Source organism: Apium graveolens, chromosome 5 (genome assembly GCF_009905375.1).
Source record: "Apium graveolens cultivar Ventura chromosome 5, ASM990537v1, whole genome shotgun sequence".
NCBI classification, from domain to species: Eukaryota; Viridiplantae; Streptophyta; class Magnoliopsida; order Apiales; family Apiaceae; genus Apium; species Apium graveolens.
The window spans coordinates 200,532,833-200,604,921 of NC_133651.1; the positions used below are offsets into that span (position 1 = coordinate 200,532,833).

The 72,089-nt window shown below is 31.8% G+C and overlaps 2 protein-coding genes and 2 long non-coding RNA genes across 4 annotated transcripts; 2 read left to right on the plus strand and 2 right to left on the minus strand.

Moving 5' to 3' along the window:
- Positions 1–19,048: 19,048 nt before the first annotated feature.
- LOC141660572 (uncharacterized) lies at positions 19,049–21,085 on the minus strand. The gene is made up of 3 exons (XM_074467564.1): positions 20,631–21,085; positions 20,304–20,447; positions 19,049–20,210 (listed from the first exon to the last, which is right to left on the minus strand). The coding sequence occupies exons 1-3, from the start codon at positions 21,083–21,085 to the stop codon at positions 19,049–19,051; spliced, it is 1,761 nt and encodes a 586-aa protein (XP_074323665.1).
- Positions 21,086–34,341: 13,256 nt separating this feature from the next.
- LOC141724698 (uncharacterized) lies at positions 34,342–36,445 on the plus strand. Its single transcript, XR_012576857.1, has 4 exons — positions 34,342–35,534; positions 35,628–35,685; positions 35,771–35,939; positions 36,035–36,445. It is a non-coding gene; the product is annotated as an uncharacterized LOC141724698 (long non-coding RNA).
- Positions 36,446–46,177: 9,732 nt separating this feature from the next.
- On the minus strand, positions 46,178–48,889 carry LOC141660573 (uncharacterized). The gene is made up of 5 exons (XM_074467565.1): positions 48,785–48,889; positions 47,760–48,221; positions 47,433–47,576; positions 47,047–47,339; positions 46,178–46,800 (listed from the first exon to the last, which is right to left on the minus strand). The coding sequence occupies exons 2-5, from the start codon at positions 48,212–48,214 to the stop codon at positions 46,178–46,180; spliced, it is 1,515 nt and encodes a 504-aa protein (XP_074323666.1). The 5' UTR covers positions 48,215–48,221; positions 48,785–48,889.
- Positions 48,890–54,569: 5,680 nt separating this feature from the next.
- On the plus strand, positions 54,570–55,568 carry LOC141661647 (uncharacterized). Its single transcript, XR_012550070.1, has 2 exons — positions 54,570–55,092; positions 55,184–55,568. It is a non-coding gene; the product is annotated as an uncharacterized LOC141661647 (long non-coding RNA).
- The last annotated feature ends 16,521 nt before the right edge of the window (positions 55,569–72,089 follow it).

A 72,089-nucleotide genomic window follows, 5' to 3' on the forward strand; every position in this document is an offset into this window, starting at 1 on the left:
GTTCAAAATGAAGATGAACCGTATGTTTACAAGAAGGTTAGTGGGAGCTATGTGGCATTCATAGTACTATATGTTGATGATATACTACTAATGGGGAATGACATACCTTCTCTAAAGGTTGTTAAGACTTGGTTAGGGAGCAATTTCTCCATAAAAGACTTAGGAGACGCATCCTACATTATAGGAATGAGGATCTATAGAGAAAGATCTAGAAGGATGATCGGTCTAAGTCAGAGCACATACATTCTAGGAATGAGGATCTTCAAAAATTGGATCTATCATGTATGCAATGGTATGTACTCGCCCAGATGTCTCGTATGCTTTGAGCATGACAAGCATATACCAGTCTAATCCGGGTAAAGGTCACTGGACGGTAGTCAAGAATATTCTGAAGTACCTGAAAAGAACTTATGATTCATTCTTGGTGTATGGAAGAGAAGAGAAACTCGTTGTAAAAGGTTACACCGATGCAAGTTTCCAAATAGACATAGATGATACTGTATCACAGTCTGCTTTTGTGTTTTTGTCTAAATGGAGGTGCTGTAAGCTGGAACAGTTCAAAGCAAGAAATAGTAGCTGATTCTACAATGAAGGCTGAGTACATTGCAGCTTGTGAAGCAGCTAAGGAGGCCGTTTGGATTCGAAAATTTATTTCTGATTTGGGAGTGGTTCCATCGATCACAGATCCCATTGATCTATACTGCGATAATAATGGAGCCATTGCACGGGCAAAAGAACCTAGATTACACTCCCGGGCCAAATATATACTCAGCAGATTTCACCTTATTCGAGAGATTAATGAACGGGGTGATATACACATATATAAAATACACACAAATTATAACATTGCAGACCCACTGACCAAAGGCTTGTCGCAGCAGAAGCACGATGGTTACACTAGTTCCATGGGTATTAGATATATGGGTGATTGGCTCTAGTGCAAGTGAGAGATTGTTAGTGTAGGTGCCCTAGAGGCAATACATTATTATTTTAAATCTTTATGTCAGTTGATCATTCAATAAATGTATTTATTATGACCTTATTTACTGCGATATTTTGTTAGCATAATAAATGTCCTTAGAATCGTGATACACATTGTATAGTTTAAGTACATAACTTGAACTTGAGCTTATATAATATATCATATTCTTAAAGGTCTCTAGTCGAGTATTATTATATAGGACAATAATAATACATAGATAGACTAGTATGTTGTTTGACAAGATAACCACATCTCATTGGTTATAAGTATGCGAATACTAAAGTCAATACATAGGTACATGTGAGAGTACATGGTACTGGACAGACCTACAGTGAGATTCTTCATGTTTAATAAAGTCATAAGAAAGACTCATAGTGATAATGGTGTAACGATCCTTTGACTTGAAATCATTATATTTCTATACGAGGATTAATATACTTTGACTACATTAAAAGTTACTTTTGATCGGGTGATGATAAAAGTGGACATAGGGTATATGATGAGTCGTATGAAAAATATGAATGACAGATAAAGGATTTAACCCTCCTATAATTATGAGAGATATTATTGGCCTCTTGGATGAGTGAGATTATAAAAAGCATGGTCATGCTCAAATAGTGATTTGTCTTGATAGTCTACTCATGGATCAAGTAAACCCGGATTAAATGTTGAAGATGATGACTAAATACATGTCTCGAGTATAATCTATAATATGTATGGTTAAAGGGACTATATTACATGAAAAACATTAATCACGAAAGGTTTTATCTAATCACGATTTAATTATTATTTGATTGGGTAACAATGATGTATTACTAGATACCGCTTATTGTTTATAATTTTATTAGAGAATAAAATTATTGCCAATTACATAATACCCTACAGGGTCACTAAAATAGAGCACTTAATTGAATAGTTAATTTAAATTATGGATTTAAATTAATTAATGATTATTTGAATTTTATTATAATTAAGTAAGACTTAATTGATATAATATAAATTTGAATTAAAGGGAATGTTTTTGCCTATAATAATTAAGTATGACTTAGTTATTAATTAAATAATAAAAATTCATTTTTATTATTTAATCCTATACCTACTAGGGTTGGACTTTGCTGTTATGGGCCTTTTAACCAGTCATTATAAATAGATAATGATAGGTTAAAGAGGCTTGTACATCCATTTCGAGAAAACCCTAGCAACAAAGAGAGGGAGAGGCAATTCGGATCGTCAAGAAGGAGGCTAGTACATCCATTCCGTAGTCAAGTTCGTAAGACGTTCTTGGAGGTGCTCGTGTGGATACCATAGAGGTGTTTCTCCGAGAGATAGACACAAAGCGTGATAGCTAGGATCTCCGTTTAGTTCGTGAAAGTTAAGCTATTGAAAGGTATGAAAGTTAAGCTCTTGGAGGTGCTTTTACTCTATATTTAATTTGATATTTATTTTAATATATCTATAAAATATAATGATTTGAGATTTGATTAAATAACTCATTTCGATATACTAACTTTATACTTGTGCAAAATAACAAGAGTATATATATTTTAATTTTACAACTTTTTATTATAGTTAAATTTAGAGTTCGGAGACAACTTTAATAAAAAAAATCGTTTTAAACCCAAATTTCTTGTGTGACATAGCCAATTTTATCTATTCAATGAACCGAAGCATGATCTTCTAATCATAGTAATTTTAAAAATATACTTTTCTCCGTAACCATTGAACCATGTTAGCCTCTTTATACTAATTTTATAAAAGAATAATATAGGATATTCATAAGCATAAAATATACGGTATCGATAGACGAACATTCGATAAATAAATAAACTTATCAAATAAATGAATAATCTTGATAAATAAAAAAATTTATGTTCTCGAATGTATTCATTCATCGAGATTTTACTATACATGTTTGTGACTTTTCCATATCCTTTTCAAAACCTTCCACAAATTTTCAGCACATCTGTAATTCAAAAGTCATTTGATTACCCTCCTTTTTCATTAATTTGGTAATTTGGTTGATTAGTTTTTTACCATTAAAACTGAAGTATAATTTATATATGTCTTATAACACAAATAAATAGTTATATTTATTCCAACAAAAGAAAAATATCAAGGACGATACAAAAAAACTCGGTTAACTTTTAGTCATTTATGAAAGGAGGTTGTAAAGAAATAGATTTGAGACCAAAAAATTTAAAGAAGAAGATTATTCTTTTCATCAAAATATATGTATATCATTCACGATCTTATAATAAGAGTATAGGGTCATTCCCTATGAATCGATAATTAGCTTAAAATTATAAATATAAATCATATTTATTAATAAATAATTTAAAATCAATCTATATCCCCGTAAACATATAATATGTGACGTCGAGTATTCCCATGCATTGCATGAGGGAAATAGTTACTACCGCTAATATTTGAACATGGCAAAAAGATATAAAAAAACTCTTAAAACAACGCACATAACGACCATCGCCCATTTCACGTAAATTTTAAAATTTTCATTATTGATAAAAACTAAACACGTCTCGGTATGAAATGATGTTGAGCTACCATCATTAACCATAATCATGCTCCACTTTAATGATTTTGATCAATTCGTATTCCATAGTTAATTCAAATTATTTATTTTAAAGAGTAAAATGTTTAGTAAAGAAAATTAAAATAGTATTTTCTTTTATAATATAATCACTCTCAATATTACACGTTCTTCAGGATATTAGGAAATTTTAGGGGGTTTCAAGATATAATCACCCCAAAGTATTTTTCCTAAATTTTTGGAAATTTTTTGTACCTCCGGATATTTTTTTCTTAATATTTTAGGAATTGTTTTGTACCCACATCTATTTTTCATAATATTTTCTAATATTTTAGGAATATTTTCGTACCTACAGGTATTTTTTGGTATTGTTTTCTAATATTTTAAGAATTATATTATACCAACGAGTGTTTACCCAATTTTCTTGATATCGTAAGAATTGTTTTATATCTACGGGCATATTTCCAATTTTTCTAAATATTTTAGGAATAGTTTTATACCTCTGGGTTTTTTTCTTAATTTTTCCTAATATTTAAAAAAATTTCTATACCAACGGGTATTTTTCAAAAAAAATTATAATATGTTGACGTGGCATGTGGGACCCATGAGAGATTTTTGCTTTTAAATTGTGTGCTTTTATATCGTGTGCTTTTATAATAGTCAAACCACGATCAACACAGGTTCCCATTAACTAGTCTTATCCCGATTGGTGATTCTATTTTTTAAAATTCTTATTCGATTATCCAAATGTACGGATTATGTTACCTACTAGTTTTAGCGATGTGTAGTTTTTTTTATAAAATTATTAGAGTTTATATTGTGTGCTTTTTTAATAATCAAACCCCAGTCAACACAAGTTCCCATTAACTAGTCTTGTCCTGAGTGATGATTCTATATTTTAAAATTCTTATTCGATGAGCCAACCGTATGGATGATGTTACCTACTAATTTTAGAGATATGTAGTATTTTTAAAAAAATTCAAATTTTATATGGTGTAATTTTATAATAGTGAAATCAAGGTCAAAACGTGTTCCCAATGACTAGTGTTCTCCCGAATAGTGGTTCTAATTTTTTTTAATGTCTTGTTCGAAGATCTAACCATACGGATGTCAATACCTATTGATTTTATAGATGCATAATATTTGTTTTAAAAAAACAGATTTTATATTGTGTGGTTTTATAATAGTGAAATCGCGATCAAAACTGATTCACATTAACGAGTCTTGTCCCGAATGGTGGTTCTAACTTTTATAAACGTATTATTTTTAAATGTATTGATTTTATTACCGTATATTTCTATAAAAAATCAAATTTATACGTTGTGGTTTAATAATAGTCAAACCGCGGTCAGAACTAGTTCCCGTTAACTAGTTTTGTCCCAAATGGTAGTTCCATTTTATTTTAAAAAAATAAATGTTTCAAATGTACGGCTGTTAGTACCTATTGATTTTATTATCATATAATTTTTTATATAAAAAATTATATTTATACGGTGTGGTTTTATAATAGTCAAATCGCGGTCAAAACGGGTTCCCATTAACTAGTCTTGTTCTGAATGATATTAATTATCAATTTAAATATATATATCTTATTTTTAAATTTTAATATGCATTTCTAATTTTTGTTGTTTCATATTACAATATATTATATTATAAAATATAAAAAAATCAATCCTTATTATTTTATTTCACAAAATATTAAACTTATAAAATATATAGGTAGTTAAAATATGACCAATAATTTTGTCCTACTTTCAACTTTTCCTTTATAAGTTTATATAACTACTTCTCTTTTCAACTTTATCTGCCTTTGCCTCTCCCTCTCCCCTCTCTCCTTCAATCATATTCATATATCTTAATATTAGATTATTGATGTGTCTTTATTTTGAGATGGGGTGTCTGTTATAATTAGAGTGAATCTTATACTTTCAAGAATCATACAAAACACACTTCTTCAATTAGTTATATGTCTCAGGGAAAGGAGCTCACCGTTGTTATCAAAGCTAGGGTTCTTGTTGTTCTCCCTTTGTAGGTTATTTTTCTGACTTTTTAGTGTATATTTATATGCGCACCACCTGTTTGATAAAATTTCCATGACAGCTTTTTTGGGTTTATAAGTTTATAAGATATACTCATATGATAATTTTCTTCTTTGATGAGATTAATTAATTGGGGTATCTTATTAAATTATTGTATACTATGCACACATTACATGACATGTCTGTGTAGAAGGAGCTCACCGTTGTTATCAAAGCTACGACTCTTGTAGCTGGCCTCTTCAGGTTCTCTTTTCACTTATTACTATGTTTTTATATGCACACCACCTGTTTGATAAAATTTCCATAAGAGGTTTTTTGGGTTTACCAGTTTATGTGTTATACTCATATGATAAATATTTGGTTTTTTTGATATTTTTTATGGGATTAATGAATTGGGGTTTCGTTAAATAGTTATATTTTGTGTACAAGCTACTTGACATGTTGCTTTGTTAATGTGTAATGATTAAGGTATATGTGTGCTGGATTATGAATATATATTATAATGAGTTGGGTTCACTGGAAACCAATATTATTTGGAGACCTGGAGACCCGTATAATGCCCTTAGATTTTGTTAGATTGTGCAGTTAGAGATCAATGCAAAGTGAGAGACAGTTTAATACTAATAAACCTAAATATAATGTAACATGTATATAAATATTATATGAAAAATATATTAAAAAAATTAAGTGCTGAAGGTTATAAATATAGTGTAGTAGTTTAAATTATAAAGTGTAGTACATTTAAACCTAAATAAAAAAAATAATGTAACAAGATTACAATCTTAGGTGAAAATTTTATTTAAAAAAATAGAGTGCAGAACATATGTACAACCTTATAAATAGAGTGTAGTACTTCAAATTATAAAAATTGGTACTTTTAAATTTAAATAAAAAAATTAATGCAGAATAAAATATTATGTGAAAAAATATATTAAAAAATTGCACAACATATTGTAAAAATTTATGAATAGAATGTAGTACTTAAATTAAAAAATATAATACTTTTAAACCAAAATAAAAATATAATGTAACTCGCAAAGTAAAATATTATGTGTAAAAGTATATTCATAAAATGAAAGGCAAAACATATTATAGAATTTTATAAATAGAGTGTACTACTTAAAATTATAAAGTGTAGTACTTTTAAACCTAAATAAAAAATATAATGCAACTTGCAGAATAAAATATTATGTGAAAAATATATTAAAAAAATGAAAGGTAGAACATATAATAGAATTTTATAAAGAGAGTGTAGTATTTAAAATTATAAAGTGTAGTACTTTTAAACCTAAATAAAAAATATAATGCAACTTGCAGAATCAAATATTATATGAAAAATATATTAGGAAACATAGAGTGCATACATATTGTAGATTTTTTATAAACAAAATGTGGTACTTTATAATCTAAATAAAAAATATAATTTAACATGCAGAACACATGTTATCTAAAAAATATATTCAAAAATAAAGTTTTAGTGCATAAGTTAGCCTAATAAAAATTAGAGTGTAATATATTTGATGCGAGTAAATGACAAAAAAAGTATTTATGCATAAACAAATATTTAGTACTTTTAAACCTAAATAAAAAATATAATGAAACTTGCCTGCACTTGGAAAAGATTGTCCTCCATTTAAATATTATGCATCCTCGTATGCATCCTCCCAAGCATTGGGTTGTATAATATACTTGCATAACTCGAATAATTAAAGCAAAATATTAACTTGTACTAGCAACTACAAACTAGAGATTATAAGTTTTCATTTGTTTAATGTTGAATAGAATAGAGTGCATCACACCTGTACTAAATGATCATTGTAATTCTTTATTAATTTTTCAAAAACTAATAACATTTATTATACATATTTAAGCAGAGAATAAATTGAGTCACTAATATCTTAAAGATTTTTTTTATAAAAAAATTGTACTTTAATTCTTAATTTTATTTTACATCAAACTAAGTTAGTGAATGAAAGTTATATAAACGTACTACAATATAATTAAAAAAAATTGTGAGTAATTTCGATTTTAATTTTCTAGTTTTTCATTTAATTAATGATATAATAATGTAAACTAAGTAATAAAAATAACAGAATTTATATTAGAAACATCAATAAATTTATATTAGAAAATAGAACACAAGGTAAGAAAATTTCAATTATTTTTAAATTCAAATAAAATTTATTCATCCAAATTTCTATGTTATAGGAAATGTGACAAAATGATTAATGCATGTGAACTATATTAACAACTTTATATAAGTATATGAATGGCCTGACTTAAACAACTATTTTTATAATACTTATACTGACTAAACTACCCCTCAACCCATGTGACTAAACTACATTTTGAGCATGCTATATATTTCAGTATCGTGGAGTATTATATTTAAGTATCGTCGAGTATTGAGATTCCTCATTATTAAAAGTACTAGCTTACAGCCCGTACGATGCACGGGTCTTGGTTAATATTTTTTATATATAAAATTTTAATTAAAGTTTATATAAATAATTATATATTAAATAATAATTATATAATTATAAATTTCATTATGTATTATTTCAAGTTTAGTTCAAATAGTATATGATTGAAAATTTTTTTCATAAATAATAATGTAATTGTTTATTGTTGGTGAGATTCAAACCTAAAAACTTATATTTATCTTTATTAATAATAATATAAATATTTGTTGTTATCGGAATTCGAACCTGAACTTATATATATCTTTATAAATAATAATATAAATGTTTGTTGTTGACGTGATTCGAACCTGAGAATTTGTAGATTATATTTTTTTTAGTATTTGGATCTAACGACTCTAATTATTTGATGAAGAAGATCTGACGTTCGTGATTAAAAGGGATAACCAAAATCAGGGGTAACCAAACTACAAATTATACCACATTCTGGTTATTATAGTATAGTATAGATTTATTTAGTAATGGACAAATGTCACTTGTTTTTGGAAATGAAGTGCCGAGATAGTTGATAACACAAGGTTGTTTAGTAAATGACTGCAATAAAGTTTATTGAGTTTTTATATAATAGTCTTTATATAAAGTTGTTTATTTACAGATTTTTTTAATTTATTAAAAATTAACCTATGTAATTAAGAAAATGTGCAACATGTATACTATAATAATAAGTGGATCATCATGACACAAAACATCCTTGTCCTAGTGCTAAGCTACTAAATTTTACGAGCTAGTGTTATCTGCATTGTATCATAATTGCTCTGCATTTTGTTTGTAACTTCTTCATTCTTTTATTTCATTTTTCGGTCCAAAGGCTGGTTTTCTATTTAGTTAGTTGGCACCAGACATCATTACATAGTTCATAGTTACTTTTCCATAAGTGTAAAGGTATTGATGTTTTGGTACTTTCGAGCAAGATTTTCAAACCGGTTACATGTGATTTTGAAATGAAAATAGATGAGACCTTTACTATATGCAATCACGATGGACAACAAGTGAGTCAATCATAAGACTTTGAATGGTATCATAAATCATCTGATTTGGTGGCATCTGATCGCAGAGAATAAGGAACCTAAGAGTTGCTTTATTAGTATTTTTCATGAGGTAGTTTCTTCTCAGATATATTTTCACTTCTCTTTCTTTCTTGACTTTGTAGTTGATAAGTATGAAGACGACAATTCAAAATTTTTAATTTAGGTTTTTGGAGTGTAATTTAGTTTATGTAACTTTTAAAAATTGGTGGTTGATAAACTAAGTGCTAAGGTCGATTTCAGTTATTTTGTAGGTGGAGTTTTTACATCCTTTTATTTAACCACCTCACCTGGATCAGCCTACACATATGCTTCTGATATCCGAGTTAGAAATGGATTTTGGATCTAGTCTTGCATTTTATAATAATAGGAAGAATGAAGGCTCAGTAAAGCTATCAAGGGCGGTGCCACTATAGCGACTTTATTATATACCTTTCATTATTTAGTATTTTGAAGTTAAAAATTTTGTACTTTATAAGTTTGAATTGGCTGTACGTTCCCAATTTAATTTAGTTTGGTAGGTTTTAAAATTTTTTGAATGCCTTAATTGGCAGGTATCATGTAGAAACATTTATGTCCAAATTTTTATTTTTTAAGTGTTGCATTTGACCTTATATAGTGTTGAAGTATGCATACAAATGTAAAATATGAGAGGTTGCATTTTGTAAATTTGATGTTGCATAATGCTAAAAATGGTGTTGCATTTCCCAAAAAATAGTGTTGCGAATGATAATTTAGTGGTACATATGACTAAAATTGGTGTTGTATATAACTAAAATCAGTTTTGCATTTAAAAAGTTTAGTGTTGCATAAGATACTCTAAGGCCCCTGCTGAAGTGGCAATGTGGGACCCACTACTGACGTGAAAATGGTGGGAAAGGAGGCGACCATTGCTGACTTGGAAGTATAACATTTACTTGTCATGTACGACAGTGTGGTGATATGACTTTATGTCTTATGCAACACCAAGTGTTACAAAAAAATTGTTACAAAAAAAAGCATAATACAACGGTTTTTGGTGTTGCAGAGAGTGTTGCTTATTACCTTATGAACTTATGACTTGCTACTACATAGTAGGGTTACCTATGTGTACTTATTGGGTAGTTTTACATGAAACATAGGGAACAAAGATAAGTAATAAAATAGTGATCAGATTTAATTATTAACAAACAAAAAATAATTTTGATAAAAAAATAAATATTTCACCATCTAAGAATTTTTAAGCATAATTTTGTAAATTATCACCTATGAATTTTGTTTACAAATTAATTTTTAAAAACTTTAATTTCTGACTATTAGTTTTTTTCTGAAAAATAACAAAACACAAAACTTTTAACAAAATTAATTATACAATTATAACTTTAGATGTAATATTTCATTTTTATCATTATCTTATTTTTTAAAAGTTACTCAAACTAACCTAATTAATCCATTGAAAATGTTTACAGTTAATAATTAAGAGTTGCTTTTTATGAACTTAATAATATAATTTTGTAACATATTTTAAATATTTTTACGCGTTAAGTAATATTTTAAAGTCCATATGCACATATAAATTTAATATTCAAAAATTAATGTTTCAAATATATCCCAAACTACAACAAACTTAGTTAGGTACAAGGTAAAAATATTATTTGAATACAACTTTCTACACTTACTATAATATTTTTGTGTATCTACTTATTTAATGATATTAATTACATCTATTTAAAAACTTTTGAATACCATTTAATATTATTGAAATCTTTAAATTCTTACCAAAATCTTAACTGTAATAATATTTTTATAGTACCTTTGGTAATTTTTAAATTTAATGATATTTAATAATTTAGAAGCAGGAGTCTATAGTTTTTTTGTAAGTACAAATATAAATATTAGCACAGACATTGCCACAAGTTTATATGATTAGTTTTATAAAGTTTTTCTTATATCAAACGTATTTGCCATATATCTACCTGTTAGCATTTGAAAAATAATTTTCATGTTAAAATAAAATAAAAACAAAACTACACCATAAATAAGTACCCACTTAAGTAATTTACATTAAGGTTAGGTCATTTTGTTCTAAAATTAATTTTCACTTAATTTTAATTACAAGATCAATTTCTTTTAAAATTTATATCAAGGACCGGTAATTCACTAAAATTATTTTTTCAGGTTACTTACTTTTAATTAAAGATGGTGTAGCCATGTGAGTTTCTAATAGCATCTACAACTCTTAGCTAAAACATGGTTAACTAAAATTTTATTCAACTTTAAGCATACTTGAGTAGTATTAGCAATAATATATATTTTTTTCAATAACTTCAAATATATATTCAATAAAATTATAATATTTAATAAAATATATTTATGCTAATATTAGAATATTTTTATTTTTATATTTATAATTATATATAAATATATAATTATGAAGATTAATTGAAAATATAATAATATGCTCAAAAATAAATGGAAAAATGTTTAAAAAACCTTATTACATATCAATAAAATATATGATAACCAAAACATATCTTTTATATTAGAATTTTTATAAATTTAGTTAACAATAAAATAATATTTTTAGATTTAACATAACATTATTTTTTTTATGTTTTAAATAAAAATATGAATATGCATGAATACATATAATATGATAATGATGAACATATATAGACAATTTTTATATTATAATACTATATAATTTATACATGTACACACCTTTTTTTGCCATTATTGACATTGTATAAAAATTAAAATAGTAATACATTAAGACATCTAAGGATTAGTTGAATCAAAAACCAGTAACCAGTTATATATACATATCTATGGTTTGAAAAATTAAGAAAAATAAGGCTGAATAATATAGAGGGCCTTAAAAGGATGAACAAATATACATGACCAATTGCTCATAGTTATAATTTTAGCTACAGTGGTAGTGTTTTAAAATTAAGAACTAAGTTGACAAATATAACTAAATAATGTAGTTGGAGATGTAGTAAGTATAAGTTAGTGTTTAGGTTAAAATATTTTATTAAAAAACTCTTCTAAGATTACCTTTTGAATGATCTTAATTGAAGGTTTATTATTCTAATGACAAGGGACGACATAAATGTGTGTAGGTTTGTAAGTTTGTAAGTACTTTTTTTTAAGTTTGTAAGTACTTTTATAAGTATGTGCCTAGGTTAAAAAAATTTATTTAGAAAGTTCTATATGACCTTATAAATGATATTCAGGATTTATTATTCTAATGACCTTATAAGTATGTGCCTAAGTTATTGGCGGTTGCCTTACAGATGCTATTATGTTTTCTACAGGATTTCATGTAGGAAAATTTTGTGAAGATAAAGTTGTGGCTTTTGAGAAACCTTAAGTAAGGGCATGTATAAATCATCAATGTATGTTAAATTTTAATATGTCTCCATCTTCTATATAAATCTTGTGTCCTACGTGGGTGTAATCATGTTAAGATTTAACACATCATCAATCACTTCGAGTGAGTTTATGTTTGACCATGCAAAGTGGCCAAGGGCACAAATAGATCACGACATCCTCAAGTTGTCAACAAGGTTCAAAGCAGTTAGATCTTTTGTTAGGGTGCCTGACCTAGATCAAAAATTTAAGTTCTCACTCACCTTGGTCAGCGCAAACGCCTTTTCCATCTCCTTTAACCATATCCTGGCAGCAACAAGATCTATCTCTCCTTTAAACTCCGGGGGCTTCACTGCTTGAAAAGACTTAAAACTAACATCCTGATTTACCCCTCTTATCTCATGCTGCTGCTGGATTTGTAGTTGCTGCTGTTGGATTTGCTGTTGTTGTTGTATGAGCTGTTGTTGCTGTTGTTATTGTTGTTGCAATTGTTGATGTTGATGCTGGAATTGTTGTTGCTGTTGGGCTGTTGGGCCAGATGTACAGACTGCTGACGCAACAAGTTCATCATGTCACTCAAGGAAGGACCCCCAGCAGATCCGTTATTGGGCTGAGAATTTCTCTTTGATGGCATCTCCTGAAACATAACAGTCATATATAAGATAAATGAGTTGCTCCAACAGTTGATATTTATGCATGAGGAGAGTGTTGCCCCTAAGACAATATTCTCATCCCCATTTTAATTGGATCCATCCTGAGTTCATGATTATAATCTAAAAATACCAGCAACAGACACAACAATAATAATAACAACAACAATAATAGCAATGCACAATATATAAAAACTGAACAACAAAATAAAGCAGCTGAAATACAATAACCAACAAAATCCAACCAGTACAACTGAAAATCCAACTGAAAAGAACCATATGAATACACACCAAAATTGGCTGTCATAGCAGCCTCTTCTACTACAAACTATCACAACATAATGTACATATACAAGATAAACAACTACAGAACTCATAGAAGTCACTCTGAGCTCTGCATCTCTCTGCTACAACTCTGCCTAGCCACTACCACGGCCACCAATGGAACCTAGCTCAAACACTAGCCAGTTTACTAGGTCCTGATATTGCACAGCTCTGAACTCTGAACTAATGAAACGGTCAACAGATCTAGCCCTCTCTACAGCCATCTGGATCAATGCTCGCACACGGGCTCACAGCTCAGGGGAAGGGGCAGAAATACCCTAAAATGGTGCAATAGGTACCTGGTCCAACTGAGCAGCAAACTCCGGACTCTGCTCTCTGATAAAGGAAGTATTCACCGCCCTATGGACATGGTAAGGGATCGGTGAAGAAGTACCACTATGGGCCACAGGAGGTACCGGAGGCCTCATCATGGAAGAAATGGGACCGTAGCCGGGAGGGAAATCCCTGACAGCAGACACAGACCTGCGCACCCAACGGGGACGAGGACCAGATCCAGGGATGTCTCTCGGCACATAGGAAGGGACTGGTGGAGGAGGCATGGGGGTCTCCTCAGTAACAACATCCGGGGGGTCTCTCAGAATCTGAGCTATCTGAATCAGAAGGGTTCTCCCGAGATGGAGAACTCGAAATCACAATAGGCCACTGCCAACATAATAAATATACAGGCAAGACACAACCAGGTCAAGGGAATTCTATCAAAACATTTAATAGATGACAGGGTAACGCCGTCGGAACCCTCGACTGACTCTAAAGGTTTGCTGCTCTATATGAGTTGATGACTCACACTTAAAGACTCACATTATCACCTACTTGACACAATCCCTAACCTGAATCAGGGACTTGAACCTGTGGCTCTGATACCAACTGTGACGGCCTCAACCCCGGGGTCAGGAGTTGACGTCACTAAACACAATTACCAAAAATATAAACAACAGAAATATTATGAAAATATACCAACTTGACCCCAAACCAAGATCCGATCCATGTTCAAGTATAATTCAGGGTCTCAATAGTACAAACTCTTTATTCAATATCTAACATTCTAACTTTATTCAGCAACTCCTCAGACCTCATGGTCTGATACAAACTACCTCAGAGGAGCCGGGTCTAGTATGGGCGGAAACATAGGTCGGTTTGACTGATCTTCTAGGCATCTGCGAAATATACATAACAGTTTGCAAGGATGAGCATAATCGCTCAGCAGTACCAAAATATGAATAACAGAATAAAACAGTAATGTAACAATAATAGGAACATAACTGTAATCATGATATCAACATTATACAACAAAATCAGAGAAAACTGGATATCACTAACTATAATACTTCAACAAAACAACATAGCGGTGTACTGTAAAAATACCAGAGTCCAATTTTAGCATGCTAGTCACTCTTGTAAAATTACTGTATCAAATATTCCTACCCTTACGGGAATCACAAAACCAAATTAGATACGTAACGGATATGTAAAGACAGCTGATTAGGCTATCAATACCAGACGGCTCCAACTGCCATCTCATTTATGGATCCAACTGCCATCTCATTTATCTGTTCCGGAACTCAGAGACTAGCTAGGTCTCTGGCCTGCTGGACTAATCGGTTATATAGTGCGCGCAACCGAATTAGCCTCTTACGCCACCTCAATAGGCCTACTCTCGCCCCAACGTATCCCATATCTGATCGTTTTAATCCAGTTTTCAAAATCACTTTTACCTATCTCTTTTTGAAAACCGATTCTGTCACAACACACTATTCAAATTCTCTTTTCATTTAAATCATGTTTAGAGATAGGTATTTTCAGAAGTTACTTTTCCCCAAAACATAATTTTAACAATATTTTCAAATACGGGGGATACGTAACTTAAAACATTTCTGTTCCATTTCGAAAGTAAAACATTTAGTTATTCACATATACTGAACCATAAAAGAATGGTCAGGGTACTTGCCTTGCAATGCTTTACAAAACCCTAAGTAGCATTCACGTTGACTTTAATCCTGAGAAAACTCGATCAGAATCTACAAATACAGAATACCCTAATCAGTTACACCGACATGCTTGTTATCCTCAAATTCTAACAACTCAATCCGATAGACCGACTCGTATCAATATTATACACATAAACCCGTAATCACATATCCCGAACATAAATAGAGATAACACGTAGAATACAATTATGTCATTTACAATATATTTTTAGAAAAATTTTGGCAGCACCTTATTTGTTTATAAAACTACCCGTCGATTACGATCGACGTCAATAATCAAAACAATCCACAATATTACCCACCATTTATACAACGTACATCCCAACACCAATCAAAGTTAATTATTTAAGTCCGAAAAATATTTTACATAATCATTTTATTTATTTATAAAATTTAGGACTCAGAACATCGTCATCACTGTCCACCGTCCGCTCGTAATGAGTCATCGCAGTACGGCGGCAAAATTTATTGGTGCCCAAAAATATTCGGGTATCCAAATAAATTCTACCGATTATTTGAAATTTTTTCCTGCACGAATTATTAATAATATCACGGATATTAATCAAACAATTCCTGCATGAAAAGGGATTAAAATTAATTAGTAAACACAACCAACCGCGCGTGTAAACCACGCGCCACCAGAACCACCAGAAAGGAACAGAGCAACACAACAGGAAACAAAGTAACCACTACACACAACTCAAACATATGCATACAACTTTGTATGTATATATATAAGCATCCACAGAGATGAAACAAGGAAACTCGCCGGAATAACAGGCTGGAAACTCACCGGAAAGCGGTGGAAAATGGAAGAACAGGGGCGGCGAAAGAATAGGAGGGAGGAGAGAAGAGAGACTGTGAGTGGAAAAGAGAGGAAGAGAAACGAAGATGAGAGATAACGAGAGAGACAATTGTGATATGGTGGACTGAAGCCGGGGAGAAACAGGGGGTGGGGGGTGTCTTATTCTTTTTCTTTCCTCTCCTTTACTCCAATTGCAACACGTAGTACTAATTTACTAAAATGCTGACACGTAGAATTTGGGATAAATATGAAGGTTTGATAGTTTGTTTTGCCCCGAAACTCGAAATTAAACGAAATCAGGTGCGAATAAAACAACCTCCGAAAATTACGAAAATAGCTTTAAAATATTATAAATATCCCGAAGTAAATAAAAATGTAACTTTCGAAATTTTAAACTAATTTTTAAAACACAATTTATACCCGCTTTTAACAAATAAATGAATCAACACGCGGCTAAAATAAATCCCAAAAATTCCCGAAATAATTTTAAAATTCTCAGAATAATACGAACTTCAAAAAATATAATTTTCATAATTTTTAAAGATTTCCAAAATTAAATATGGATTTTAGCATAAAAACACACTCAGAAAATCATTTAAAAATAAATAATTGATGAAATGTTGATTTCTCAATTTTAGAAAAGTCGCAAAAATGATTATTGAAATTATAAAATTAGAAATTCAATTTTAAAGACAACCCAAATATTTATGGAATTAAAACTACAATAAAATCATTTTTACAAGCGAAATAAAATCATATAACTCACCAATAAATCACAGAATTCCAATCCAACCTACCAACATATCATAAATAATTAAATAACAATCAGTAACCGCTCCCAAAATAAATAGACACATTTTATTTATTTACTTAAACCTTTATTACACTTCCAATTATTAGAAATAAAATAAAAGTACACAGTCCTAATATAGGTTATGAGGGGAGAGAAAGTCAAATGCACTTATAGATTTCAGTGTATCGAATTTATGTGTTTTATATTTCTTAATTAAATTAAATGAAAGGGTGAGATTTAAAGTTGAAGAGAGGAATGGATGGTTAAGATCTAGTTTCTAGTTATTATTTTTAAGGAATATTTTTATTTCATCATGAGCCTATATATATATATATATATATATATATATATATATATATAACAAAACAACCTATATTTGAAAATAACTTATATTTAAAAATAACAAAACAAACTTAAAAAAGATACTATAATAATAAAGTCTACAATAAATTATAAATTTTATAACTTGAGATTTTATATTTTATTTTTGATCAATAATTTACATTTGAAATGTTATACAAACTAGACCTTATCAAGCCACGTAACACGTTTATAGTTAATAATTTAGAGTTATTTCTACCAAACTTAATTAATAATATAATTTAGTAACAAATTTTGAATTAAACTCTAATTTTCATGTATTCAATATAAGTTTAAAATCCATAGACATATAATAAACATAAAAAGAAATTAATATTTAAATATCAACATTCCAAATACATCTCAAACTATAACAAACTATAGTTACATACAAATCAAAAATAATAATCTAAATATATATTAAACAAGTTGTTAACACCATTATTAAAATATTTAAAATTCCTAATTGTATATGTGAAATATTGTAAATTTATGTTTAGTAAATTTAAATTCATTGGTATTTAATAATTTAGAAATATAAGTTTTTATTTTTTATGTAAGTAGTTATCTACATTATTTTTTTAAGAGTTTCATTATATAACTAAAATAATTTTCGAGTATATGTATCTCTTAATAATTTAAGAATAATTTTGTTTGTAGAGTAATATTTTTGAAAACAAAAACAATTTCCTAGTTAATAATTTAACAATAACTTCTTTATTACATTAATATTTTTAAAAACTGCTCTAACGAAAACATGTTTGAAAGTAATCTATATTAAGATTAGATCATACTTTTCTAAAATAAACTTTCCCTACATTTCATTAAAGAATAAATGTTATGTTATAAGTATGTAGATTTTTTAATTTTTTGAAGTTGGTTTTCTAAATGTTTATATATAGATTTTTGAATACATTAAAATAATTGTTTAAATCAAAGAAAGAAGTAGTTGGGTTATTTATGAATATTGTATTGTATGTTAGATTAAAGTTCTAATTTTATAATAATGATAATGTAACAAAGATGTGGGTTTATAAAGTAAGTAGGTTTTTAGGTTAAAATTGGTTTTATTTAGAAGTACGTATTTAGGATAAAATTGATTTTATTTAGAAAGTATGTTATGACCTTTTAAATGTCAGTCAAAACGTTTATAAGTGTATATGTAGGTTATAATATCTTAATAAGAATGTTTATTACAACTTTATAAATATTATTGTTCTAAAATAAGAGTGCCTAAATGATGATAGTTAAATTTTCTCAACTCTCACTCACCCAGCAAACACTTCACCCATAAAACAGAAGCACTACTTGTTCCAAAGGTCATCATCTAATCTTACTTGTTAATACAGGCCATTCATATATATATCACAATTAGGATCCAACTTAATGTATGATGATGCAAATATGTGTACATATATTCTAATTTATATCAGAATAAGAACCACAAACGGAAATAAAATCAGAGACTTGAATGTATATATAAATGTACTAGTAGGCAAAAAAGAAACACTGCAAAAATCTCTCTAAAAATAAGGAAAAATCATCAAATAAAACAAAAGAAAAAAAACAGCGGTCCACATATATATTCTAAAAAGAGGTGGGGTTTTTTCAATCCTTCGTAAGAAACATAAAAATAAATTATGAAATGTAACCTAGCTAGTTCACCACGATCAGGATGGGAGCCACTAGGAATTATTAGGATAATGCTCCTCATGTTGCCTATGTGAAGCTAGTTGATCAATGCTGTAAGGTCTGTTCATGACATCTGCACCACCACTGATAGCACTACCACCAATGCCACCACCATCAAAGTTTTCACTACTGCGGATGCTAGTACTGCCAATGGCACTGGTATAATTATATGCATTGTCCCTTATCATTGAAGTACCACCAATATCCTCAACAGCGTCACCTTTGAAACTGCTATCAAAGCCACTACCAAAGTTACCACCACCACCACCAATGTTACTAGTACAAAAGTTACCACCAATAGCGCCACTAGCACTACGAATTCCACTTATAAAGTTCCCGCCACCAAGGCCATAACTAAAACAACCACTGCAGCTACTAATTCTATCAGTACTGATGCTACCACTAGCACCACCAGTGCAACAACTGAAACTACGAGCCATGCGACCACCACTGTCACTACTAAGTTTATCAAATATACCACCAATGCCATCATTAAAGCTACCATCCAAGCCACGACTAAACCTACCAAAATTGCTACCACCTCTAATTCCATTATTAAAGTTACCACCAGTGGCACCACTTAAGTTAGCAGGAATTCCACCACCAACACCAACAACTCTACCACCAAATCCCCTACTAAGATTACCGACACCAATTCCACCAATTGTACTACTATTATCACCACCGCCAATGCCATTAATTCGGCTACTAAGGTCACTGCTACCGGTGCCACCAATTCCACCACTAAAGGTGCTAGCCATGCTACCACCAATGCCACTACTAAGCCTACCCAATTTACCACCAATGCAACCACCATTGATGCCATTATTATCGTTGCCACCAACTACTCTTAAATTAGTACGAACTCCGCCACCAACAATGCCACCACTAATTCCATTACTAAGATTACTAGTGCCACCCATTGGACTAGTAAAATTACCACCACCAATTCTACCACCAACAATAGTACTACTTGATTGAAAAAAAGCATAACTACTTTTCAAATAGTTTCCCATGTCTTCACGTGGTGCAATCACAGGGCGGACATGATTGTGAGTACCTTCATAAGTGGTGATGACAGTGGAAGGATCGTCTGCTGACCTTTCCACCCTCTTCTTCACACGACATCCATCACTAGTGCAACGATAGTAGTTCCTGTTTATTCGAAAACAAACATTATTTGCATGACCGACACAAAATCTAGACTCTAAATCTTTATAAATGATAAATTAAATTAAGCAGTCAAACCTTGGGAAAGGGCTGTGTTTCACAGCTTTTTGGCCGTATTTCCTCCATCTAAATCCATCGTCCATGTTATCGATATCAGTCCTAGTTAGGAAAACATATTTATGCTCTTTTTTCTTTCTGGTGCTCATATTCTTGGCCTTAAGCCTGCATATCAACATACCCCAAAGACAACGACATTCATTGAACATAAATTCAGTAAATTAATAGACATGCACACTATGTAAGATTCTGAGCAACATGTCTGTAAATCAAATCGAGCTTTAAATTTGTAAATACCCGAAAAAGAAAAACATAAACAAAAAATTATGTACAGTTAAATAAACTTACAGTTTCTTATTCTTGTCCTGGACCTTCTCCTCTTCAAGGCCATGAGAAATCTGTTTACTGGTCTGATCCCCTGTCACTGTTTCATTCGAAGAAGAAGAATTCATGGAGGAACTATCAGGAGTTGCATGGGTATTAATAATCTGCGATGTGACTCCCAGCGCTGGAGCTGGTACAAAAGGTTCTGGTTGAGGTTGAAGTGCACCAGGAAGCTGCACAACCGACGATGGAGCTCCAAAATCGAAAATCGATGTATTTGTAGGAAAATAAAAATCTCGATTTCTTAACATTTCTGCTAAACCAAAACTTTCAGTATTAAATGGTATGTCAAATATATCTGATGATGAAGCTTGATGAGTAGGTGGATTGATGATTTGTTGCCCGGGAAATGGTGGTAATGATGATTGATTGGTGTTAACATTGGTGTTGTAGAATATCTGTTGGTGCTTGTTCTCCATTAGATATCTGTTCAAATCAAAAGCTTATTAGATTCTTATTCTACCATCAAACTCTTCATTTCAACAACATTGTAGTGCAAAAAAGTTTACAAATAAAATACTTCAAAATTAAAAGTACATGCCACAAATTCATCTTTTTTATATGTTAATTGCAGAAGATTACCGGCAAATATAGGTGACTAAGTGTACCTAAACATGTGAATATGGGGTCATAAATTCATAGTCATGCTTAATGGAAACAGAGGACCAGAGTCAAGTGGGAAGTATGGCAAAAACCTTATAATAAGTGAGGAAAAAAACCTTAAAAAGAACGGGTAAAAATTGTAAAAAATGGGAATTAAAGGTTAGGCAAGAATTTTGAAATTTTGGACATTTGCACAAAAATTAAGGATTTTTTATCACAGATCTTGAATTCGAACAGAACTTATCATATATAAAATTTATGAAAAATATAAAAAAATTATGTAACAATGATATAGGATGATTTTCACAATGATGTAAAGAGGGCAAAAGAAATAAATCTATATTCACAGTGATGTATTCAACTAGTCAAGCTAGTCAAGTAATGGACAGTTCTTTTGCACACGTCATAATCTCTCATACACATATATATATATATATGAAGTTGGTAAAACAAGGGATAGCATGCATACCAGAGGCCTCAGATGAATTCAGCTTCAGGGAGAGAATTCAACAGAAATCTATTTCAACAATGAAGTATACTAATATAAAATAAGAACAATGAAAATATGAAGTTTATAGAGTCAAATGGAAAAGCATAGTCCAGAGGAAGACAACTGGACAAAATGTCTTTTATGTGAAAAAGAGTTGACATTGTATGCCAATATCAACTACAGTTAAATTTTACAAATTAAAGTCAATTCTCATGCTAGAATACAAGAATTATAGATACCCCTATTTATTATGTAATGTATTCATCATTTTTATTTATGTTTACCCTCTATACAACCAATGCTACAATAAATTTATAATAAAATATTTTTTATGCTTAGATTAACCCCAAACTACAATTAGATTCTAATAATACTAATTTTAAAGATATAATCAAAGATTTATGATATATCATAATTAATATTTAATACATAAATTAACAATTTATATGATATTACACTCTCTTTTATAGTCTATATAAAAGAATATCGAAGATTATACCCGAAATCAATAGGTGAGATTTTTGGATCTAAAATTGAAAATTATTTGTGTCATTAACAAAATTTTATTCAAGTACAAAAGTTATATTTCAATAATTTAATTTAACATTTTTTTAATAAAGATTATTTTCATAAGTAAAAATTAGTCAATTTCTATTTTTTGTGGTCCAAGTAGATGAAAATATTTGTTAATCCATAAATAAAAATCCGTATGAGTTCTACCATTAGATATAATAAATTGAGCATCTAAAGCATCACCATAAAATTCTAAAATTTGTCCACACTACAATGAATCTCGCCATTTACGAAGATTTTTTTGAACTGAAATCGACGTAATTAAGCCATTTACGACGAAAAAAAATCGTCGTTCTTGATAGAGTAGTAAGTTCATTTTTTTGTCACAAGATAAAATTACGTTACAAGATAAAAAAAAATTGGTCACAAGATAAAAACTAATTTCAACAAAAATTAATTAATTTGAGAACAATATCATAAATAATTAATTTCTTAGTTGGTTGGTTGTTGGTTGTTGGTTGATATAATAAATAATTACCATTATATTCTAAAATAGATAAATGAGACATCTACATGTAATATTAAATAAATAGTCTTTATTGACTAGTGTCAACAATTTAATTTCATCTTCATATTATATATTTACTAAAGTAACGTCTAAGATTCAATTCTCATTCTTAACATATAGTATAATTAAATATTTACACTATTTATTTTCAAGATTAGAGTAGAATATCATGGTCCCGAAAAATATAAAGTATGTAAATAAGTATATATATATATATATATATATATATTGAAATTCTATGCTTAAGGGAGTCATTCCAAACTAAAAAGAATTTTTAAAAGTTATCAAATATTTATCAAATACCATATTTACGAAACATGATCTGAATGAGCATATGATCTCTTATATATATAATACTGCAACATCAAGGTTTTGGAGAAATATTTTATTAATAATTACTATTTTACCCATGTATTCTACTAAATATTGAAAATTGTTCGAACCCATGTCAACTATTTGTAAATTTATCATAGCAACCACTTGAGCTAGAGATGCATTTGTTTAAGTCTTCGTAACATCAAGATTGAAGTAAAGTTTACTTATTTACACAAAGTGTCTTACTCTATATTTACTTTGATATTCGTTTTAATATATCTATAAAATATAATGATTGGAGACTTGATTAAATAACTTATTTCGATATAGTAATTTTATACTCTTGTTATGTTACTGTAGGTGCACTAGAGGCAATACATTATTCTTTTAAATCTTTATGTCAGTTGATCATTCAATAAATGTATTTATTATGACCTTAATTACTGCGATATTTTGTTAGCATAATAAATGTCCTTAGAATCATGATACCCATTGTATAGTTTAAGTACATGACTTGAACTTGAGATTATATAATATATCATATTCTTTAAGGTCACTGGTCGAGTATTATTATAGAGGACAATAATAATACATAGATAGACTAGTGTGTTGTTTGACAAGATAACCACATCTCATTGGTTATAAGTATGAGGATACTAAAGTCAATACATAGGTACATGTGAGAGTACATGGTACTCGATAGACCCACATTGAGATTCTTCATGTTTAATAAAGTCATAAAAAAGACTCGCAGTGATAATGGTGTAACGATCCTTTGACTTGAAATCATTATATTTCTATACGAGGATTAATATACTTTGACTACATTAAAAGTTACTTTTGATCGGGTGATGATAAAAGTGGGCATCGGGTATATCATGAGTCGTATGAGAAATATGAATGATAGATAAAGGATTTAACCCTCCTATAATTAGGAGAAATATTATTGGCCTCTTGATTGAGTGAGATTATAAAAAGCATGACCATGCTCAAATAGTGATTTGTCTTGATAGTCTACTCATGGATCAAGTAAACCCAGATTAAATGTTTAAGAGGATGACTAAATACATGACTCGAGTTTAATCTATAATATGTATAGTTAAAGGGATTATATTACACGAAAAACATTAATCACGAAAGGTTTTATCTAATCACGATTTAATTATTGTTTAATTGGGTAACAATGATGTATTACTAGATACCGCTCATTGTTTATAATTTTATTAGAGAATAAAATTATTGCCTATAAAATAATAGCCTATAGGGTCACACAAATAGAGCACTTAATGCAATAGTTAATTTAAATTATGGATTTAAATTAATTGATGATTATTTGAATTTTATTATAATTAAGTAAAACTTAATTGAGATAATATAAATTCAAATTAAAGGGAATGTTTTTTCCTATAATAATTAAGTATGGCTTAGTTATTAATTAAATAATAGAAATTCATTTTTATTATTTAATCACATACCTACTAGGGTTGAGCTTCGCTGTTATGGGCCTTTTAACCAGTCATTATAAATAGATAATGATAGGTTAAAGAGGCTTGTAACATTTTGGAGAAAACCCTAGCAGCAAAGAGAGGCAGAGGCAATTCGGATCGTCAAGAAGGAGACTAGTACATCCATTCTGTAGTCAAGGTCGTGAGACGTTCTTGGAGGTGCCCGTGTGGATACCATAGAGGTGTTTCTCCGAGAGGTAGACACAAAGCGTGATAGCTAGGATCTCCGTTGAGTTCGTAAAAGTTAAGCTCTTGAAAGGTATGATTCGTTATCTCCATAATCTGCCCACAATTATACATGGATCCTGTTCTTGGGTTTCGAAATTTTTTTGTTTTATTTACGTTTATCCACTGTGTTTTATGCCTCGGAACCCAATAATGGTATCAGAGCTACGTGTATAAGGGGCTGATTTGGTTACGTGTTTATTGTATTTTTACAAGTATGCATGTGTGATGAGTCTGCCATTATAACAGTTATGTTATATGAGTCTGCCATGATAACAGTTATGTTATATGAATGATATGATGAATCTGTTAATGATCTATATGATCATACTAGTATATTTAAGATCTATCATAACTCATATATATGCAATTTCTTATAATATGTATACTGATACATGTTTTTGGTAACTGGGATATGGGTCATGTGTATACTGATACATGCTTCTGGAATAGTATTCTGATACATGTTTTGCTAGTATTCTGATACTTGATTTTGCAAAAATTTCCGCCATCGGGGGGCTCGCTGCGGTTTAGGGTTTCGTTTTAATTTGTGCTTATGACATATGCTTTACTTATTTATTATTCTTGATTGGATCATGAAAAGTAATAAATAGTATGTCATCTTTATATGATCTATCATGTTCTTTAATGGTTACTTGAGCATGGTGCATAGTTATGGCCTTAAGACCTTAGTTGTAATGGTTCACTACACCATAGATTGGCTATGGCAACCAGATTTCTAAAAAATTAACCAAAAATGTTGCAAATGAGATAATACATCACATGTATTGCAAGGACTTTTAAAAACATTGCAAATGAACTATAAAAAGTGGGAGGAGTCAAAAATTAACATTCTACGACAATGAATATTTTAAAGCGTTGCCGTATGTCTAAATTTTGGGCCAAAGTTATTGGCGGGCTTCAAAATTATTTGAGTTAATATTTTACCGGGCTAACCAAAACAACAAAGATAAGAAAACAAAAAACACAACACACCAACAAGACGCTAACACACTCAGAGGAAAAGTCAAGATCTTGAAAAAGATTGAAATTACAAAAAGGTAAAACAAACCCCAAATCCTTTTCTCCCGAATCGATTGTGTATCTTCTTATTTAATCGAGCATATATTTTCTTTTTTGTTCAATTTGATTGGGCCCTATTTGATATGGATTGTGTAAATTCTTCTTCAATCGAGTCATTATATTTTTGTATGTATCATGAGTTTTGAAACATTCATATTATAAATCATTGATGTGTTGATTAGAATCATTAGGATTTCAGAGTAACAATTTTTTTTCAATTTGATATGGATTGTGTAGATTTTTCTTCAATCGATTAGGCATTTCAGAGTAACAATTTGTCAAATACGTGGAGTCTGCAATAGTATGGACTCACAATTCAAGAGTGGCACCGGTAGTTTACATCACAGATGAAGCAGATAGATTGCCTATAGAAGACTCAAGTCGACTTGCTGACATCAAACAACTTCTTCTTCTTGATACTCTATATGTCTTCAATATTAGGGGTACCTGGTTTGTCTGAATAATGTGTGTTGTCTGATAAGAGTAGAAAGTCAAAATAAGGAAGGTTAATAGTATTAGGAGGGTTGACTTTAGTGTGTGCTATTGTAATGGAAAATCCCCTGGAATGGAGAACACTTCCAAGCTGAAGCATTGGAGTGGCATGGAGTTGTAGCGGAAACAATACCAAAACCAAACGGTGAGACCTGCCATACTTTTGCATCTCCATCTTCTCTCTGCTTTGGTACATAGCAGAATTATCTAAGGCTTTGCCAAAATTTCAATATAAAATTTGTATATTTCCATTCCCGCATTACTTGGTAGAACCTTATATTAGTCGTATATGATGCTTTAGAATTATATGTGTATAAAGGAATGGGTAATGTTTAACCTATTCATATCTCCTTGTTGGGTAAGGTTGATGTTGAAAGTATTTTGTATAACTAAAAGACAAACAGTCGGTGCCACAGTTACATAGGCTACACCAACTGATGTATGATGATCGTGATTATGATACAAATGATTCAGACTTATTCAGGGTATCTTGAACTGATTTTCTCTTTTGGTTCAGGTGTATGGAAACACTCCAAAAGTGAGGGAAATGATGATTATGGACTTCTTATCAGTGAGAAATCAAGAAAATATGCTTGTTGCCACTGCAAACAAGTATAGGTTAATAATTTTTTCGATATTTTCAATTGCATTTGATATATTGTCAGTTTCCTCTTTTATTGTCAAACCCATCAATGTGATTCTTACAGTACACATAATTTCATTAGTGTCTTATAGTTCATCTATCATATCAATAAATGGGTATGCAAGCTACTTTCACTTTTAATTGCTCTGTACCCTATAACTTATTACACTCATGTTATGAATCAGTTAATTTGCGTTGTCCTAGCTATTGGTTGGTTCATTATCATCCCACAATGATGTACATTATGTTTGACAGAAGTTGTTTAAAGGGCTTGGTTAAATTTAAAGGTAATTTCTTCTGGGGCACGGTAGAACCTCCCTGTTGGATTCTTCATCTATTGTATTCAGGCCCTAAAGAATCTAAGGATAAAAAAAATATCATCAAAATTCAGCTTAAAGTTCTGTTGTATTGTAATAACTGGTTGAGAAGTATTATGCCCTCAATTCCAAGACTAAAATTGCATAGCCCTCAAGTCTTGTGCTCATATTACTAGGTTAGTTACATTTGAGGAAACCTTCATAACATTGGGTTTGCAGTTCAGCAATTTTTTCTTGTTTCAGATTGTGTCGCTTATCTTCCAATTTCAAGTAACTGGCATTCAAAAGAATTTAGCATATTGTTTATGGCATTTAGTGCTTAGGCTGACATTTCTGGTTATCTTTTTTCATCTTTGTAAAGAATCGAGGATTATAGTTTCATTTTTGCTAATTGCAGAAGTAACTTATCTCCGTCTCACTACAGGAATCTAATGGATGACAAGCTTTCCTACACAGAGAAGCCATTTTTCCTATGTGAATTATACTCATACAGGACTACAGTACCCCACGACACGAACATACCCAGCCACCCAGGACCTTCCATTAGTTTATTCTTCACCTGTGTTTATTCAGGCACCAGGTGAGAAAGGGATTGCAGGTAATTTATTGCAAAGAGGCAAAGAGTTATTCATTTCTTGAAGGCAACTATCAGGAGGCGAACTTCTGAGGTATAAAGCTGAAAATAGTAATTTACATCTATGCTTTGGTTTTATCTGCATGAGGTGTATTTATAGAGTTATATCATGTTCATACTTGCAGGGTTTATTTATGAAGGTGTATTTGAGTTTGTGTTTGTAGGATATGTTCCCCGCTATAAGATTGCTGCTACTAAGTTGAACGAGGAGACAGAGAAGCGTGCCTACCTTCCTGCATATGATATCTCTGGATGAATTGGGCAGGAAAATAGAATAACTTGGTAGATAAATGATATTTGGAAGTGAATAAGCTAAATGTAGATTACTATTAGTTTTGTTTATTACATAATTTGGTGTAGCTATTTGAACTTTTGTATTAGCATTCCTATCTTGAATTCATTTTCTATTCGACTTAAATTATGATGTTTTTTGATGATGTTGTGACAGCCTAAGAGCTGCTTTTGAATTGGTCATGGTACCTTTGAATGACATTGCTTGGTTTTGTGGCATATTAGATGTCTGGATTGCTTATTTATAATAAGATCATACCATTTTTTTAAAATAATTTGTTGCAATTGTATCCAAATATGTTGCCATTAACAACTACATCAGTAATAAAATATTGCAATTGGTTCAAAAATGTTGCAATATTTGTCAAATTTTACCTAAATTTCATTACAATTGGAACAAATAATGTTGCCTTAAGGTGGTGAATTTGCTGACAAAAATAGATATTGCAATGATTTAACTGTGTTGCTGTAAAATAAATTTTGTTGCTAAATATTGTCTATTGCAATGAGGTTGTGTTGTTGCTATACATTGCTTAAAACGTTACTATAGGACCTCTATTGCATCACCACCGGATGCAACGCCAAATTTTTTTATATTTGTTGCCATATTTTCTACTGCAACATAAAAAGTGATTTAGGCAATAAATTTCTGCTGTTGCTATATGTATTCTATGGTGTAGTGGTTTATTCTTTTGGTTTGTAATAAATACGACTTGCATGTCATTTTCTATTTGTAGTTGTTTTATCTCGAATGTAACTCGAGTTCTTTTGTAAGTTCATTAGTATAGTTCTTAATGTAACATCCAAGAAGGACAAGGGAACAAAGAGGCATCCTATGGAGGCGAAAGAGACAATGGAAGCAATAGAGAAGACATATGTAATAGTTATTTTTTACACCATAGATTGACCTTGATCTTTTTATTAGCCTGAAAAGATCACATAGGATTGGGCCATAACTATTGCACATTTACTTTACGCACTTTTCATAAGATGTATAAATAGTATGTGTAGAGTAGAAAATGCATGTTTTAATTAGATTAATGATGCATGTATGTATTAGATACATCACCCATGCCATGCCTTTAAACAAGATAAAATCTGTAACGACTCAAGATTTAAAATTAACAAACGATCATGAGATTCTCGTGTTTATGAAACACGGAATAAAATACGAATTTTCTTTATTTCTGACATGGGGCGATTTTGTCAACAACGGGTTCATAGAACTTGTAAGGCTGTGTATTTTAAGCGAGACCGATGTGACTCCTCCACTACCTGGAAATCAAACCATTGACGACTATTGATTTGAAGTACTTTATTCAAGGAAAAATTGGGAATCTCTTTATGATGGGATCATGATCATTCTAAATTAAAAATCCCTAAGTAAAACTATTAGGTTTTAATCAGATGCTTTCCAATGAATGAACACTCATTGAATCCTAGATCGATAAGGGGAAGGGCTGTTAGTGGCAGGGGATTCCTATCTATCGTGGTGAAATGCGGCGAATATAAATGATTATATTCGGATGTTGTATCATTGGGTCTAACTTACTTAGAAGCATAGAGTTTGGTTAAAAATCTATTAGATAGATAAGATCAATTGTTGTTCACCAAACTATCCAAGAATTATATATGATAAAATTGATAACTGTTGTCTACCTAAATAATCAGGTTTTGAGGACTACCAGTGGTTGACTTAGGACATGACGAAATATGGATCTTGGCTCACTAGAAAGATTTATGGGATATTTTACGAATTAATATTTAGGGCTATTAATTTGATAAAAAATAGTGGGAGATTTATTATGTATATATCATAATCATATGAACATAAAATTTTAACTCAGACAATCTAATGTTTATTTTGTGCTTTTATTATTGTAGATACTGAGTAATGGTAAACAACACAAACACGTTATCCGTATGTTCAGTTCTTGAGAAGGACAAGCTAACAGGAGAAAACAACTTCCTAGACTGGCAGAGGAATTTGAGGATTGTCCTCAGGCATGAGCGCAAACTTCATGTCATTGATATTCCTCCTCCAGACCCCCTTCCTGAGGGTGCTACTGCTGATGAACGAGCAGCACGCACAAGGGATGAGAATGATGCAAATGATGTTGCATGTCTTATGTTGGCAACTATGAGTGGAGCTTCAAAGACAACATATGCATATGGATGCATATACTATCAATGAGCACTTGCAAAGCATGTTTGTAAGCCAAACTCGTCAAGAAAGGTTCAACACGAGCAAGTCACTTTTTAATTACAAACAAAGGGCAAGTGAACCAGTTGGCCCACATGTTCTGAAGATGATTGGTTACATTGAGGACCTTGAAACTTTGGGTTTCCCGATTGGTCCGGAAACTGGTTTGACCAAATCATGAATTCTTTGAACAACAAATTCACTCAGTTTGTTGTGAACTATAATATGAATAAATTTGACAAAACACCTACTAAATTGTTGCATATGTTGAGAACATATGACACCAATATGAAGACAGCTGAACCTGCTCCCATACTGATGGTGGGAAATAAAGGTAAGGCCAAAGGGAAAGGCAAGTGGAAGGGTAAAAAGAAGATTGGATATGATTTTACACCCAAGCCAAAGTCAGGTCACAAACAGGCTTTAAAGCCTAAAGGTGGTGTGACCAAGGGTGAATGTCACTACTCTAAGAAAGGTGGTCACTGGAAGAGAAACTGTATAATTTACTTGGAGGATTTGAAGAAAATGAAAGCAGTTCAGATTTCTGAATCAGGTATTTATGTTATAGAAGTAAATTTGTCTATTTCCAAATCCTGGGTATTTGATACTGGATGTTCTTCTCATATTTATATAAATGTGCAGGGCTTGTAGAGAAGTAGGACGTTGGCTAAGGGAGAAGTGGACCTAAGAGTAGGCAATGGAGCAAAAGTTGCTGCTTTAAGTGTAGGGACTTATTATTTATCTTTTCGCTCTGGGCTTGTTTTAGAACTAGAAGATTGTTTTTACGTGCCTGCGATTCGCTGAAACATTATTTCTGTTTCTTGTTTGGACAAGAAAGGTTTTTCGTTTACAATAAATAAAAATGGTTGCTCTTTTGCTTTGAATGATTTAACCTATGGTATTGCGCGTTTATTTAATGGTTTATATGTTCTTGATTTAGATAATCATGTTTGTAATATAGAAAACAAATGACTTAAAATGAATGACTCAAATCAAACATACCTCTGGCATTGTCATCTAGGCCACATAAATGAGAAATGCTTATCCAAATTACATAAGGATGGATACTTGGATAAGTTTGATTTTGAATCATACCAAGAATGCGAATCTTGTTTGCTTGGTAAGATGACTAAATCCCCTTTCACTGGTAAGGGTCAAAGGGCCACTAAACGTCTGGAGCTAATATATAGTGATGTATGTGGCCCAATGCATGTGATTGCTAGAGGAGGCTACTACTACTTTATAACATTTACTGATGATTTTAGTAGATATGGATATATATATCTTATGAAGAACAAATCCAATTCTTTTGAAAAATTTAAAGAATACAAGGTTGAAGTAGAGAAGCAAATTGGCGAATACGCCATAAACGGCCTTCTACCACATAATTACATGATGTTGTCGTAGATAATGTTGCAGTAGCTATATGATAATGTACCATACCGCAACATGTTTTAATTATGTTAGCATAGGTCTCGTAAAGTGTTGCCAATACATATATTAATAAAAATATTAATTTTTTTATTAAAAAATAAATAATTAAATGCTGATGTGGAAGAGCTGGGTCCCCACACTGCTGACGTGGCAGGTGGACCCTGCTGACGTGGCAGGTGAGTCACCCCATGTGGGTCCCACCTTACTGACATGGCAGGTGGACCCCTGATGACGTGACAGGTGGGTCCCCCATCTGGGCCCCACTTTGTTGACGTGGCAGGTGGGTCCCCCATGTGGGCCCCACCCTGCCAGCTGACGTGGTAAGGGCCCTGCTAACGTGGCAGGGGGTCCCAATGTGGGCCCCACTCTGCTGACGTGGCAGTGGGACCCTGCTGTCGTGGCAGGGGGGTCCCCCATGTGGGCCCCACTCTGCTGACGTGGCAGTGGTCCCTTGCTGATGTGGCAGTAATAAAGTATTAATTAAAAAATTTCAGAAATTTTGCACTACCCAGACCTCCTACAGAACAAAGTTGAGTGCAAACCACTACACCAAGGAAGACAGTGTGTTTTATTCCACATTATTTAAATAAAACCTTATAGAAATAATTCATTTCTAGTTAAAGTAAAGGCTCTTTTAACTCCTTTAATTTTTTTATAATAAAATTTCGATTATCCATCCATAGAGATGTTAAAAACAATCGATTTTAGGTGTGTACCATCATTATTATAATTTTTTTATATTTATTTTGCAAGATTTTATATCAGTCAAAGTAGTCAAAGACCAAGCCTTGTTTGCGCTACTGTCCCGAATGAAGTATCGATTATTTTAAATTAAAATTTCGAAGATCCGTCCGTACGGATGTTAAAAACAATCGATTTTAGGGGTGTACCATCATTATTATGTTTTTTAATATTTATTTTGCGAGATTTTATATCAGTCAAAACAGTCATAATAGACCAAGGTATGTTTGAGTTGTTGTTCCAAATAAAGTATCAATGCTTTTAAAATAAAATTTCGACGATCCGTCCATACGGATGTTAAAATAAATTTATTTTAGGGGTGTAACATCATTATTAGGTTTTTTTATATTTATTTTATGAGATTTTATATCAGTCAAAGCGTTCAGAATACATTATGCCCTGTAAGCTCTATTGTCCCGAAAGAAGTATCGATTATTTTAAATTAAAATTTCGACGATCTGTCCGTACCGATGTTAGAAACTATCATTTTAGAGGTGTAACAACATTATTAGGATTTTATTTATTTATTTTGTTGGATTATATAGCAGTCAAAGCAGTCAAAATACACTATGTCATGTAAGCGCTATTGTCCCGAATGAAGTATCGATTATTTTAAATTAAAATTTCGATGATCCGTCCGTAGGGATATTAGAAACTATAGATTTTAGGGGTGTACCATCATTATTAAGATTTTATTTATTTATTTTGTGGGATAATATAGCAGTCAAAGCCGTCAGAATACACTATGCCCTGTATGCGCTATTGTCCTGAACGAAGTACCAATTCTTTTAAATTAAATTTTCGACAATCCGTCCATATGGCTGTTAGGAACTATCGATTTTAGGGGTGTACCATCATTAATTATTAGGATTTTATTTATTTATTTTGTCATATAATATAGCCGTCAAAGTAGTCAGAATAGATTATGCCCTGTATGCGCTACTATCCCGAATGAACTATCGATTCTTTTAAATTAAAATTTCGACAATCCGTCCGTACAGATGTTAGGGACTATCGATTTTAAGGGTGTACCATCATTTTTAGGATTTTATTAATTTATTTTGTGAGATAATATAGCGGTCAAAGCAGTGAGAATAAACTAATCCCCGTATGTACTATTGTTCCGAATGAATTATCGATTCTTATAAAATAAAATTTCGACAATCCATCTGTACAGATTTTAGAAACTCTCGATTTTAGGGGTGTACCATTATTCTCTAAATATTTATAATTTATACATAATTTATTTCCTAAATATTTTAATTATATATTAGATTTTTTTATAGATATTGAAAAAATGGGGAAAAATAATACAAATATGATTTTTGATTTTTATAATTATCTAGACAATTGTTTGAGTGTATAGTAATATTTGTGGAATTTTTAAAATTTTCATGGTATTTTATATTAATTTTTAATTAGTCTTTAATTAAGTAAATAAAATATAGAAAATCAGCTACTTGATCGCCATGTGGCAGAAAAGTATTGACTGGTGAATACATCACACGGATCACCACCTTCAGTTTTAATCCGTACCATCGAATCAGTTTAAAGAAAAACAATTTGGGTAAATCCTCACCATTGGTTCATATAAACTCAAAAATCTACATACACGTTTACAATCCAAGAAGTATTGATTCTCAAGCCCTCTCCACTTTCTCCTCTCTCGATCTCCTACATGTCCTCTCTCTCTCACTTTCTCTCAAACAAGTATTGATTATATGTTTTGATTATTGTTATTATCGTGTTGATGGTCAGTTTTTGAGTTAGGGCTTTAGTTGAGATAGGGGTGCGTAGTTGTGGTAGAATTGAGGGTCCTTGTGAGATTTGGAATTTTAATTCAAAGGATGGTGTTGTTAATTTTGACAGATGTTTTGGGGTTGATTCCTTGGTTGGATTTTGTTGGAGGGGTGGTGCTTTGCATTGTTTGAGAAGTATTTTCTGATGGCTGATTTGGCTTGGGGTTTTGTGGGTCTGGGAAAATATGTTTTTGGTTGGATATGCTTGGTTTTGTCTAGAGGTGTGGTTTGCGTTATGGGTGGTGGTTTAAGGAGGCTGGGATTAATTTTGGTTTGTTGAAAAGGTGTTGTGTCTTCTGATTTTGAAGTTTTGTTGGGTTTTCTAAAATTTTGAAAGGCAAATCTGGGTTTTTCCTGTCTCCGTTGGGTCTGTTGGAGTGGCTGAGTTTTGGGATTTATGGAAGAGTTTCTTAGTTTTGGAATTTTGAGGGGTGTGTTTGTTTCTATGCGAGGTAGTTTAGGAGTTTTATGTTAGAAGGTTAAGGAGCTGTTCCTTCGGGTGTGTTTGGTTTTTTTGAGAGATTGTATTATTTTCACGGTTTTTCTCGAGATGGTTTATGTGTTGGGGGGTCGAATTTACAGGGGAGCTCTGTTGTGTCTGGAGGGGTTTTAAGTCGATGTTTTTGGTGGCTGAGGTGGATTGTGTGAGGATTTATTCGAGTGGAATCAAGGTGGGGCGACTGAAGTTGCAGATGCGATTTCTTTTTTCTTCGAGTGTAGCTCCTATGAAGTTTGAGTAAGTTTCTGGTAGTTTGGTGCAGTTCTGGAGATAGGGTCTGGTATTTCGTGACACCTAGTACTAGTTACTGTTTTGGGGGTTTTATTATCTGGTGCTGATTTGATGTGTTGCAGCAGATGCATTAGGAGAAGGAGCAGCCATAAGGCAGAAGAACATGGAGGCTGTAGAAGGGAGGAATCGACGTGCGCTTGGTGATATGGGAAATCTTTTTACTGGCCATGGAATCGAGGGAAAGCAGCACAAAATCCCTCAAGTCTCCCGCCCTGTCACAAGGTATAAGAGGAACACAAACATACATGTGCATTTTAATATTGCAATGAACTTTTTGAATGATTTATATTGATTGTGGTTATATTTTTGTTTTAGGGGGTTTTGTGCCCAATTAGTTGATAATGCACAAGCAGGAGTTGTTGAAAACAACAAGGTAGGTACTTACTAGTTAGTACAACTTTCTTGTTAATTTATTTATAAGTCGAATCTTGTGTTCACAATTCTTGTTTAACTTACAGAAACAAAGGGTTATTGGTCATCAAAAGGCCTAAAGATATAATTATAATTATTCCAGACACCGAAGAGGTAGATAGAGAGAACAAACATTTGAACAGGTAGAATGCCACTGAAGGGTCTGTAAAGAAGAAGGGCCAGACTTTTACATTAACTCTCACAGCAAGGAGCAAGGTGCGTATATTTATCTGACTAATTTCTCTCTTTCTTGATCATCGAGCGTTCTTTTTTCTTGCTTGTGGTTTCTAATTGAATCCCAATATTTGTAGGCTGCTGCTTTTGGATTAACTAGAAAACCCAAGGAACACAGATGAACACAGAAGCCTACAAATGAAAAAGATTGAGCAGTACTTATCGAAGAAAACAATAAACAACCCTTCAACCCCTCCGAAGATAAGGATTGTTCAGATGTTGGAACTGAAGAGAATCATGTTCAGGATAATGACTCATTCATAAACTCGTCCAATCCAGAGATGATGCCGCATGCTGAATTAACAGTTGGTTGTTAAGAAATATACTTTCTCTAATTTAAAAGTTGTACGTTGTAGGTGTTTCAAATTTCAAGCTCAGGTTCTTTGTGCATAATTTTATTTATATAATTGTTGTCAAAGCTATGTAATCATATCTGCACAGTTCTTGTGAAAATGGTGCACATTTTCTGTACTATATATTTGTTGTAATTGTGTGAATGAATATATTATTTGGTAAAGCAAAGTTCTATCATACACTGAAGAATCCATCTGTGAAATCATGTTACTCATTTTGTAGCATTGACTGAGATATCTATATATAATTATATCTTTTGCCTTTCTAACACCCACTCACATGATGATGTGGCTATGTGGGTCCCAAATGCTGATGTGTCAGTCCACATGGTCATGCGGTCCCCCGTCAGCGGGATCCACCTCTCCACATGTCAATCAACGTGTCCAGCTACGTGGCCATCCACATGACAATCCACATGTCATGTGGGCCCATTTTTTTGCAAAATCACAGTTTTTGGCAACATAATTTTTGGTGTTGCCCTAAATAAGAAAATTTTGCCTTTGAACCCTAAGGCAACATCGAAAATACTAACATCAGAAAAGTGTTTCTGTTAATTTTTTTAATCTTTTGCAATATTTATTAGGCCTCTGGCAACTTATTTGGAATGTTGCAGAAAGCCATTATTGGCGTAGTGGGAGATGCAAGTATTTAGATCTTACAGTCCAATCGTGGGGGGTGAATACTTAAGCACTGAATTTAGAGAGTATTTGAAAGAGTGTGGTATTGTATCACAACTCACTCCGCCAGGAATACCTCGATGGAATGGAGTTTCAGATAGGAGAAATCGCACCTTGTTAGACATGGTGCGATCGATGATGAGTCATGCAGATCTTCTAATAAGTTTCTGGGGTTACGCTCTAGAAACAGCGGCTTTCACACTTAACCGTGTTCCTACTAAGAAGGTTCAAAAGACTCCATATGAGATATGGAAGGAGAAACGGTCAGGCATGACCTTTATGAAAGTTTGGGGATGTAAGGCGTTTGTGAAACGTCAAGAATCTGACAAGCTTGGACCTAAATCCGAAGAGTGCATTTTTGTGGGATACCCTAATGAAACAAAAGCGTATTATTTTTATAGTCCTTCTGAGAAGAAAGTGTTTATTGCTCGAGATGTTGTCTTCATAGAAAGAGATTTTGTTTCCATAAGAAACAGTGGGAGAACTATAGATCTCGATGAAGATCGAGAACCATAAAATAACATTGAACCTGAAGTGGAACAAGAGAAAAATAATGATAATGCTCAACAAACACAGGTTGTTCGTAGATCTCGTAGAATTCGCCATGAGCCAGAGAGATATGGATTTCTCTTGACTCAGTGTGGATTTGATGCTCATAGATGAAGATGAGCCTCTTACATACCAAGATGCTATGAACAATCCAGACTGTAAGACATAGCTTGAAGCCATGAAATTCGAGATAGATTCCATGTACGAAAGATATGGATTTCTCTTGACTCAGTGTGGATTTGATGCTCATAGATAAAGATGAGCCTCTTACATACCAAGATGCTATGAATAGTCCAGACTCTAAGACATGGCTTGAAGCCATGAAATCCGAGATAGATTCCATGTACGAAAACCAAGTATGGACTTTGGTTGATCCACCTGAAGGGGTAAAACCCATAGGGTGCAAAAACCAAGTATGGACTTTGGTTGATCCACCTGAAGGGGTAAAACCCATAGGGTGCAAATGGGTTTTTAAGAAGAAAAAAGGCGTGGATGGAAATGTTCAGACCTATAAAGCTAGGCTGGTTGCAAAATGTTTCAAACATATTCATGGTATTGAATATGATGAAACTTTCTCACTAGTGGCTATGGTCAAGTCTATAAGGATTTTAGTTGCCATTACAGCATTCCATGATTATGAAATCTGGCAAATGGATGTCAAAACAGCCTACCTTAATGGAAGCCTTTAAGAGGATATGTACATGACACAACCTGAGGGTTTTGTCAATCCAAGGAATGCTGGCAAGGTATGTAAATTGCGTCGATCCATTTATGGATTGAAGCAATCCTCTAGGAGATGGAATATCCATTTTGATGAAATAGTCACAGAGTATGGCTTTGTTCAAAATGAAGATGAACCGTGTGTTTACAAGAAGGTTAGTGGGAGCTATGTGGCATTCATAGTACTATATGTTGATGATATACTACTAATGGGGAATGACATACCTTCTCTAAAGGTTTTTAAGACTTGGTTATGGAGCAATTTCTCCATAAAAGACTTAGGAGAGGCATCCTACATTATAGGAATGAGGATCTATAGAGAAAGATCTAGAAGGATGACCGGTCTAAGTCAGAGCACATACATTCTAGGAATGAGGATCTTCAGAAATTGGACCTATCATGTATACAATGGTATGTACTCGCCCAGATGTCTCGTATGCTTTGAGCATGACAAGTAGATACCAGTCTAATCCGGGTGAAGGTCACTGGAAGGTAGTCAAGAATATTCTTAAGTACCTGAAAAGAACTTCAGATTCATTCTTGGTGTATGGAAGAGAAGAGAAACTCGTTGTAAAATGTTACACCGATGCAAGTTTCCAAACAGACAGAGATGATACTGTATCACAATCTGGTTTTGTGTTTTTGTCTAAATGGAGGAGCTGTAAGCTGGAAGAGTTCAAAGCAAGAAACAGTAGCTGATTCTACAATGGAGGCTGAGTACATTACAGCTTGTAAAGCAGCTAAGGAGGTCGTTTGGATTCGAAAATTCATTTCTGATTTGGGTGTGGTTCCATCGATCGCAGATCCCATTGATCTATACTGCGATAATAATGGAGCCATTGCACGGGCTAAAGAACCTAGATCACACTCCCGGGCCAAATATATACTCAGGAGATTTCACCTTATTTGAGAGATTAATGAAAGGGGTGATATACACATATATAAAGTGCACACAAATGATAACATTGCAGACCCACTGACCAAAGGCTTATCGCAGCAGAAGCACGATGGTTACACTAGTTCCATGGGTATTAGATATATGGGTGATTGGCTCTAGTGCAAGTGAGAGATTGTCAGTGTAGGTGCCCTAGAGGAAATACATTATTCTTTTAAATCTTTATGTCAGTTGATCATTCAATAAATGTATTTATTATGACCTTATTTACTGCGATATTTTGTTAGCATAATAAATGTCCTTAGAATCGTGATACACATTGTATAGTTTAAGTACATGACTTGAACTTGAGCTTATATAATATATCATATTCTTAAAGGTCCCTATTCGAGTATTATTATATAGGACAATAATAATATATAGATAGACTAGTATATTGTTTGACAAGATAACCACATCTCATTGGTTATAAGTATGCGGATACTAAAGTCAATACATAGGTACATGTGAGAGTACATGGTACTGGACAGACCCACAGTGAGATTCTTCATGTTTAAGAAAGTCATAAGAAAGACTCACAGTGATAATGGTGTAACGATCCTTTGACTTGAAATCATTATATTTCTATACGAAGATTAATATACTTTGACTACATTAAAAGTTACTTTTGATCGGGTGATGATAAAAGTGGACATAGGGTATATGATGAGTCGTATGAAAAATATGAATGACAGATAAAGGATTTAACCCTCCTATAATTAGGAGAGATATTATTGGCCTCTTGATTGAGTGAAATTATAAAAAGCATGATCATGCTCAAATAGTGATTTGTCTTGATAGTCTACTCATGGATCAAGTAAACCCGGATTAAATGTTGAAGATGATGACTAAATACATGCCTTGAGTATAATCTATAATGTGTATGGTTAAAGGGACTATATTACACGAAAAACATTAATCACGAAAGGTTTTATCTAATCAAGATTTAATTATTGTTTAATTGGGTAACAATCATGTATTACTAGATACCGCTTATTGTTTATAATTTTATTAGAGAATAAAATTATTGCAAATTACATAATACCCTATAGGGTCACAAAAATAGAGCACTTAATGAAATAATTAATTTAAATTATGGATTTAAATTAATTGATGATTATTTGAATTTTATTATAATTAAGTAAGATTTAATTGAGATAATATAAATTTGAATTAAAGGGAATGTTTTTGCCTATAATAATTAAGTATGACTTAGTTATTAATTAAATAATAGAAATTCGTTTTTATTATTTAATCCTATACCTACTAGGGTTGGGCTTTGCTGTTACGGGCCTTTTAACCAATCATTATAAATAGATAATGATAGGTTAAAGAGGCTTGTACATCCATTTCGAGAAAATCCTAGCAACAAAGAGAGGTAGAGGCAATTCGGATCGTCAAGAAGGAGGCTAGTACATCCATTCCGTAGTCAAGTTCGTGAGACGTTCTTGGAGGTGCTCGTGTGGATACCATAGAGGTGTTTCTCCGAGAGGTAGACACAAAGCGTGATAGCTAGGATCTCCGTTTAGTTCATGAAAGTTAAGCTCTTGAAATGTATGATTCGTTATCTCCATAATCTGCCCACAATTATACATGGATCATGTTCTTGGGTTTCGAATTTTTTTTATGTTTTATTTACGTTTATCCGCTGCATTTTATGCCTCGGAACCCAACATGTTAGAGCTTACTTATTTAGACCGAGTGTCTTACTCTATATTTAATTTGATATTTATTTTAATATATCTATAAAATATAATGATTTGAGATTTGATTAAATAACTCATTTCGATATACTAACTTTATACTTGTGAAAAATAACAAGAGTATATATATTTTAATTTTATAACTTTTTATTATATTTAAATTTAAAGTTCGGAGACAACTTTAATAAAAAAATTCATTTTAAACCCAAATTTCTTGTGTGACATAGCCAATTTTATCTATTCAACGAACCGAAGCATGATCTTCTAATCATAGTAATTTTAAAAATATATTTTTCTCCGTAACCATTGAACCATGTTAGCCTCTTTATACTAATTTTATAAAAGAATAATATAGGATATTCATAAGCGTAAAATATACGGTATCGATAGACGAACATTCGATAAATAAATAAACTCATCAAATAAATGAATAATCTTGATAAATAAAAAAATTTATGTTCTCGAATGTATTCATTCATCGAGATTTTACTATACATGTTTGTGACTTTTCCATACCCTTTTCAAAACCTTCCACAAATTTTCAGCACATCTGTAATTCAAAAGTCATTTGATTACCCTCCTTTTTCATTAATTTGGTAATTTGGTTGATTAATTATTTACCATTAAAACTGACGTTTAACTTATATATGTCTTATAACAAAATTAAATAGTTATATTTATTCCAACAAGAGAAAAATATCAAGGCCGATACAAAAACAACTCGGTTAACTTTTAGTCATTTATGGAAGGAGGTTGTAAAGAAATAGATTTGAGACCAAAAACTTTAAAGAAGAAGATTATTCTTTTCATCAAAATATATGTATATCATTCACGATCTTGTAATAAGAGTATAGGGTCATTCCCTATGAATCGATAATTAGCTTAAAATTATGAACATAAAATCATATTAATTAATAAATAATTTAAAATCATTCTATATCCCCGTAAATATATAATATGTGACGTCGAGTATTCCCATGCATTGCATGAGGGAAATAGGTACTACCGCTAATATTTGAACATGGCAAAAAGATATAAAAAACTCTTAAAACAACGCACATAATGATCATCGCCCATTTCACGTAAATTTTAAAATTTTCATTATTGATAAAAACTAAAAACATCTCGGTATGAAATGTTGAGCTACCATCATTAACAATAATCATGCTCCACTTTAATGATTTCGATCAATTCGTATTCCGTAGTTAATTCAAATTATTTATTTTATAGAGTAAAATGTTCAGTAAAGAAAATTAAAATAGTATTTTCTTTTATAATATAATCACTCTGAATATTACACGTTCTTCAAGATATTAGGAAATTTTAGGGGGTTTCAAGATATAATCACCCCCAAGTATTTTTCCTAAATTTTTGGAAATTTTTTATACATCCGGATATTGTTTTCTTAATATTTTAGGAATTTTTCTGTACCCACATCTATTTTTTCATAATATTTTCTAATATTTTAGGAATATTTTCGTACCTACAAGTATTTTTTGGTATTTGTTTCTAATATTTTTAGAATTATATTATACCAACGAGTTTTTACCCAATTTTCTTGATATCGTAAGAATTGTTTTATATCTACGGGCATATTTCCAATTTTTTCCAAATAGTTTAGGAATAGTTTTATACCTCTGGGTTTTTTTCTTAACTTTTCCTAATATTTAAAAAAAATTCTATACCAACGACTATTTTTCAAAAAAAATTATAATATGTTGACGTGGCATGTGGGACCCACGAGAGATTTTTGCTTTTAAATCGTGTGCTTTTATATCGTGTGCTTTTATAATAGTCAAACCACGATCAACATAGGTTCCCATTAACTAGTCTTATCCCGATTGGTGATTCTATTTTTTAAAATTCTTGTTCGATTATCCAAATGTACAGATTATGTTACCTACTAGTTTTAGCGATGTGTAGTTTTTTTATAAAATTATTAGAGTTTATATTGTGTGCTTTTTTAATAATCAAACCCGAGTCAACACAAGTTCCCATTAACTAGTCTTGTCCCGAGTGATGATTCTATATTTTAAAATTCTTATTCGATGAGCCAACCGTATGGATGATGTTACCTACTAATTTTAGTGATATGTAGTATTTTTAAAAAAATTCAAATTTTATTTGGTGTAATTTTATAATAGTCAAATCAAGGTCAAAACGGGTTCCCATTGACTAGTGTTCTCCCGAATAGTGGTTCTAATTTTTTTTAAAGTCTTGTTCGAAGATCTAACCATACGGATGTCAATACCTATAGATTTTATAGATGCGTAATATTTGTTTTTAAAAAACAGATTTTATATTGTGTGGTTTTATAATAGTGAAATCGCGATCAAAACTGGTTCACATTAACGAGTCTTGTCCCGAATGGTGGTTCTAACTTTTATAAACGTATTATTTTTAAATGTATTGATTTTATTACCGTATAATTTCTATAAAAAATCAAATTTATACGTTGTGGTTTAATAATAGTCAAACCGCGGTCAGAACTAGTTCCCGTTAACTAGTTTTGTCCCAAATGGTAGTTCCATTTTATTTTAAAAAAAAAAAAATCCAAATGTACGGCTGTTAGTACCTATTGATTTTATTATCATATAATTTTTTATGTAAAAAATTATATTTATACGGTGTGGTTTTATAATAGTCAAATCGCGGTCAAAACGGGTGCCCATTAACTAGTCTTGTCCTGAATGATAGTAATTATCAATTTAAATATATATCTTATTTTTAAATTTTAATATGCATTCCTAATTTTTGTTGTTTCATATTACAATATATTATATTATAAAATATAAAAAAATCAATCCTTATTATTTTATTTCACAAAATATTAACAGTGTGTACTTATAAAATATATAGGTAGTTAAAATCTCGCCAATTATTTTGCCCTACTTTCAACTTTTCCTTTATAAGCTTATATAACTACTTCTCTTTTCAACTTTATCTGCCTTTCACCTCTCCCTCTCCCCTCTCCTTCAATCATATTCATATATCTTAGTATTCCATTATTGATGTGTCTTTATTTTGAGATGGGGTGTTTGTTATAATTAGAGTGAATCTTATACTTTCAAGTATCATACAAAACACACTTCTTCAATTAGTTATATGTCTCACGGAAAGGAGCTCACCGTTGTTATCAAAGCTAGGGTTCTTGTTGTTCGCCCTTTCTAGGTTATTTTTCTACTTTTTACTGTATATTTATATGCACACCACCTGTTTGATAAAATTTTCATGACAACTTTTTTGGGTTTATAAGTTTATAAGATATACTCATATGCTAATTTGCTTCTTTGATGAGATTAATTAATTAGGGTATCTTATTAAATATTTATGGAATTAAAACTACAATAAAATTATTTTTACAAGCAAATAAAATCATATAACTCACCAATAAATCACACAATTCCAATCCAACCTACCAACATATCATAAATAATTAAATAACAATCAGTAACCGCTCCCAAAATGAATAGACACATTTTATTTATTTACTTAAACCTTTATTACACTTCCAATTATTAGAAATAAAATAAAAATACACAGTCAAGGTTATGAGGGGAGAGAAAGTCAAATGCATTTATAATCTAATCTATGTATTTTATATTTCTTAATTAAATTAAATGAATGGGTGAGATTTAAAGTTGAAGAGAGGAATGGATGGCTAAGATCTAGTTTCTAGTTATTATTTTTAAGGAATGTTTTTATTTCATCATGAGCCTATATATATATATATATATATATATATATATATATATATATATATATATATATATATATATATATATATATATAACAAAACAACCTATATTTGAAAACAACTTATATTTGAAAATAACAAAACAAACTTAAAAAGATACTATAACAATAAAGTCTACAATAAATTATAAATTTTATAACTTGAGATTTTATATTTTATTTTTGATCAATAATTTACATTTGAAATGTTATACAAACTAGACCTTATCAAGCCATGTAACACTATAGTTAATAATTTAGAGTTATTTCTACCAAACTTAATTAATAATATAATTTAGTAACAAATTTTGAATTAAACTCTAATTTTTCATGTATTCAATATAAGTTTAAAATCCATAGACATATAATAAACATAAAAAGAAATTAATATTTAAATATCAACATTCCAAATACATCTCAAACTATAACAAACTATAGTTACATACAAATCAAAAATAATAATCTAAATATATATTAAACAAGTTTTTAACACCATTATTAAAATATTTAAAATTCCTAATTGTATATGTGAAATATTGTAAATTTATGTTTAGTAAATTTAAATTCATTGGTATTTAATAATTTAGAAATATAAGTTTTTATTTTTTATGTAAGTAGTTATCTATATTAAGATTAGTTCATACTTTTCTAAAATAAACTTTCCCTACATTTCATTAAAAAATAAATGTTATGTTATAAGTATGTAGATTTTTTAATTTTTTGAAGTTGGTTTTCTAAATGTTTATATATAGATTTTTGAATACATTAAAATAATTGTTTAAATCAATGAAAGATGTAGTTGGGTTATTTATGAATATTGTATTGTATGTTAGATTAAAGTTCTAATTTTATAATAATGATAATGTAACAAAGATGTGCGTTTATAAAGTAAGTAGGTTTTTAGGTTAAAATTGTTTTATTTAGAAGTACGTATTTAGGATAAAATTGATTTTATTTAGAAAGTATGTTATGACCTTTTAAATGTCAGTCACAACGTTTATAAGTGTATATGTAGGTTATAATATCTTAATAAGAATATTTATTACAACTTTATAAATGTTATTGTTCTAAAATAAGAGTGCCTAAATGATGATAGTTAAATTTTCTCAATTCTCACTCACCCAGCAAACACTTCACCCATAAAACAGAAGCACTACTTGTTCCAAAGGTCATCAAAATAAGAACTCTAATCTTACTTACTTGTTAATACAGGCCATTCATATATATATCACAATTAGGATCCAACTTAATGTATGATGATGCAAATATGTGTACATATATTCTAATTTATATGAGAATAAGAACCACAAACGGAAATAAAATCAGAGACTTGAATGTATATATAAATGTACTAGTAGGCAAAAAAGAAACACTGCAAAAATCTCTCTAAAAATAATGAAAAATCATCAAATAAAACAAAAGAAAAAAAACAGCAGTCCACATATATATTCTAAAAAGAGGTGGGATTTTTTCAATCCTTCATAATAAACATAAAAATAAATTATGAAATGTAACCTAGCTAGTTCACCACGATCAGGATGGGAGCCACTAGGAATTATTAGGATAATGCTCCTCATGTTGCCTATGTGAAGCTAGTTGATCAATGCTGTAAGGCCTGTTCATGACATCTGCACCACCACTGATAGCACTACCACCAATGCCACCACCATCAAAGTTTTCACTACTGCAGATGCTAGTACTGCCAATGGCACTGGTATAATTATATGCATTGTCCCTTATCATTGGAGTACCACAAATATCCTCAACAGCGTCACCTTTGAAACTGCTATCAAAGCCACTACCAAAGTTACCACCACCACCACCAATGTTACTAGTACAAAAGTTACCACCAATAGCGCCACTAGCACTACGAATTCCACTTATAAAGTTCCCGCCACCAAGGCCATAACTAAAACAACCACTGCAGCTACTAATTCTATCAGTACTGATGCTACCACTAGCACCACCAGTGCAACAACTGAAACTACCAGCCATGCGACCACCACTGTCACTACTAAGTTTATCCAATATACCACCAATGCCATCATTAAAGCTACCATCCATGCCACGACTAAAGCTACCAAAATTGCTACCACCTCTAATTCCATTATTAAAGTTACCACCAGTGGCACTACTTAATTTAGCAGGAATTCCACCACCAACACCAACAACTCTACCACCAAATCCCCTGCTAAGATTACGGACACCAATTCCACCAATTGTACTACTATTATCACCACCGCCAATGCCATTAATTCGGCTACTAAGGTCACTGCTACGGGTGCCACCAATTCCACCACTAAAGCTGCTAGCCATGCTACCACCAATGCCACTACTAAGCCTACCCAATTTACCACCAATGCAACCACCATTGATGCCATTATTATCGTTGCCACCAACGACTCTTAAATTAGTACGAACTCCGCCACCAACAATTCCACCACTAATTCCATTACTAAGATTACTAGTGCCACCCATCGGACTAGTAAAATTACCACCACCAATTCTACCACCAACAATAGTACTACTTGATTGAAAAAAAGCATAACTACTTTTCGAATAGTTTCCCATGTCTTCACGTGGTGCAATCACAGGGCGGACATGATTGTGAGTACCTTCATAAGTGGTGATGACAGTGGAAGGATCGTCTGCTGACCTTTCCACCCTCTTCTTCACACCACATCCATCACTAGTGCAACGATAGTAGTTCCTGTTTATTCCGAAACAAACATTATTTGCATGACCGACACAAAATCTAGACTCTAAATCTTTATAAATGATAGATTAAATTAAGCAGTCAAACCTTGGGAAAGGGCTGTGTTTCACAGCTTTTTGGCCGTATTTCCTCCATCTAAATCCATCGTCCATGTTATCGATATCAGTCCTAGTTAGGAAAACATATTTATGCTCTTTTTTCTTTCTGGTGCTCATATTCTTGGCCTTAAGCCTGCATATCAACATACCCCAAAGACAACGACATTCATTGAACATAAATTCAGTAAATTAATAGACATGCACACTATGTAAGATTCTGAGCAACATGTCTGTAAATCAAATCGAGCTTTAAATTTGTAAATACCCGAAAAAGAAAAACATAAACAAAAAATTATGTACAGTTAAATAAACTTACAGTTTCTTATTCTTGTCCTGGACCTTCTCCTCTTCAAGGCCATGAGAAATCTGTTTACTGATCTGATCCCCTGTCACTGTTTCATTCGAAGAAGAAGAATTCATGGAGGAACTATCAGGAGTTGCATGGGTATTAATAATCTGCGATGTGACTCCCAGCGCTGGAGCTGGTACAAAAGGTTCTGGTTGAGGTTGAAGTGCACCAGGAAGCTGCACAACCGACGATGGAGCTCCAAAATCGAAAATCGATGTATTTGTAGGAAAATAAAAATCTCGATTTCTTAACATTTCTGCTAAACCAAAACTTTCAGTATTAAATGGTATGTCAAATATATCTGATGATGAAGCTTGATGAGTAGGTGGATTGATGATTTGTTGCCCGGGAAATGGTGGTAATGATGATTGATTGGTGTTAACATTGGTGTTGTAGAATATCTGTTGGTGCTTGTTCTCCATTTGATATCTGTTCAAATCAAAAGCTTATTAGATTCTTATTCTACCATCAAACTCTTCATTTCAACAACATTGTAGTGCAAAAAAGTTTACAAATAAAATACTTCAAAATTAAAAGTACATGCCACAAATTCATCTTTTTTATATGTTAATACAGAAGATTACCGGCAAAAATATAGGTGACTAAGTGTACCTAAACATGTGAATATGGGGTCATAAATTCATAGTCATGCTTAATGGAAACAGAGGACCAGAGTCAAGTGGGAAGTATGGCAAAAAGAACGGGTAAAAATTGTAAAAAATGGGAATTAAAGGTTATGGAGAGGCAAAAATTTTGAAATTTTGGACATTTGCACAAAAATTAAGGATTTTTTATCACAGATCTTGAATTCGAACAATGATGTAGGATGATTTTCACAATGATATAAAGAGGGCAAAAGAAATAAATCTATATTCATAGTGATGTATTCAACTAGTCAAGTAATGGACAGTTCTTTTGCACACGTCATAATCTCTCATACACATATATATATATATATATGAAGTTGGTAAAACAAGGGATAGCTTGCATACCAGAGGGCTCAGATGAATTCAGCTTCAGGGAGAGAATTCAACAGAAATATATTTCAACAATGAAGTATACTGATATAAAATAAGAACAATGAAAATATGAAGTTTATAGAGTCAAATGGAAAAGCATAGTCCAGAGGAAGACAACTGGACAAAATGTCTTTTATGTGAAAAAGAGTTGACATTGTATGCCAATATCAACTACAGTTAAATTTTACAAATTAAAGTCAATTCTCATGCTAGAATACAAGAATTATAGATGCCCCTATTTATTATGTAATGTATTCATCATTTTTATTTATGTTTACCCTCTATACAACCAATGCTACAATAAATTTATAATAAAATATTTTTTATGCTTAGATTAACCCCAAACTACAATTAGATTCTAATAATACTAATTTTAAAGATATAATCAAAGATTTATGATATATCATAATTAATATTTAATACATAAATTAACAATTTATATGATATTACACTCTCTTTTATAGTCTATATAAAAGAATATAGAAGATTATACCCGAAATCAATAGGTGAGATTTTTGGATCTAAAATTGAAAATTATTTGTGTCATTAACAAAATTTTATTCAAGTATAAAAGTTATATTTCAATAATTTAATTTAACATTTTTTTTAATAAAGATTATTTTCATAAGTAAAAATTAGTCAATTTCTATTTTTTGTGGTCCAAGTAGATGAAAATATTTGTTAATCCATAAATAAAAATCCGTATGAGTTCTACCATTAGATATAATAAATTGAGCATCTAAAGCATCACCATAAAATTCTAAAATTTGTCCACACTACAATGAATCTCGCCATTTACGAAGATTTTTTTGAACTGAAATCGATGTAATTAAGCCATTTACGACGGAAAAAAATCGTCGTTCTTGATCGAGTAGTAAGTTCATTTTTTTGTCACAAGATAAAATTACGTTACAAGATAAAAAAAATTTGTCACAAGATAAAAACTAATTTCAACAAAAATTAATTAATTTGAGAACAATATCATAAATAATTAATTTCTTAGTTGGTTGGTTGTTGGTTGATATAATAAATAATTATCATTATATTCTAAAATAGATAAATGAGACATCTACATGTAATATTAAATAAATTGTCTTTATTGACTAGTGTCAACAATGTAATTTCATGTTCATATTATATATTTACTAAAGTAACGTCTAAGATTCAATTCTCATTCTTAACATATAGTATAATTAAATATTTACACTATTTATTTTCAAGATTAGAGTAGAATATCATGGTCGCGAAAAATATAAAGTATGTAAATAAGTATATATATATATATATATATATATATATTGAAATTCTATGCTTAAGGGAGTCATTCCACACTAAAAAGAATTTTTAAAAGTTATCAAATATTTATCAAATACCATATTTACGAAACATGTTCTCAATGAGCATATGATCTCTTATATATATAATACTGCAACGTCAAGGTTTTGGAGAAATATTTTATTAATAATTACTATTTTACCCATGTATTCTACTAAATATTGAAAATTGTTCGAACCCATGTCAACTATTTGTAAATTTATCACAACAACCACTTGAGCTAGAGATGCATTTGTTTAAGTCTTCGTAACATCAAGATTGAGGTAAAGTTTACTTATTTACATGGAGTGACTTACTCTATATTTACTTTGTGATTCGTTTTAATATATCTATAAAATATAATGATTGGAGACTTGATTAAATAACTTATTTCGATATAGTAATTTTATACTCTTGTTATGTTAGTGTAGGTGCACTAGAGGCAATACATTATTCTTTTAAATCTTTATGTCAGTTGATCATTCAATAAATGTATTTATTATGACCTTAATTACTGCGATATTTTGTTAGCATAATAAATGTCCTTAGAATCATGATACCCATTGAATAGTTTAAGTACATGACTTGAACTTGAGATTATATAATATATCATATTCTTTAAGGTCCCTGGTCGAGTATTATTATAGAGGACAATAATAATACATAGATAGACTAGTGTGTTGTTTGACAAGATAACCACATCTCATTGGTTATAAGTATGGGGATACTAAAGTCAATACATAGGTACATGTGAGAGTACATGGTACTCGACAGACCCACATTGAGATTCTTCATGTTTAATAAAGTCATAAGAAAGACTCACACTGATAATGGTGTAATGATCCTTTGACTTGAAATCATTATATTTCTATACGAGGATTAATATACTTTGACTACATTAAAAGTTACTTTTGATCGGGTGATGATAAAAGTGGGCATCGGGTATATCATGAGTCGTATGAGAAATATGAATGATAGATAAAGGATTTAACCCTCCTATAATTAGGAGATATATTATTGGCCTCTTGATTGAGTGAGATTATAAAAAGCTTCACCATGCTCAAATAGTGATTTGTCTTGATAGTCTACTCATGGATCAAGTAAACCCGGATTAAATGTTTAAGAGGATGACTAAATACATGACTCGAGTTTAATCTATAATATGTATGGTTAAAGGGATTATATTACATGAAAAACATTAATCACGAAAGGTTTTATCTAATCACGATTTAATTATTGTTTAATTGAGTAACAATGATGTATTACTAGATACCGCTCATTGTTTATAATTTTATTAGAGAATAAAATTATTGCCAATTAAATAATAGCCTATAGGGTCACACAAATAGAGCACTTAATGCAATAGTTAATTTAAATTATGGATTTAAATTAATTGATGATTATTTGAATTTTATTATAATTAAGTAAGACTTAATTGAGATAATATAAATTCGAATTAAAGGGAATGTTTTTTCCTATAATAATTAAGTATGACTTAGTTATTAATTAAATAATAGAAATTCATTTTTATTATTTAATCACATACCTACTAGGGTTGAGCTTTGCTGTTATGGGCCTTTTAACCAGACATTATAAATAGATAATGATAGGTTAAATAGGCTTGTAACATTTTGGAAAAAACCCTAGCAGCAAAGGAGGCTAGTACATCCATTCTGTAGTCAAGGTCGTGAGACGTTCTTGGAGGTGCCCGTGTGGATACCATAGAGGTGTTTCTCCGAGAGGTAGACACAAAGCGTGATAGCTAGGATCTCCGTTGAGTTCGTAAAAGTTAAGCTCTTGAAAGGTATGATTCGTTATCTCCATAATCTGCCCACAATTATACATGGATCCTGTTCTTGGGTTTCAAAATTTTTTTGTTTTATTTACGTTTATCCGCTGTGTTTTATGCCTCGGAACCCAATAATGGTATCAGAGTTACGTGTATAAGGGGCTGATTTGGTTACGTGTTTATTATATTTTTACAAGTATGCATGTGTGATGAGTCTGCCATTATAACAGTTATGTTATATGAGTCTGCCATGATAACAGTTATGTTATATGAATGATATGATGAATCTGTTAATGATCTATATGATCATACTAGTTTGTTTAAGATCTATCATAACTCATATATATGCGATTTCTTATAATATGTATACTGATACATGTTTTTGGTAATTGGGATATGGGTCGTGTGTATACTGATACATGCTTCTGGAATAGTATTCTGATACATGTTTTGCTAGTATTCTGATACTTGATTTTGCAAAAATTTCCGCCATCGGGGGGCTCGCTGCGGTTTAGGGTTTCGTTTTAATTTGTGCTTATGACATATGCTTATTTATTATTCTTGATTGGATCATGAAAAGTAATAAATAGTATGTCATCTTTATATGATCTATCATGTTCTTTAATGGTTACTTGAGCATGGTGCATAGTTATGGCCTTAAGACCTTAGTTGTAATGGTTCAGTACACCATAGATTGGCTATGGCAACCAGATTTCTAAAAAATTATCCAAAAATGTTGCAAATGAGATAATACATCACATGTATTGCAAGGACTTTTAAAAATATTGCAAATGAACTATAAAAAGTGGGAGGAGTCAAAAATTAACATTCTACGACAATGAATATTTTAAAGCGTTGCAGTATGTCTAAATTTTGGGCCAAAGTTATTGGCGGGCTTCAAAATTATTTGAGTTAATATTTTACCGGGCTAACCAAAACAACAAAGATAAGAAAAAAAAAACACAACACACCAACAAGACGCTAACACACTCAGAGGAAAAGTCAAGATCTTGAAAAAGATTGAAATTACAAAAAGGTAAAATAAACCCCAAATCCTTTTCTCCCGAATCGATTGTGTATCTTCTTATTTAATCGAGCATATATTTTCTTCTTTGTTCAATTTGATTGGGCCCTATTTGATATGGATTGTGTAAATTCTTCTTCAATCGAGTCATTATATTTTTGTATGTATCATGAGTTTTGAAACATTAATATTATAAATCATTGATGTGTTGATTAGAATCACTAGGATTTCAGAGTAACAATTTTTTTTCAATTTGATATGGATTGTGTATATTTTTCTTCAATCGATTAGGCATTTCAGAGTAACAATTTGTCAAATACGTGGAGTCTGCAATAGTGTAGACTCACAATTCAAGAGTGGCACCGGTAGTTTACATCACAGATGAAGCAGATAGATTGCCAATAGAAGACTCAAGTCGACTTGATGACATCAAACAACTTCTTCTTCTTGATACTCTATATGTCTTCAATATTAGGGGTACGTGATTTGTCTGAATAATGTGTGTTGTCTGATAAGAGTAGAAAGTCAAAATGAGGAAGGTTAATAGTATTAGGAGGGTTGACTTTAGTGTGTGCTATTGTAATGGAAAATCCCCTGGAATGGAGAACACTTCCAAGCTGAAGCATTGGAGTGGCATGGAGTTGTAGCGGAAACAATACCAAAACCAAACGGTGAGACCTGCCATAGTTTTGCATCTCCATCTTCTCTCTGCTTTGGTACATAGCAGAATTATCTAAGGCTTTGCCAAAATTTCAATATAAAATTTGTATATTTCCATTCCAGCATTACTTGGTAGAACCTTATATTAGTTGTATATGATGCTTTAGAATTATATGTGTATAAAGGAATGGGTAATGTTTAACCTATTCATATCTCCTTGTTGGGTAAGGTTGATGTTGAAAGTATTTTGTATAACTAAAAGACAAACAGTCGGTACCACAGTTACATAGGCTACACCAACTGATGTATGATGATCGTGATTATGATACAAATGATTCAGACTTATTCAGGGTATCTTGAGCTGATTTTCTCTTTTGGTTCAGGTGTATGGAAACACTCCAAAAGTGAGGGAAATGATGATTATGGACTTCTCATCAGTGAGAAATCAAGAAAATATGCTTGTTGCCACAGCAAACAAGTATAGGTTAATAATTTTTTCGATATTTTCAATTGCACTTGATATATTGTCAGTTTCCTCTTTTATTGTCAAACCCATCAATGTGATTCTTACAGTACACATAATTTCATTAGTGTCTTATAGTTCATCTATCATATCAATAAATGGGTCTACAAGCTACTTTCACTTTTAATTGCTCTGTACCCTATAACTTATTACACTCATGTTGTGAATCAGTTAATTTGCGTTGTCCTAGCTATTGGTTGGTTCATTGTCATCCCACAATGATGTACATTATGTTTGACAGAAGTTATTTAAAGGGCTTGGTTAAATTTAAAGGTAATTCCTTCTGGGGCACGGTAGAACCTCCCTGTTGGATTCTTCATCTATTATATTCAGGCCCTAAAGAATCTAAGGATAAAAAAAATATCATCAAAATTCAGCTTAAAGTTCTGTTGTATTGTAATAACTGGTTGAGAAGTATTATGCCCTCAATTCCAAGACTAAAATTGCATAGCCCTCAAGTCTTGTGCTCATATTACTAGGGTAGTTACATTTGAGGAAACCTTCATAACATTGGGTTTGCAGTTCAGCAATTTTTTCTTGTTTCAGATTGTGTCGCTTATCTTCCAATTTCAAGTAGCTGGCATTCAAAAGAATTTAGCATACTGTTTATGGCATTTAGTGCTTAGGCTGACATTTCTGGTTATCTTTTTTCATCTTTGTAAAGAATCGAGGATTATAGTTTCATTTTTGCTAATTGTAGAAGTAACTTATCTCCGTCTCACTGCAAGAATCTAATGGATGACAAGCTTTCCTACACAGAGAAGCCATTTTTCCTATGTGAATTATACTCGTTCAGGACTACAGTACCCCACGACACGAACATACCCAGCCACCCAGGACCTTCCATTAGTTTATTCTTCACCTGTGTTCATTCAGGCACCAGGTGAGAAAGGGATTGCAGGTAATTTATTGCAAAGAGGCAAAGAGTTATTCATTTCTTGAAGGCAGCTATCAGGAGGCGAACTTCTGAGGTATAAAGCTGAAAATAGTAATTTACATCTATGCTTTGGTTTTATCTGCATGAGGTGTATTTATAAAGTTATATCATGTTCATACTTGCAGGGTTTATTTATGAAGGTGTATTTGAGTTTGTGTTTGTAGGACATGTTCCCCGCTATAAGATTGCTGCTACTAAGTTGAACGAGGAGACAGAGAAGCGTGCCTACCCTCCTGCATATGATATCTCTGGATGAATTTGGCAGGAAAATAGAATAACTTGGTAGATAAATGATATTTGGAAGTGAATAAGCTAAATGTAGATTACTATTAGTTTTGTTTATTACTTAATTTGGTGTAGCTATTTGAACTTTTGTATTAGCGTTCCTATCTTGAATTCATTTTCTATTCGACTTAAATTATGATGTTTTTTGATGATGTTGTGACAGCCTGAGAGCTGCTTTTGAATTGGTCATGGTACCTTTGAATGACATTGCTTGCTTTTGTGGCATACTAGATGTCTGGATTGCTTATTTATAATAAGATCATACCATTTTTTTAAAATAATTTGTTGCAATTGTATCAAAATATGTTGCCATTAACAACTACATCAGTAATAAAATATTGCAATTGGTTCAAAAATGTTGCAATATTTGTCAAATTTTACCTAAATTTCATTACAATTGGAACAAATAATGTTGCCTTAAGGTGGTTAATTTGCTGACAAAAATAGATATTGCAATGATTTAACTGTGTTGCTGTAAAATAAATTTTGTTGCTAAATATTGTCTATTGCAATGAGGTTGTGTTGTTGCTATACTTTGCTTAAAACGTTACTATAGGACCTCTATTGCATCACCACCGGATGCAACGCCAAAATTTTTTATATTTGTTGCCATATTTTCTACTGCAACGTAAAAAGCGATTTAGGAAATAAATTTCTGCTGTTGCTATATGCATTCTATGGTGTAGTGGTTTATTCTTTTGGCTTGTAATAAATACGACTTGCATGTCATTTTCTATTTGTAGTTGTTTTATCTCGAATGTAACTCGAGTTCTTTTGTAAGTTCATTAGTATAATTCTTAATGTAACATCCAAGAAGGACAAGGGAACAAAGAGGCATCCTATGGAGGCCAAAGAGACAATGGAAGCAATAGAGAAGACATATGTAATAGTTATTTCTTACACCATAGATTGACCTTGATCTTTTTATTAGCCTGAAAAGATCACATAGGATTGGGCCATAACTATTGCACATTTACTTTACGCACTTTTCATAAGATGTATAAATAGTATGTGTAGAGTAGAAAATGCATGTTTTAATTAGATTAATGATGCATGTATGTATTAGATACATCACCCATGCCATGCCTTTAAACAAGATAAAATCTGTAACGACTCAAGATTTAAAATTAACAAACGATCATGAGATTCTCGTGTTTATGAAACACGGAATAAAATACGAATTTTCTTTATTTCTGACATGGGGTGATTTTGTCAACAACGGGTTCATAGAACTTGTAAGGCTGTGTATTTTAAGCGAGACCGAGGTGACTCCTATACTACCTGGAAATCAAACCATTGCCGACTATTGATTTGAAGTACTTTATTCAAGGAAAAATTGGGAATCTCTTTATGATGGGATCATGATCATTCTAAATTAAAAATCCCTAAGTAAAAATATTAAGTTTTAATCAGATGCTTTCCAATGAATGAACACCCATTGAATCCTAGATCGATAAAGGGAAGGGTTGTTAGTGGCAGGGGATTTCTATCTATCGTGGTGAAATGCGGCGAATATAAATGATTATATTCGGATGTTGTATCATTGGGTCTAACTTACTTAGAAGCATAGAGTTTGGTTAAAATCTATTAGATAGATAAGATCAATTGTTGTTCACCAAACTATCCAAGAATTATGTATGATATAATTGACAACTGTTGTCTACCTAAATAATCAGGTTTTAAGGACTACCAGTGGTTGACTTAGGACATGACGAAATATGGATCTTGGCTGACTAGAAAGATTTATGGGATATTTTACGAATTAATATTTAGGGCTATTAATTTGATAAAAAATAATGGGAGATTTATTATGAATATATCATAATCATATGAACATAAAATTTTAACTCAGACAATCTAATATTTATTTTGTGCTTTTATTATTGTAGATACTAAGTAATGGTAAACAACACAAACACGTTATCCGTACGTTCAGTCCTTGAGAAGGACAAGCTGACAGGAGAAAACAACTTCCTAGACTGGCAGAGGAATTCGAGGATTTTCCTCAGGCATGAGCGCAAACTTTATGTCATTGATATTCCTCCTCCAGACCCCCTTCCTGAGGGTGCTAGTGCTGATGAACGAGCAGCACACACAAGGGATGAGAATGATGCAAATGATGTTGCATGTCTTATGTTGGCAACTATGAGTGGAGCTTCAAAGACAATATATGCATATGGATGCATATACTATCAATGAGCACTTGCAAAGCATGTTTGTAAGCCAAACTCGTCAAGAAAGGTTCAACACGAGTAAGTCACTTTTTAATTACAAACAAAGGGCAAGTGAACCAGTTGGCCCACATGTTCTGAAGATGATTAGTTACATTTAGGACCTTGAAACTTTGGGTTTCCCGATTGGTCCGGAAACTGGTATTGACCTAATCATGAATTCTTTGAACAACAAATTCACTCAGTTTGTTGTAAACTATAATTTGAATAAATTTGAAAAAACACCTACTGAATTGTTGCATATGTTGAGAACATATGACACCAACATGAAGACAGCTGAACCTGCTCCCATACTGATGGTGGGAAATAAAGGTAAGGCCAAAGGTAAAGGCAAGTGGAAGGGTAAGAAGAAGATTGGATATGATTTTACACCCAAGCCAAAGTCAGGTCACAAACAGGCTTTAAAGCCTAAAGGTGGTGTGGCCAAGGGTGAATGTCACTACTCTAAGAAAGCTGGTCACTGGAAGAGAAACTGTACAATTTACTTGGAGGATCTGAAGAAAATGAAAGCAGTTCAGATTTTTGAATCAGGTATTTATGTTATAGAAGTCAATTTGTCTATTTCCACATCCTGGGTATTTGATACTGGATGTTCTTCTCATATTTATATAAATGTGCAGGGCTTGTAGAGAAGTAGGACGTTGGCTAAGGGAGAAGTGGACCTAAGAGTAGGCAATGAAGCAAAAGTTGCTGCTTTAGGTGTAGGGACTTATTATTTATCTTTTCCCTCTGGGCTTGTTTTAGAACTAGAAGATTGTTTTTACGTGCCTGCGATTCGCAGAAACATTATTTCTGTTTCTTGTTTGGACAAGAAAGGTTTTTCGTTTACAATAAATAAAAATCGTTGCTCTTTTGCTTAGAATGATTTAACCTATGGTGTTGCACGTTTATTTAATGGTTTATATGTTCTTGATTTAGATAATCATGTATGTAATATAGAAAATAAACAACTTAAAATGAATGACTCAAATCAAACATACCTCTGGCATTGTCATCTAGGCCACATAAATGAGAAACGCATATCCAAATTACATAAGGATGGATACTTGGATAAGTTTGATTTTGAATCATACCAAGAATGCGAATCTTGTTTGCTTGGTAAGATGACTAAATCCCCTTTCACTAGTAAGGGTCAAAGGGCCACTAAATGTCTGGAGCTAATATATAGTGATGTATGTGGCTCAATGCATGTGATTGCTAGAGGAGGCTACTACTACTTCATAACATTTACTGATGATTTTAGTAGATATGGATATGTATATCTTATGAAGAACAAATCCAATTCTTTTGAAAAATTTAAAGAATACAAGGTTGATAATGTACCATACCACAACATGTTTTAATTATGTTAGCATAGGTCTCGTAAAGTGTTGCCACTACATATATTAATAAAAATATTAATTTTTTTATTAAAAAATAAATAAATAAATGCTGATGTGGCAGAGCTGGGTCCCCACACTGCTGACATGGCAGGTGGACCCTGCTGACGTGGCAGGTGAGTCACCCCATGTGGGTCCCACCTTACTGACATGGCAGGTGGACCCCTGCTGACGTGACAGGTGGGTCCCCCATGTGGGCCCCACTCTATTGACGTGGCAGGTGGGTCCCCCATGTGGGCCCCACCCTGCCAGCTGACGTGGTAGGGGCCCTGCTAACGTGGCAGGGGGTCCCAATGTGGGCCCCACTCTGCTGACGTGGCAGTGGGACCCTGCTGACGTGGCAGGGGGGTCCCTCATGTGGGCCCCACTCTGTTGACGTGGTAGTGGTCCCTTGCTGATGTGGCAGTGGTGAAGTATTAATCAAAAATTTTCAGAAATTTTGCACTACCCAGACCTCCTACAGGATAAAGTTGAGTGCAAACCACTATACCAAGGAAGACAATGTGTTTTATTCCACATTATTTAAATAAAACCTTATAGAAATAATTCATTTCTAGTTAAAGTAAAGGCTCTTTTAACTCCTTTAATTTTTTTATAATAAAATTTCGATTATCCATCTATAGAGATGTTAAAAACAATCGATTTTAGGTGTGTACCATCATTATTATAATTTTTTTATATTTATTTTGCAAGATTTTATATCAGTCAAAGTAGTCAAAACAGACCGAGCCTTGTTTGCGCTACTGTCCCGAATGAAGTATCGATTATTTTAAATTAAAATTTCAATGATCCGTCCGTACGGATGTTAAAAACAATCGATTTTAGGGGTGTACCATCATTATTATGTTTTTTAATATTTATTTTGCAAGATTTTATATCAGTCAAAACAGTCATAATAGACCAAGGTATGTTTGAGTTGCTGTCCCAAATGAAGTATAAATGCTTTTAAAATAAAATTTCGACGATCCGTCCATACGGATGTTAAAATAAATTTATTTTAGGGGTGTAACATCATTATTAGGTTTTTTTATATTTATTTTATGAGATTTTATATCAGTCAAAGCATTCAGAATACACTATGCCCTGTAAGCTCTATTGTCCCGAATGAAGTATCGATTATTTTAAATTAAAATTTCGACGATCTGTCCGTACCGATGTTAGAAACTATCATTTTAGAGGTGTAACAACATTATTAGGATTTTATTTATTTATTTTGTTGGATTATATAGCAGTCAAAGCAGTCAAAATACACTATGTCATGTAAGCGCTATTGTCCCGAATGAAGTATCGATTATTTTAAATTAAAATTTCGATGATCCGTCCGTAGGGATATTAGAAACTATAGATTTTAGGGGTGTACCATCACTATTAAGATTTTATTTATTTATTTTGTGGGATAATATAGCAGTCAAAGCCGTCAGAATACACTATGCCCTGTATGCGCTATTGTCCCGAATGAAGTACCAATTCTTTTAAATTAAATTTTCGACAATTCGTCCATATGGCTGTTAGGAACTATCAATTTTAGGGGTGTACCATCAATAATTATTAGGATTTTATTTATTTATTTTGTCATATAATATAGCCGTCAAAGTAGTCAGAATAGATTATGCCCTGTATGCGCTACTATCCCGAATGAAGTATCGATTCTTTTAAATTAAAATTTCGACAATCCGTCCGTACAGATGTTAGGGACTATCGATTTTAAGGGTGTACCATCATTTTTAGGATTTTATTAATTTATTTTGTGAGATAATATAGCTGTCAAAGCAGTGAGAATAAACTAATCCCCGTATGTACTATTGTTCCGAATGAAGTATCGATTCTTATAAGATAAAATTTCGACAATCCATCTGTACAGATTTTAGAAACTCTCGATTTTAGGGGTGTACCATTATTCCCTAAATATTTATAATTTATATATAATTTATTCCCTAAATATTTTAATTATATATTAGATTTTTTTATAGATATTGAAAAAATGGGGAAAAATAATTCAAATATGATTTTTGATTTTTATAATTATCTAGACAATTGTTTGAGTGTATAGTAATATTTGTGGAATTTTTAAAATTTTCATGGTATTTTATATTAATTTCTAATTAGTCTTTAATTAAGTAAATAAAATATAGAAAATCAGCTACTTGATCGCCATGTGGCAGAAAAGTATTGGCTGGTGAATACATCACACGGATCACCACCTTCAGTTTTAATCTGTACCGTCGAATCAGTTTAAAGAAAAACAATTTGGGTAAATCCTCATCATTGGTTCAAATAAACTCAAAAATCTACATACACGTTTACAATCCAACAAGTATTGATTCTCAAGCCCCCTCCACTTTCTCCTCTCTCGATCTCTCTACATGTCCTCTCTCTCTCTTTCTCTCAAACAAGTATTGATTCGATGTTTTGATTATTATTATTATCGTGTTGGTGGTCAGTTTTTGAGTTAGGGCTTTAGTTGAGATAGGGGTGCGTAGTTGTGGTAGAATTGAGGGTCCTTGTGAGGTTTAGGATTTTAATTCAAAGGATGGTGTTGTTAATTTTGACAGATGTTTTGGGGTTGATTCCTTGGTTGGATTTTGTTGGAGGGGTGGTGCTTTGCATTGTTTGAGGAGTATTTTCTGATGGCTGATTTGGCTTGGGTTTTTGTGGGTCTGGGAAAATATGTTTTTGGTTGGATATGCTTGGTTTTGTCTGGAAGTGTGGTTTGCGTTATGGGTGGTGGTTTAAGGAGGCTGGGATTAATTTTGGTTTGTTGAAAAGGTGTTGTGTCTTCTGATTTTAAAGTTTTGTTGGGTTTTCTAAAATTTTGAAAGGCAAATCTGGGTTTTTCCTGTCTCCGTAGGGTCTGTTGGAGTGGCTGAGTTTTGGGATTTATGGAAGAGTTTCTTAGTTTTGGAATTTTGAGGGGTGTGTTTATTTCTATGCGAGGTAGTTTATGAGTTTTATGTTAGAAGGTTAAGGAGCTGTTCCTTCGGGTGTGTTTGGTTTTTCTGAAAGATTGTATTCTTTTCTCGGTTTTTCTCGAGATGGTTTATGTGTTGGGGGGTCGAATTTACAGGGGAGCTCTATTGTGTCTGGAGGGGTTTTAAGTCGATGTTTTTGGTGGCTGAGGTGGATTGTGTGAGAATTTATTCGAGTGGAATCAAGGTGGGGTGACTGAAGTTGCAGATGCGATTTCTTGTTTCTTCGAGTGTAGCTCCTATGAAGTTTGAGCAAGTTTCTGGTAGTTTGGTACAGTTCTGGAGATCGGGTCTGGTATTTCGTGACACCTAGTACTAGTTACTGTTTTGGGGGTTTGATTATCTGGTGCTGATTTGATGTGTTGCAGCAGATGCATTAGGAGAAGGAGCAGCCATAAGGCAGAAGAACATGGAGGCTGTAGAAGGGAGGAATCGACGTGCGCTTGGTGATATGGGAAATCTTTTTACTGGCCATGGAATCGAGGGAAAGCAGCATGAAATCCCTCAAGTCTCCCGCCCTGTCACAAGGTATAAGAGGAACACAAACATACCTGTACATTTTAATATTGCAATGAACTTTTTGAATGATTTATATTGATTGTGGTTATATTTTAATATTGCAATTAGTTGATAATGCACAAGCAGGAGTTGTTGAAAACAACAAGGTAGGTACTTACTAATTAGTACAACTATTCTTGTTAATTCATTTATAAGTCGAATCTTGTGTTCACAATTCTTGTTTAACTTACAGAAATAAAGGGTTATTGGTCATCAAAAGAAAGTCACTGTCAAGGCGAGGCCTAAAGATATAATTATAATTATTCCAGACACCGAAGAGGTAGATAGAGAGAACAAACATTTGAACAGGTAGAATGCCACTGAAGGGTCTGTAAAGAAGAAGGGCCAGACTTTTACATTAACTCTCACAACAAGGAGCAAGGTGCGTATATTTATCTGACTAATTTCTCTCTTTCTTGATCATCGAGCGTTCTTTTTTCTTGCTTGTGGTTTCTAATTGAATTCTAATATTTGTAGGCTGCTGCTTTTGGATTAACTAGAAAACCCAAGGAACACAGATGAACACAGAAGCCTACAAATGAAAAAGATTGAGCAGTACTTGTCGAAGAAAACAATAAACAGCCCTTCAACCCCTCCGAAGATAAGGATTGTTCAGATGTTGGAACTGAAGAGAATCATGTTCAGGATAATGACTCATTCATAAACTCCTCCAATCCAGAGATGATGCCGCATGTTGAATTAACGGTTGGTTGTTAAGAAATATGTTTTCTCTAATTTAAAAGTTGTACGTTGTAGGTGTTTCAAATTTCAAGCTCAGGTTCTTTGTGCATAATTTTATTTATATAATTGTTGTCAAAGCTATGTAATCATATCTGCACAGTTCTTGTGAAAAATGGTGCACATTTTCTGTACTATATATTTGTTGTAATTGTGTGAATAAATATATTGTTTGGTAAAGCAAAGTTCTATCATACACTGAAGAATCCATCTGTGAAATCATGTTACTAATTTTGTAGCATTGATTGAGATATCTATATATAATTATATCTTTTGCCTTTCTAACACCCACTCACATGATGATATGGCTATGTGGGTCCCAAATGCTGATATGTCAGTCCACAAGGTCATGCGGTCCCCCGTCAGCGGGATCCACCTCTCCACATGTCAATCCACGTGTCCAGCTACGTGGCCATCGACATGACAATCCACATGTCATGTGGGCCCATTTTTTTTGCAAAATCACAGTTTTTGGCCACATAATTTTTGGTGTTGCCCTAAATGAGAAAATGTTGCCTTTGAACCCTAAGGCAACATCGAAAATACTAACATCAGAATAGTGTTTCCGTTAATTTTTTTAATCTTTTGCAACATTTATTAGGCCTCTGGCAACTTATTTGGAATGTTGCAGAAAGCCATTATTGGCGTAGTGGGAGATGCAAGTATTAAGATCTTACGATCCAATCGTGGGGGGTGAATACTTAAGCACTGAATTTAGAGAGTATTTGAAAGAGTGTGGTATTGTATCACAACTCACTCCGCCAGGAATACCTCAATGGAATGGAGTTTCAGAGAGGAGAAATCGCACATTGTTGGACATGGTGCGATCGATGATGAGTCATGCAGATCTTCTAATAAGTTTCTGGGGTTACGCTCTAGAAACAGCGGCTTTCACACTTAACCGTGTTCCTACTAAGAAGGTTCAAAAGACTCCATATGAGATATGGAAGGAGAAACGGTCAGGCATGACCTTTATGAAAGTTTGGGGATGTAAGGCGTTTGTGAAACGTCAAGAATCTGACAAGCTTGGACCTAAATCCGAAGAGTGCATTTTTGTGGGATACCCTAATGAAACAAAAGCGTATTATTTTTATAGTCCTTCTGAGCAGAAAGTGTTTATTGCTCGAGATGTTGTCTTCATAAAAAGAGATTTTGTTTCCATAAGAAACAGTGGGAGAACTATAGATCTCGATGAAGATCGAGAACCATAAAATAACATTGAACCTGAAGTGGAACAAGAGCAAAATAATGATAATGCTCAACAAACACAGGTTGTTCGTAGATCTGGTAGAATTCGCCATGAGCCAGAGAGATATGGATTTCTCTTGCCTCAGTGTGGATTTGATGCTCATAGATGAAGATGAGCCTCTTACATACCAAGATGCTATGAACATTCCAAACTGTAAGACATAGCTTGAAGCCATGAAATTCGAGATAGATTCCATGTACGAAAGATATGGATTTCTCTTGACTCAGTGTGGATTTGATGCTCATAGATAAAGATGAGCCTCTTACATACCAAGATGCTATGAATAGTCCAGACTCTAAGACATGGCTTGAAGCCATGAAATCCGAGATAGATTCCATGTACGAAAACCAAGTATGGACTTTGGTTGATCCACCTGAAGGGGTAAAACCCATAGGGTGCAAATGGGTTTTTAAGAAGAAAAAAGGCGTGGATGGAAATGTTCAGACCTATAAAGCTAGGCTGGTTGCAAAATGTTTCAAACATATTCATGGTATTGAATATGATGAAACTTTCTCAATAGTGGCTATGGTCAAGTCTATAAGGATTTTAGTTGCCATTACAGCATTTCATGATTATGAAATCTGGAAAATGGATGTCAAAACAGCCTACCTTAATGGAAGCCTTGAAGAGGATATGTACATGACACAACCTGAGGGTTTTGTCAATCCAAGGAATGCTGGCAAGGTATGTAAATTGCGTCGATCCATTTATGGATTGAAGCAATCCTCTAGGAGATGGAATATCCATTTTGATGAAATAGTCACAGAGTATGGCTTTGTTCAAAACGAAGATGAACCGTGTGTTTACAAGAAGGTTAGTGGGAGCTATGTGGCATTCATAGTATTATATGTTGATGATATACTACTAATGGGGAATGACATACCTTCTCTAAAGGTTTTTAAGACTTGGTTAGGGAGAAATTTCTCCATAAAAGACTTAGGAGAGGCATCCTACATTATAGGAATGAGGATCTATAGAAAAAGATCTAGAAGGATGACCGGTCTAAGTCAGAGCACATACATTCTAGGAATGAGGATCTTCAGAAATTGGATCTATCATGTATGCAATGGTATGTACTCGCCCAGATGTCTCGTATGCTTTGAGCATGACAAGTAGATACCAGTCTAATCCGGGTGAAGGTCACTGGACGGTAGTCAAGAATATTCTTAAGTACCTGAAAAGAACTTCAGATTCATTCTTGGTGTATGGAAGAGAAGAGAAACTCGTTGTAAAAGGTTACACCGATGCAAGTTTCCAAACAGACAGAGATGATACTGTATCACAGTCTGGTTTTGTGTTTTTGTCTAAATGGAGGTGCTGTAAGCTGGAAGAGTTCAAAGCAAGAAACAGTAGCTGATTCTACAATGGAGGCTGAGTACATTGCAGCTTGTAAAGCAGCTAAGGAGGCCGTTTGGATTCGAAAATTCATTTCTCATTTGGGTGTGGTTCCATCGATCGCAGATCCCATTGATCTATATTGCGATAATAATGGAGCCATTGCATGGGCTAAAGAACCTAGATCACACTCCCGGGCCAAATATATACTCAGGAGATTTCACCTTATTCGAGAGATTATTGAAAGGGGTTATATACACATACATAAAGTGCACATAAATGATAACATTGCAGACCCACTGACCAAAGGCTTGTCGCAGCAGAAGCACGATGGTTACACTAGTTCCATGGGTATTAGATATATGGGTGATTGGCTCTAGTGCAAGTGAGAGATTGTTAGTGTAGGTGCCCTAGAGGAAATACATTATTCTTTTAAATCTTTATGTCAGTTGATCATTCAATAAATGTATTTATTATGATCTTATTTACTGCGATATTTTATTAGCATAATAAATGTCCTTAGAATCGTGATACACATTGTATAGTTTAAGTACATGACTTGAACTTGAGCTTATATAATATATCATATTCTTAAAGGTCCCTAGTTGAGTATTATTATATAGGACAATAATAATACCTAAATAGACTAGTATATTGTTTGACAAGATAACCACATCTCATTGGTTATAAGTATGCGGATACTAAAGTCAATACATAGGTACATGTGAGAGTACATGGTACTGGATAGACCCACAGTGAGATTCTTCATGTTTAAGAAAGTCATAAGAAAGACTCACAGTGATAATGGTGTAACGATCCTTTGACTTGAAATCATTATATTTCTATACGAAGATTAATATACTTTGACTACATTAAAAGTTACTTTTGATCGGGTGATGATAAAAGTGGACATAGGGTATATGATGAGTCGTATGAAAAATATGAATGACAGATAAAGAATTTAACCCTCCTATAATTAGGAGAGATATTATTGGCCTCTTGATTGAGTGAGATTATAAAAAGCATGGCCATGCTCAAATAGTGATTTGTCTTGATAGTCTACTCGTGGATCAAGTAAACCCAGATTAAATGTTGAAGATGATGACTAAATACATGCCTTGAGTATAATCTATAATGTGTATGGTTAAAGGGACTATATTACACGAAAAACATTAATCACGAAAGGTTTTATCTAATCAAGATTTAATTATTGTTTAATTGGGTAACAATGATGTATTACTAGATACCGCTTATTATTTATAATTTTATTAGAGAATAAAATTATTGCCAATTACATAATACCCTATAGGGTCACAAAAATAGAGCACTTAATGAAATAATTAATTTAAATTATGGATTTAAATTAATTGATGATTATTTGAATTTTATTATAATTAAGTAAGACTTAATTGAGATAATATAAATTCGAATTAAAGGGAATGTTTTTTCCTATAATAATTAAGTATGACTTAGTTATTAATTAAATAATAGAAATTCATTTTTATTATTAAATCCTATACCTACTAGGGTTGGGCTTTGCTGTTATGGGCCTTTTAACCAATCATTGTAAATGGATAATGATAGGTTAAAGAGGCTTGTACATCCATTTCGAGAAAACCCTAGCAACAAAGAGAGGTAGAGGCAATTCGGATCGTCAAGAAGGAGGCTAGTACATCCATTCCGTAGTCAAGTTCGTGAGACGTTCTTGGAGGTGCTCGTGTGGATACCATAGAGGTGTTTCTCCGAGAGGTAGACACAAAGCGTGATAGCTAGGATCTCCGTTTAGTTCGTGAAAGTTAAGCTCTTGAAAGTTATGATTCGTTATCTCCATAATCTGCCCACAATTATACATGGATCATGTTCTTGGGTTTCGAATTTTTTTTATGTTTTTTTTATGTTTATCCGCTGCATTTTATGCCTCGGAACCCAACATGTTAGAGCTTACTTATTTAGACCGAGTGTCTTACTCTATATTTAATTTGATATTTATTTTAATATATCTATAAAATATAATGATTTGAGATTTGATTAAATAACTCATTTCGATATACTAACTTTATACTTGTGCAAAATAACAAGAGTATATATATTTTAATTTTATAACTTTTTATTATAGTTAAATTTAGAGTTCGGAGACAACTTTAATAAAAAAATTCATTTTAAACCCAAATTTCTTGTGTGACATAGCCAATTTTATCTATTCAACGAACCGAAGCATGATCTTCTAATCATAGTAATTTTAAAAATATATTTTTCTCCGTAACCATTGAACCATGTTAGCCTCTTTATACTAATTTTATAAAAGAATAATATAGGATATTCATAAGCATAAAATATACGGTATCGATAGACAAACATTCGATAAATAAATAAACTCATCAAATAAATGAATAATCTTGATAAATAAAAAAATTTATGTTCTCGAATGTATTCATTCATCGAGATTTTACTATACATGTTTGTGACTTTTCCATATCCTTTTCAAAACCTTCCACAAATTTTCAACACATCTGTAATTCAAAAGTCATTTGATTACCCTCCTTTTTCATTAATTTGGCAATTTGGTTGATTAATTTTTTACCATTAAAACTGACGTTTAACTTATATATGTATTATAACAGAATTAAATAATTATATTTATTCCAACAAGAGAAAAATATCAAAGCCAATACAAAAACAACTCGGTTAACTTTTAGTCATTTATGGAAGGAGGTTGTAAAGAAATAGATTTGAGACCAAAAACTTTAAAGAAGAAGATTATTCTTTTCATCAAAATATATGTATATCATTCACGATCTTATAATAAGAGTGTAGGGTCATTCCCTATGAATCGATAATTAGCTTAAAATTATGAACATAAAATCATATTAATTAATAAATAATTTAAAATCGTTCTATATCCCCGTAAACATATAATATGTGACGTCGAGTATTCCCATACATTGCATGAGGGAAATAGTTACTACCGCTAATATTTGAACATGGCAAAAAGATATAAAAAACTCTTAAAACAACGCACATAACGACCATCGTCCATTTCACGTAAATTTTAAAATTTTCATTATTGATAAAAACTAAAAACGTCTCGGTATGAAATGTTGAGCTACCATCATTAACAATAATCATGCTCCACTTTAATGATTTTGATCAATTCGTATTCCGCAGTTAATTCAAATTATTTATTTTAAAGAGTAAAATGTTCAGTAAAGAAAATTAAAATAGTATTTTCTTTTATAATATAATCACTCTGAATATTACACGTTCTTCAGGATATTAGGAAATTTTAGGGGGTTTCAAGATATAATCACCCCCAAGTATTTTTCCTAAATTTTTAGAAATTTTTTGTACCTCCGGATATTTTTTTCTTAATATTTTAGGAATTGTTCTGTACCCACATCTATTTTTTCATAATATTTTCTAATATTTTAGGAATATTTTCGTACCTACAGGTATTTTTTGGTATTTGTTTATAATATTTTAAGAATTATATTATACCAACGAGTTTTTACCCAATTTTCTTGATATCGTAAGAATTGTTTTATATCTACGGGCATATTTCCAATTTTTTCCAAATAGTTTAGGAGTAGTTTTATACCTCTGGGTTTTTTTCTTAACTTTTCCTAATATTTAAAAAATTTCTATACCAACGGGTATTTTTCAAAAAAAATTATAATATGTTGACTTGGCATGTGGGACCCATGAGAGATTTTTGCTTTTAAATCGTGTACTTTTATATCGTGTACTTTTATAATAGTCAAACCACGATCAACATAGGTTCCCATTAACTAGTCTTATCCCGATTGGTGATTCTATTTTTTAAAATTCTTGTTCGATTATCCAAATGTACAGATTATGTTACCTACTAGTTTTAGCGATGTGTAGTTTTTTTTATAAAATTATTAGAGTTTATATTGTGTGCTTTTTTAATAATCAAACCCCAGTCAACACAAGTTCCCATTAACTAGTCTTGTCCCGAGTGATGATTCTATATTTTAAAATTCTTATTCGATGAGCCAACTATATGGATGATGTTACCTACTAATTTTAGTGATATGTAGTATTTTTAAAAAAATTCAAATTTTATTTGGTGTAATTTTATAATAGTCAAATCAAGGTCAAAAAGGGTTCCCATTGACTAGTGTTCTCCCGAATAGTGGTTCTAATTTTTTTTAAAGTCTTGTTCGAAGATCTAACCATACGGATGTCAATACCTATTGATTTTATAGATGCGTAATATTTGTTTTTAAAAAACAGATTTTATATTGTGTGGTTTTATAATAGTGAAATCGCGATCAAAACTGGTTCACATTAACGAGTCTTGTCCCGAATGGTGGTTCTAACTTTTATAAATGTATTATTTTTAAATGTATTGATTTTATTACTGTATAATTTCTATAAAAAATCAAATTTATACGTTGTGGTTTAATAATAGTCAAACCGCGGTCAGAACTAGTTCCCGTTAACTAGTTTTGTCCCAAATGGTAGTTCCATTTTATTTTAAAAAAAAAAATCCAAATGTACGGCTGTTAGTACCTATTGATTTTATTATCATATAATTTTTTATATAAAAATTATATTTATACGGAGTGGTTTTATAATAGTCAAATCGCGGTCAAAACGGGTTCCCATTAACTAGTCTTGTCCTGAATGATATTAATTATCAATTTAAATATATATCTTATTTTTAAATTTTAATATGCATTTCTAATTTTTGTTGTTTCATATTACAATATATTATATTATAAAATATAAAAAAATCAATCCTTATTATTTTATTTCACAAAATATTAACAGTGTGTACTTATAAAATATATAGGTAGTTAAAATCTGGCCAATTATTTTGCCCTACTTTCAACTTTTCCTTTATAAGCTTATATAACTACTTCTCTTTTCAACTTTATCTGCCTTTCGCCTCTCCTTCTCCCCTCTCTCCTTCAATCATATTCATATATCTTAGTATTCGATTATTGATGTGTCTTTATTTTGAGATGGGGTGTTTGTTATAATTAGAGTGAATCTTATACTTTCAAGTATCATACAAAACACACTTCTTCAATTAGTTATATGTCTCACGGAAAGGAGCTCACGGTTGTTATCAAAGCTAGGGTTCTTGTTGTTCGCCCTTTCTAGGTTATTTTTCTGATTTTTTACTGTATATTTATATGCGCACCACCTGTTTGATAAAATTTCCATGACAGCTTTTTTGGGTTTATAAGTTTATAAGATATACTCATATGATAATTTGCTTCTTTGTTGAGATTAATTAATTGGGGTATCTTATTAAATTATTGTATACTATGCACACATTACATGACATGTCTGTGTAGAAGGAGCTCAATGTTGTTATCAAAGCTACGACTCTTGTAGCTCGCCTCTTCAAGTTCTCTTTTCACTTATTACTATGTTTTTATATGCCCACCACCTGTTTGATAAAATTTCCATAAGAGGTTTTTTGGGTTTACCAGTTTATGAGTTATACTCATATGATAAATATTTGTTTTTTTTGATATTTTTTATGGGATTAATGAATTGGGGTTTCGTTAAATAGTTGTATTTTGTGTACAAGCTACTTGACATGTTGCTTTGTTAATGTGTAATGATTAAGGTATATGTGTGTTGGATTATGAATATATATTAGTTGGGTTGAGTGGAGACCAATATTATTTGGAGACCCTGAAGACTGTATAAGTGCCGTTAGATTTTGTAAGATTGGGCGGTTAGAGATGAATGCAAAGTGAGACACAGTTTAATACTAATAAATATAAATATAATGTAACATGTATATAAATATTATATAAAAAATATATTAAAAAAATTAAGTGCTGAAGTTTATAAATATAGTGTAGTAGTTTAAATTATAAAGTGTAGTACATTTAAACCTAAATAAAAAAAAGTAATGTAACAAGATTACAATCTTAGATGAAAATTTTATTTAAAAAAATAGAGTGCAGAACATATCGTACAACCTTATAAATAGAGTGTAGTACTTCAAATTATAAAAATTGGTACTTTTAAATTTAAATAAAAAAATTAATGCAGAATAAAATATTATGTGAAAAAATATATTAAAAAATTGCACAACATATTGTAGAAATTTATAAATAGAATGTAGTACTTAAATTAAAAAATATAATACTTTTAAACCAAAATAAAAATATAATGTAACTCGCAAAGTAAAATATTATGTGAAAAAGTATATTCAAAAAATGAAAGGCAAAACATATTATAGAATTTTATAAAGAGAGTGTAGTATTTAAAATTATAAAGTGTAGTACTTTTAAACCTAAATA

Coding starts and splice junctions, on each gene's coding strand:
- LOC141660572 (XM_074467564.1), bottom strand. CDS start 21,085: ATGGAGAACAAGCACCAACAGATATTCTACAACACCAATGTTAACACC. Junction 20,448..20,630: donor CAGGACAAGAATAAGAAACT/GTAAGTTTATTT, acceptor GTTGATATGCAG/GCTTAAGGCCAAGAATATGA. Junction 20,211..20,303: donor AAACACAGCCCTTTCCCAAG/GTTTGACTGCTT, acceptor TCGAATAAACAG/GAACTACTATCGTTGCACTA.
- LOC141660573 (XM_074467565.1), bottom strand. CDS start 48,214: ATGGAGAACAAGCACCAACAGATATTCTACAACACCAATGTTAACACC. Junction 47,577..47,759: donor CAGGACAAGAATAAGAAACT/GTAAGTTTATTT, acceptor GTTGATATGCAG/GCTTAAGGCCAAGAATATGA. Junction 47,340..47,432: donor AAACACAGCCCTTTCCCAAG/GTTTGACTGCTT, acceptor CGGAATAAACAG/GAACTACTATCGTTGCACTA.